General features: G+C 42.9%; 3 protein-coding genes across 4 annotated transcripts; all 3 read left to right on the top strand.

Annotated features, from left to right (window-relative positions):
• Positions 1-35,203: 35,203 nt before the first annotated feature.
• On the top strand, positions 35,204-37,334 carry LOC139406654 (Jun proto-oncogene, AP-1 transcription factor subunit). 2 transcript variants are annotated; one of them, XM_071149503.1, is made up of 2 exons: positions 35,204-35,577; positions 35,685-37,334. In XM_071149503.1, exon 2 carries the CDS (start codon positions 35,733-35,735, stop codon positions 36,612-36,614), a length of 882 nt encoding a protein of 293 aa, XP_071005604.1. In that variant the 5' UTR covers positions 35,204-35,577; positions 35,685-35,732; the 3' UTR covers positions 36,615-37,334. The 2 variants fall into 2 exon arrangements, with proteins under 2 accessions (XP_071005604.1, XP_071005603.1); XM_071149502.1 differs by having other exon boundaries at positions 35,208-35,507; positions 35,636-37,334.
• A 3,883-nt stretch (positions 37,335-41,217) lies between these two features.
• LOC139407960 (CARD- and ANK-containing Inflammasome Adaptor Protein) lies at positions 41,218-48,965 on the top strand. The gene is given in 7 exon segments (XM_071151824.1): positions 41,218-41,446; positions 42,000-42,117; positions 42,119-42,172; positions 42,256-42,296; positions 42,299-42,404; positions 42,406-42,457; positions 48,609-48,965. Coding segments are annotated over 7 exon segments (957 nt in total).
• A 17,625-nt stretch (positions 48,966-66,590) lies between these two features.
• On the top strand, positions 66,591-69,608 carry LOC139407643 (tumor necrosis factor ligand superfamily member 6-like). The gene is given in 3 exon segments (XM_071151480.1): positions 66,591-67,130; positions 67,929-68,040; positions 68,851-69,608. Coding segments are annotated over 3 exon segments (1,068 nt in total). The 3' UTR covers positions 69,267-69,608.
• The last annotated feature ends 2,481 nt before the right edge of the window (positions 69,609-72,089 follow it).

Below are 72,089 nucleotides of genomic sequence, written 5' to 3'. Positions count from 1 at the left end.
TTGGCCTTGATTTATGGTTAGGGTTAGGCATAAGGTTAGCAGTGTGATTAAGGTTAGGTTTAGGGTTAGGTTTAAAATCAAATTTTAAGAAAATTCATTGTAGAAATAATTGGGGTTTAGCCATTTGTCGCTGTGGTAACTAGTGACGACCCTCCACTAGGCTTGATGAGGAAAACAGATCACCCAAACACACATGTGCACAATGCAGCAATAGGCAGACTATGGGTCTATATGTGAGCAATGGTGAACTGGAAGAAAGGAAAGGTCATCATGTAACAATTTTAAAGTCAAGGACAGGTTCTGGGTTCTGTAATGCCCAGATGAGGCTCTACTCTCTGTCATAAACCTAGATGAACCACCTGCCAGAGTCTGGTGTTTGATACGTATGTTTATAAATATGATTCAGTACTAGAGAGTAGGCCTATGCGTGACACTGTGACAGCAGTATCTACTGTAGGCTGAAACAGAGAATAGAGAAAGGCTGTGACGTTTGAGGCCACGCTAGTTTCACTTTTCTCCTACAGACCAAAACCACAACAATACTGACACACTCACACACACACACACACACACACTTACACCACACAAGGGTGGAGTCACGTCACATCTAACCAGTGGAATCCCAGAGCTTTGTGACATCATACACCCACCCCCTCCCACTTAGAGAGACAGAGAAAGACAGAAAGAATGTGATGGGCGAGAGCGGTGGGCTGTCTTAGTGTGTAATGGAGAGAAAGAGAGACGGAGGCTTTTCATCTGTTGGCTCCCACATTGACCGACTGTGACGTCTGTGCTCTTCATCCTTTCATCCTAAGAAATGACGTTGAATAGACGTTGAATCTGTGCCCAGTGGGGAGAGACAGAGCCAGAGAGAGTGAGAAAGAAAAAACACAAGACACTGAGTTGGCTGACAAAGGGGCAGGTTGACGTTTATTGGGATGAGTCTTGTCCTGGAGGCAGAACTGAGGGATTCCAGCTGGATGTGCCAGCAGCAAAGTCAAAATATGCTATATTGTAAAAAATAAAATGGTTGTTGGTCTTAATTTAAGGTTAGGGCTAGGCATTACGGTTAGCAGTGTGGTTAAGGTTAGGGTTAGATTTAAAATCAGATTGTGTGAGTTTGTGGCTGTGCCAGCTAGTGACCACTCTGCAGAGCTGGCTCCAGTACATGAGTCATCCCAATAAATAATAACCTGCGTGAAAGGGTGTCAGAAAGAGAACGAGTGTAAAGCCGAGTATGAGAGTTAGAAAGAGAAGGACGAATAAAACAAAGAGATATTCAGTACCATTCCCCTAATCATTCCCAGACCCAGGGGACTCACATACAGCTGTGTCATCACAGTTTTCATAGCTATTACAAAATGAAGACTTCCCTCAGACCCCCAGGACTGTCACTTAGATGGTTCCGTGTTTGACACGTCACAGTGGAAACACTAGGCCAACCACAAACCATTTAGTCCTTAAAGTCTCAGTCAATCAATCAATCTATTAGGGTTCATTTACTCTCAGTGATTAAATGGTTTAATCATGGAGGGGAGCAAAGGTAACTCACAATAAAAAAAAGAAAACCCCCAAAAACCTCTAACTGTAATGTAACACTCACACACACATTCACTATGAAGCTGAGGTGGTGTGATCTGTGTTTGTGCATGAAGTTAGCGTGCGAGAGACAGAGAGACAACAAAGGTTACGCAAAACCTTTGGGGCAACCGTTAACCAACAATTACATGGCTGGTGAACTGGTTTCACAGAGAGAGAAGGGGGGGGGGGGGGGGGGGGGGGGGGTAAGGGGGTAGGAGGGAGAGAGAGTCCAACCCTGCGCATCCATTATTCAAAAAGACTTGCTTAAACAAAATGAAGACAGCTGGTCATGGTGAGAGCGAGGGAGAGAAAGAGAGACCCCTCCTCACTATAGAGTTGTCCTGAGCATTGCCCTAAGGTAACCTCGGTTTTGTGGTAGTCAGAAAGTAGAGTGTAGAGAGTGTAGGGGTAGACAGATGGACCAGTGGCCCGGAGCTTTGCTGGTTCAAATCCCAGGCCCAAAAAATGTAAAGTGAGAGGACAGGCAATGCAAACACAAGCAGTAAATATCCATAGGAATAGAAGACTTTATCTCACCTTCGTCATCTCATGACAACACATACACACATATGGGGAGAGTCCCAAGGATCAGTCTGGATTTTCTCCAACATTCTCACACACACAGCAGCTTTCTCTCACACACACACACACACACACACACACACGACCCAATGAGAGGTGAGTGATAAAAGCTATGAACTATAACCTCAAGAAGATAACAGACCTTTCACTCACTCAATCACCAAGCATCCCTGTGTGTGTGTGTTGTGTGTGCACGAGTGCGGTGCTAATTCGGTTCTTGGAGAAGAATGTGTATGCGAGAGAGAGAGAGCGAGAGAGAGACAGAAAGAGAGAGAGAGAGAGACAGAGACAGAGACAGAGAGAGAGAGAGAGAGAGAGAGAGAGAGAGAGAGAGAGAGAGAGAGAGGAGAGAGAGAGAGAGAGAAAGACAGGGAGTGTGGATGGTTTGTCAGAAAGGTAAAAAAAAGGATATAATATATGACATTTAGCAGATGCTTTTATCCAAAGTGGCTTATAGTCATGAGTGCATACATTTTACGTATGGGTGGTCCCGGGAATCGAGCCCACTACCCTGGAGTAACACAGAAGAAAAAACATCCAAGCCGATACTGACACCATAATGAGAAGGGTGAGAAACCAGCCAATCGAACGCAAACAAAAACAACACGCGCACGCATGCACACACAAATATATAACGAGAGGACACGGCCGTTTGTTGAGAGTTTCTCATGACCAGGTTGCCCCAAGCAACCCTTAATAAATACTGATTAATGATTGGATCAGAGGCAGGAAGCACATTCCACACAGTTACCCACTGATCACAGCCGCCTCAACCTCAAAACACACACATACACACACTCTCTATACTTCCTTCTTCCCCCCATCTCTATCCTTCCCTCTCACTCCATCACTCTCTTTTTCTCTCCCTATCCAGAGGCTGGCTATCCCCTCTGGTTTTGGCTCCTGGTTCTGTGTTTGGTTAATGCTGAAGTGAAACCGTAAACACACACGTGCGCGCGCACATACACACACACACACACACACACAAATGGAATAAGAGCGTCACAGTATCGATCTCATAAAATCCCCCACTCAACCGGTTACTGGGTGTCCTCGGTACTGAAGCCTTTTACAACTTCATCATAACATTCTGGTAAGTATGTGCGTGAAGTATTTAGGTCAAGAGGATGACTGTACATTTCATACCATCTCCAATGAATCAGTTTCTGGTGTAGCAGACGCGTTTTCATCACATTACACACAACCTTGCCCATGCGACCCTTGTTGAGTGGTGTAGTTTGAAGCATGTGCTAATTTATCCCCTGCTTCCCTCTTTCTTTCCCTCTCACTTACCACTTCTCTCCTCAGGTGTATTGTCCCTGTCAGACCAGGTGAGCTGGATGACTCCACACAGATGTCAGTGAGTTTGTATATTAATGCAAGTCATATTCATGAAAGCACCTGTGCCCGGGGACATACAGTACATGCCATACAGCACGTCTAACATGTACTTCTCCTCTCCTACGGCCCAGCTCTACTAGTGAACATCTTGTTCATCTATAATACAGGGAAGCAGTGAACAACCATCCAGTAACAGAACTGGAGGTCACTGACCTACAGCAACTGTCAGAGTCAAGACAGGATGGATAGAACACAGACGAACTGTATTCATCCTCTCACAAGGAGGTCGACAACGGGAGTGTGTACAGCTTAGCTCACACAGAAACACACTCAGCCTATGAGAAAGAGGCAGCCCAGATACATGTACAAATCACTTCAACACGTGGTTGGCTGTAGTTTTCCCCTGCATATCAACTGTCAGTTCTTCCATTAAAGTGTCACTCCAGATTCTCACGAGCAGTGTCTGTATATTCAATATCTATCCCTGCAAACTGAGAAACAGAAACAAACACTCGGCAACTCTACATTCATGTAATACAAAATGCAGTAGGGCAGGGGTAGAGAGTGCTCGCCCCTGGAGAGCTACTGGGTGCAGGCTTTTGCTCCCTGCTCTAACACACCCATGTGTGTGTGTGTGTGTGTGTGTGTGTGTGTGTGTGTGTGTGTGTGTGTGTGTGTGTGTGTGCGTGCATGTTTTAAGACAGCATTACTGCCCTCAACACTATTTTCAAGTTCAGTTCACCAGGATACAAAGAATCCATTGTTTTAGAGAAAGGGAGAGGGAGAGGGGAGAGAGAAAGAAAGAGAGAGAGGGAGGAGGGGAGAGAGAAAGAAAGAGAGAGAGGGAGGAGGGGAGAGAGAAAGAAAGAGAGAGAGGGAGTAGGGGAGAGAATGAAAGAGAGAGAGAGAGGAAGGAGGGGAGAAAGAAAGAGAGAGAGGGAGGAGGGGAGAGAGAATGAAAGAGAGAGAGAGAAGAGTGACAGAAGAACTTTCCAAAACATTTAGTTCTGGAATGTTGGTGGAAGGTGCCACATAGCTCCAAATATTTGTTGTGTCCGTCGTCAAGGCAACGGAGCGGCCAAGGTTTTTAATAAAGAAATGCTACAATGCAAGAGAGAGATTGGAAGATAGAGAGGGTGGTGCAAGATGAAGAGAAAGAACCCGACAGACGGATAGTGAGGGATAGAAAGATAAAGAGATGGAGAGGAAGGCGGCGACTAGAGGGAGAAAAATAAATCAAGATAGTGAAAGAGAGAGGTAGAGAGAGAGAGAGAGGGGGAGGTAAACATGTTTGCTTTTTCAGTTTTGTGGCATTGTGAAACACACTCTTCCACACAGTGACAGCTCTCCTCAGGTAGACACAACTTAGAGAGGTGAACAGAACAAACTACTGTCACTCAACTATGCTGCTTCCTCTGCCTCGCCTCTTCACACACACACACACGCACATGCACACAGAAAACAGCCTGTAATATCTGGTGTACTTCTGGCATGCTGTGTGTGTGGGGGGTGAGCAGGTTGCTTTGGCTGGTCTCTCTGGGTCTACACACACACTCATATATATACACACACACACTCATATACATACAAACACATTCATATACACGCAAACACTCATATACATACAAACACACACACACACAGTCATATACATACAAACACAGTCATATACACACACACACACACTCAGGGCCAAGTGCTCTTCAAAGATATGGTACTAAATCCCCCCCCCCACCCCCCAATAACTCTCAGCATTGATCTGTGATCAGGTTTCATCTCTGCCATGCTGAAGGGGGATGGGGGGTTATCTCTATCTACAGTAGCTACACAGATGGAGCTACCCAGTCTTTATTACACAAGGCTCCAGATAACAGCCAATGCGAGCTTATGCTAACAGCTTCATGAATAATTGACAGTCTAAGTAAATGGAAGCCTCTCTCTCTCTCTCTCCGCTGAGGGCTAACGACTTGGACTAGCTCTGATCACTCACTAACACAGGGAGGGGGGTATCTCCGAGTGCTCAAAGAGATGTCCTGGTCACAAAGTATGATTCCTCTAAGATTGTATTGTAGTGTGTTACTCTGTCACAATTCACTGAGACTTTCCAGTCCCTTACAGCTGTGGCAGAATGTCATATAGAAACCCTGTGACGCTCCACAAAAACATTCTCCCTCCGATCCAGACAAAACAGCCTCAGCTCTCTTTCTCTCCCCCTTCTTTTCTCCCTCTCCCCTCCCCCTCTCTCTCTACAGACTCTTCTGCGCTCCTCTCAGACGACACAAAACTCCTGGTCAGCTTAAAACAAGAGCGGAGTCCTGCTGTCACGCTCTAATTTTCTCTCCCTCCCTGCACCCTTACTTCTCCCCTTTTAATCCCAGCCCCCTCCCTCCCTGACCATCATTTTGTATTGCCTCTGAAGAGTCATTCTAGCATAACAACAGAATATAAACACAAGCAGACAACCCACCCCCCAACACACACACACACACTGGGGGGGTTAGAGTGTCGGCCATCTTGTTTCCCACCTGTACAAACACAGAGCTCCATCTGGGTTCACGGACCAGTGGTTTAATAGCTATTGATCATTATGCCCAGCAACACACACACATGCTGGCTTGTTACAGGCTGACAGAAGCAGTGACACACACACACACACATACACGCCTCTGTCTGTCACGTGTCATGATTAGCCATAGTGGCAGGCAGAGCGCTGAGGCTTTCCATACCTGCTTCAGAGCATCAAGAAGGCCTTTCACACCACAGACAGGCTGCCAGTTCACCTGCCTTATGATTTTGGTGTGTGTATGTGTGTGTGTATGTGTGTGTGCACGCGTGTGTGTGTGCGTTCTGTTGTGCCTCACTCAGCAGAATAGTGTCATTTAATTTACATAATGAGGCCCAGGCTCACTTTCATAGATTAAATTACCTAGAAAAACACACACAGCTATACATTATACACAGGTAGAACTTGTTCTCTCCAAGCTGCTATCGCACGCAGGCTGTTCCAGTGTCTTTCCATCCCTCCTTCCTTCCTGATCTGTCTGTGATGTCATACCTCAAGGTGAGTTACAGTGTGCTGAGAGGGTCAGAAGAGGCGGGCCTGATCAATACTCCCTACGGTTCTGTCCCATCAATTTGACCTGTGATCAGTCTGCATCGTTAACCACCATTAATTGACAGGGATAATAAAAGCCCTGTGTGTGTGTGTGTGTGTGTGTGTGTGTGTGTGTGTATTGTGTTGGCGGTGCCAGAGAGACTGCTGGGAAGCGCAGACCTTTTTATGGTCAAATTAATTAAAACTGCTACTGAAGAAACTCAAAGCGGGAACACCAAACACGTCTTTTCTCCATCGACTGAAGGGCATTCCAGGATTGATGAAGCATCGGCGGGCACGCGGTGTGTGTGGGTAGATGGGTGTGTGTGTCCTGTGTGTAACTAGGCAGGGGTATTGTTCATTTCTCTCTCACACAAACACCTAAGTGAGGACAACAATGGCTGTGAATCAGTTCCGGGTCATGGCAGGTCACAGTAAAGTTGAAGTGATACGGTCACAGCTACAACAGCAGCACAGTAGAGGTATTATCAGCCTACCAGCCTAATATACCACCACAAAAAGTCTCCACACCATACACACCTGATTAATAACATACATTCACAGTATACACACACACACACACACACACACACACACACACACACACACACACACACACACACACACACACACACACACACACACACACACACACACACACACACACACACACACACACACACACACAAATGGCTGGGGCCTGTACAAGGAGAAAGAGCTAGAGAACAAGCCAGGTGTGACAGAGGATAACTTTTGTGTGGAGGTCATTAAGAAAGGAAAGAGAAAGGGGATACCTAGTCAGTTGAAACACTGCATGCATTCAAACAAAATGTGTCTTCTGCCTTTATCCCAACCCCTCTGATTTAGAGAGGTGGGGGCGCTGCCTTAATTGACATCCACATCATCAGCACCCAGGAAGCAGTTGTTGTTGGAGTTAACTGCTTTGCTCAAGGGCAGAATAGCAGATTTTTCCAGTTATTGTCCAGACGCTCTAAACACTAGGCCACCGCCATGACAGGTAGAAAATATAGTTGATGACAGAAAGACAACTCATCATGTCATCTTTCCTCTTTCCTGTCCTCCATGCTAAATATATTTCCTTCCCCCTCTCTCCTTACCTCCTCTTACTTTCCCTTTCATCTCCTTAGCCCTTTCTCTCTCTCTCTCTCTCTCTCGCTCTCTCTGCATAGTTGGAAGTTCAAATCTCTTCAAAACTACATCAACATTACTGGTTATATGCCTGCCCAAGTCAGTATTCGACGTCCATCCATGTCTGAGGATGTCAGGAGATGTGGAAACCGGCCACAAGGGGCAGCAGTGAGTGCTGTTACTTTCAAGTAGGTTTCGGGAAGTATCTGCCTCTGGTTCCAAAGCTTGCATGTTCAAATCCAGTGATAGAAAGATGTTTTTGATGACTTTTGATACCTATCCCAAACCTTAACCCTTCACTGATTCTCAACACAGGGCCGCACAAGGGTATATCCTCAGTCCCCTCCTGTACTCCCTGTATACCCATGACTGCGTGGCCTTACACAGTTCCATCTTCATCATCAAGTTCGCTGATGAAACGACAGTAGTAGGCCTGATTACCAACAACAACGAGACAGCCTACAGGGACGACGTAGGCACTCTGATGGCATGGTGCCAAGTAAACAACCTCTCCCTCAGCAAAACAAAGGAGATGATTGTGGACTTCAGGAGAAATCAGGCTGGGCACGCCCCCATCCTCATCAACGGGGCCGCTGTGGAGACGATCAAAAACTTCAAGTTCCTCGGCATATCCATCTCCGAGCAGCTGAAATGGTCAAACCACAAGGACATCGTGGTCAAGAAGGCACGACAGCGATTCACTCTTCAACCTCAGGATGCTGACGAAATTCGGCCTTTCCCAGAGGGCCCTCGCAGTGTTCCACAGGAGCACCATTAAGAGCATACTGTCGGGCTGCATCACAGCCTGGTAGAGCAACTCCACAGCCGCTGACCACAAGACACTACAGACGGTGGTACAGTGCATTCGGAACGTATTCAGACCCTTTTGCTTTTTCCAAATTTAGTTAAGTTACAGCATTATTCTAAAATTGATTCAATAAATGTTTCCCTCATCAATCTACACATAATTCCCCACAATGACAAATTGAAAACAGTTTATTATAAATTTTAGAAAATGAATTACAAATAATAAACAGAAATACCTTACTTACATAAGTGTTCAGACCCTTTCCTAAGAGACTCAAAATTGTGCTCAGGCATATCCTGTGTCCATTGATCATCCTTGAGATGTTTCTACAACTTGATTGGAGTCCACCTGTGGTGAATTAAATTCATTGGACATGATTTGGAAAGGCACACACCTGTCTATATAAAGGTCCCACAACTGACAGTGCATGTCAGAGGAAAAACCAAGCCATGGGGTCGAAGGAATTGTCCTTAGAGCTCCGAGACAGGATTGTGTCGAGGCACAGATCTGGGGAAGGGTACCAAAACATTTCTTCAGCATTGAAGGTTCCCAAGAACACAGTGGCCTCCATCATTCTTAAATTGAAGAAGTTTGGAACCACCAAGACTCTTCCTAGAGCTGGGCGCCAGGCCCAACTGAGCAATCAGGGAAGAAGGGCCTTGGTCAGGGAGGTGACCAAGAACCCGATGGTCACTCTGACAGAGCTCCAGAGTTCCTCTGTGGAGATGGGAGAACCTTCCAGAAGGACAACCATCTCCACAGCACTCCACCAATCAGGCCTTTATGGTAGAGTGGCCAGTCGGAAGCCACTCCTCAGCAAAAGGCACATGATAGACTGCTTGCACCTAAAGACTCTCAGACCATGAGAAACAAGATTATCTGGTCTAATGAAACCAAGATTGAACTCTTTGGCCTGAAGCCAAGCATCACGTTTGGAGGAAATCTGGCACCATCCCTACAGTGAAGCATGGTGGTGGCAGCATCATGCTGTGGGGATGTTTTTCAGAGGCAGGGACTGGGAGACTAGTCAGGATCGAGGGAAAGATGAACAGAGCAAGTACAGAGAGACCTCTGACTAAGGCGAAGGTTCACCTTCCAACATGACAACGCACGAGTGGCTTCGGGACAAGTTTCTGAATGTCAATGATTAGCCCAGCCAGAGCCCCGGACTTGACCCCGATAGAACATCTCTGGAGAGACCTGAAAATAGCTCCCCATCTAACCTGACAGAACTTGAGAGGATCTGCAGAGAAGAATGGGAGAAACTCCCTAAATACAGGTGTGCCAAGCTTGTAGCGTCATACCCTAGTAGACTCGAGGCTGTAATTGCTGCCAAAGTACTGAGTAAAGGGTCTGAATGCTTATGTTAATGTGATATTTCATTTTCTTTACATTTATAAATTATCTTAAATTTATAAAAAAAACGATTTTAGCTTCGTCATTATGGGGTATTGTGTGTAGATTGATGAGGGGGGGGAAACATTTAATCCATTTTAGAACAAGGCTGTAACGTAACAAAATGTGGAAAAAGTCAAGGGGTCTAAATACTTTCCGAATGCACTGTATGTTCAGCCGAACGCACCATTGGGTGCACAGGTCTGTGGTGAAATTTTGTCAGCCAGTGGTTGTCAAGCAAATAACTGCCGGTCTCATGGTAATTGGCCGTAATTGAACAAAAACACATATAGTATCTACTGGCTTCCACGCATAGCCCACAAGCCATTGACGCAGACCGTAGGAACATCCACATTTTAAAAAGTCTAATAAATAAATGTAATATAGCCTACAATATCACAATAAATCCATTATGCATTTTAGACAGGTCTAAAGAAACATGTTATGAAGAAAATGTAGTCCATTTCAGAATAACAGAATAGCATACTGTGAGTTGTATGCTTTTGTTAGGACCTTCTGTCTATGCAATATGGCTGTGGACTACACTAGTTCAGTTAGAAGACAAGATTTTCTGAGAATTCCGTAGCATTTTTTTATATTACTTTAAAGTATGAAGAATACAATTGAACATAGCTGAAAAAAATATAATTTCCTCCAAAAGATTTCTGAGGGAGTGCAGCTATTCTGTGTTGAGTGGTTAACAAAGAAAATGGTTCCTTCTATATGCTTCATTTAGAGTTAAGGCAACTTTAGGTGTGATATAAACGTTGGGCTATATGTTCAAAATGTTAAAACATTCTAACATGCTACCTAAACCGGACGCGTCGTGAGCACGAGCAAAATAAATCTACACATACATGTTATTCAATCATTGCACCCACACTGCTGGCGTGCGCCAACGAACGTCTGCGTTGCCAGGCTCTAAAATAGAAGTCGCATCTATTTGTGATGCAAGTCTTGCCTCTGCCATCTCCTCATTGGCTTTTAGAAGCATATACCCACGTCCTCATTGGTTATACCCACGTGGGTGATTGAAAGATTAACTGAGGTTGGTCGGTCGGTCAGTTGCGGTAATACACCTTATTATGAAAGATAGATGCCAATCACCATATAAAGTCCAAAGAAGAAAAAGAAGCCTAGATAGAGGAGATGAATAGAAACGATTCGGTTGACCATTTTATGTGTGGATTAATTGTCGGAGTAGAGGACCTTGTGCATTTCAGGTTTAACAACAACTCAATGTTTATATCCCAGGACAAATTAGCTAGCAACAGCAAGCTAGCTAGCTAAATAGGACAAATTAGCTAGCAACTGCAAGCTAGCTAGCTAAATTGCCATACATGTTTAATGCTTTTCGACCGGTCCCCAAATTAATATAATTGGTTCAGAGTTTGTTTTGATATTTCAACCTTTGTGTTGTGATCGCATTTGGTGTGGAGGGACAAAATCAATTTGCGCACGATGGAGCACGTGCACGTCTGTTTTGGGCATGGTGTTTCATGAAACGCATGAAAGGCAAAAAGTTGCATGAAGGGAACAATTCTTGCACAGGCTGCACACACTTCATCAGTCTCGCATTCACAATTTGACACTTGATAATGATAATGTCTTGAATTTCCCGGTGGCATCCCCGGTGACTTGGCCGTAATGCCCCCTAAAAAACCATGCCCTTTGCGGCCAGTGGCTGTTGTGCCCTTGGTCTGAATATAATAATGATCATTTCTTTCTCCCGGCTGGGTGTTCCGAACCACATCTCATTCACAAGGCTCTCTCAGATATCGCAATTAATTATCCAATGCCTGTCACGTGATGAGGTGTGGGACTATGTGTGATTTGAAAAAGTCCGCAAAAAGAGGCATGTGCTGTTTCTTGTCTTACTGCACACAAGCTGGGGATCATTCACAAGTGATAATATATAATTCACTAGTGATAAGGTGTAATTTAGTCTTTACAAACACTAAATAATATATGGGTGAAATTAGTTTTGATTTAGAATGGGCCATTATGATGCACCTGTCTCGGAACAGAGAAAGGGAAAAAAAAGACATGTCATCTATGCACTTAATTAGTGTATAGAGGACGCTTTTCCGATGTGTGAGTGAGAGCTGGTTAATTTTCATGCCTGCCAGGTAGGCTATACTCCTGTTGTAAAGTGAAGCAATGTGCTTAATACTAGGAAAGTTGATAAATAAATATAGTAGGTCTAGTCTATAGAAAGCTGTTGGGATCCTCCTCTTTTTAATAGAGGCCATCAAAACTTTGCATTGATGTGAGAGTGATTAGAGGGACAATAGAGTGCTAAGTACCAGGCAGTTAGCAAGTTCGGTAGGCTACTAATGACCATCAGTCGCATCAGAGCTTGGAGAAGCCTAGTTACTGTGACTAGAAAGTCACGTTGAATTTGACTGTGGTCATGACTCGTGACTGCTGGTGTGGCGGTAATACGGTCATCGTAACAGCTCTAGGTGCACATTGACTGCCCTCCAGGACACAAACAACATGAGGTGTGCAGGAAAGCCAAGAAGATAACCAGGGACCCTAGCCACCCGAGCCATGGCCTGTTCTCCCCGCTTCCATCGCCAAGACGTGTACAGTGCAGGAGCATCATGGCCAAGAGCTTTTACCCCCAGACCAGCTACCTGATGAGAAACATGGATATTCTAATTCTGACGTGAGACTGTGAGAGCTTGTTGGCCCAGCAGGCACTTCCACACATGTGCACTTCCACACACACCCAAACACACACAAAGGCTTTCCCCTGTGTGAAGCAGTTGTTGTTTCAGCTGTTGTAGAGTAAAAAGTGCCTCTGTAGATTGTGTGTCGGACTGGCCTTGCGTGTGTGTGTGTGTGTGTGTAACTATATTTGTGGGGAGCAGAAGACCCAAAAAGAATAGTAATCAAACAAACATTTTACCAATAGGGGACATTTTGTTAATACCCACAAGGTCAAATGCTATTTTCTGGGGGATTTAGGGTTAGGTTTAGAATTAGTGTTAGAATTAGATATAGGGATAGGAGCTAGGGTTAGGTTTTAGGGTTAGGTTCAGGGTTAAGATTTGGTTTTAGGGTTAAGGTTAGGTTTAGGGAAAATGGGATTTTGAATGGGACTGAATTTTGTGTCCCCACAAGGTTAGTTGTACAAGACTCTGTGTGTGTGTGTGTGTGTGTGTGTGTGTGTGTGTGTGTGTGTGTGTGTGTGTGTGTGTGTGTGTGTGTGTGTGTGTGTGTGTGTGTGTGTGTGTGTGTGTGTGTGTGTGTGTGTGTGTGTGTGTGTGTAATTTTGACACTAAGCTAAAGAAAAAAGTTCAGTGTGTCAGAAAAGCACAATCTCTCTCCCTCTCTCGCTCTCTCTCACTAGAGGAGAGCCTGGTGTCAAAGGTGAGATTAAAGTGAGGGTAAAGTAGTAGTTATGGGACCTCCCGAGTGGCGCAGTGGTGTAAGGCACTGCATCGCAGTGCTAGAGGTGTCACTACATCACACAATTGGCCCAACGTGTTCCGGGTTAGGGGAGGGTTTGGCTGGCTGGGATGTCCTTGTCCCATCGTAATCTAGCGACTCCTTATGGCGGCCGGGCGTACGCACGCTGGCTTCGGTTGCCAGCTGTACAGTGTTTCCTCCGACACATTGGTGTGGCTGGCTTCTGGGTTAAGCAAGCAGTGTGTCAAGAAGCATTGCGGCTTGCTGGCGTCGTGTTTCGGAGGACGCATGGCTCTCGACCTTCGCCTCTCCCGAGTCCATACGGGAGTTACAGCGATGAGACAAGACTGTAACTACCAATTGGATATAATGAAAAAGGGGTGAAAAAAATGTTAAAACAAAAAAGTAGTAGTTCTGTTTTCAGGTAAACAACCTCAGTGACTCCAATATAAAGTGTTTGCAGCTCCACTAACACAGAGAGATCAAACGTGAGCCACTTTAATATGACTATTTATGTAGCGATCACAGTATGTTGTTGAAATTAATCCCGCTAACGGGTTCGGTGCGCAGAAGAGGGTTAATACTTTCATTCACACCGCATGTGAGCAAGACAGTTCCTATAGACTGTAGGTGATTCATCTCACAATCACATCCTTCTCCATATGTGTTATAGTGTGTATGATGTGCGAGTGAAAAGGTGTGTGAATATAAGTCACAGGTTCATGTACAGTCCATTCGGAAAGTATTTTTCACATTTTCTTACGTTACAGTCTTATTCTAAAATGAATTGAATTGTTTTTTTTTCCTCATCAATCTACACACAATACCCCATAATGGCAAAAACAGGATTTTAGAAATTGAACAAATGTATTAAAAAAAAAAGAATTTCACATTTACATTCAGACCCTCTACTCAGAACTTTTTGAAGCACCTTTGGAAGCGATTACAGCCTTGAGTCTTCTTGGGTATAATGCTACAAGCTTGACACACCGGTATTTGGGGAGTGTCTCCCATTCTTCTCTGCAGATCCTCTCAAGCTCTATCAGGTTGGATTGGGAGTGTTGCTGCACAGCTATTTTCAGGTCCATCCAGAGATGTCCGACCGGGATTAAGTCTGGGCTCTGGCTGGGCCACTCAAGGACATTCAGAGACTTGTCCAGAAGCCCCCTGTTGGAAGGTTAGCCTTCACACGAGTCTGAGGTCCTGCGTGCTCTGGTACATGTTTTCATCCAGTATCTCTCTGTACTTTGCTCCGTTCATGTTTCCCACGATCCTGACTAGTCTTCCAGTCTCTGCCGCTGAAGAACATCCCCACAGCATGATGCTGCAACCATCATGCTTCACCATAGGGATGGTGTCAGGTTTCCTCCAGACGTGATGCTTGGCATTCAGGCCAAAGAGTTCAATCTTGGTTTCATCAGACCAGAGAATCTGTTTGCCAGCTCTAGGAAGAGTCTTGGCGGTTCCAAGCTTCTTCTATTTAAGAATGATGGAGACCACTGTGTTCTTGGGGACCGGACAATTCCTTTGACCTCATGGCTTGGTTATTACTCTGACATGCACTGTCAACTGTCGGACCCTATATAGACAGGTGTGTGCCTTTACAAATCATATCCAATCAATTGAATTGACCAAATGTGGACTCCAATCAAGTTATAGAAGCGTCTCAAGGATGATCAATGGAAACAGGATGTACTTGAGAACAATTTTGAGTCTCATAGGAAAGAGTCTGAATACTTATGTAAACAAGGTATTTCTGTTTATATTTTTAAGACATTTGCACCCAAAAATTAGATTGATGAGAAAAAAAAATATGTAATACATTTTAGAATAAGACTGTAACATAACAAAATGTGGAAAAAGTCAAGGGATCTGAATATTTTCTGAATGCACTGTATATTCTGCTCTGTTCCTCATTACGTGTGTGTTCTCTGCTCCACGCAGCAAATGAGCACCGGAAGATAACAACTTTACTCACTTGTGTGAGTGTGGGGAACACAATAGAGTTGAACCAAATAGTTGAAGTTCAACACAATGGAGTTGAACCAAACTAGACCTCTTTCCATCACAGAGGAAATCCTGCCTGCAGGGGCACTGATCAGAGGTGAAGCCACAGCAGGGCTGGGCAGAAGCCCTGCCAGATTGAACACTGGCCCACTCATTCAGGGTGGCTTAAAAGTCATGCTTATCTAACATCTCATTCCAAAATCATGGACATTAATATGGAGTTGGTCCACCCTTTGTTGCTATAACAGCCTCCACTCTCCTGGGAAGGCTTTACACTAGATGATGGAACATTGCTGCAGGGACTTGCTTCCATTCAGCCACAAGAGCATTAGTAAGGTCGGGAACTGATGCTGAGCAAATAGGCCTTCAATCCAATTCATCCAAAAGGTGTTTGGTGGGGTTGAAGTCAGGGCTCTGTGCAGGCCAGTCAAGATCTTCCACACCGATCTCGACAAACCATTTCTGTATGGACCTCACTTTGTGCACAGGGGCATTGTCATGCTGAAACAGGAACGGGCCTTCCCCAAACTCTTGCCACAAAGTTGGAAGCACAGAATCGTCTAGAATGTCATTGTATGCTGTAGCGTTAAGATTTCCCTTCACTGGAACTAAGGTGGTAGCCCAAACCATGAAAAACAGCCCCAGACCATTATTCCTCTTCCACCAAACTTCACAGTTGGCACTATGCATTGGGGAAGGTAGCGTTCTCCTGGCATCTGCCAAACCCAGATTCATCCATTGGACTGCCAGATGGTGAAACGTGATTCCTTACTCCAGAGAAAAGGTTTCCACTGCTCCAGAGTCCAATGGCTGCAAGCATTACACCACTGCAGCCGACGCTTGGCATTGTGAATGGTGATCTTAGGCTTGTGTGCAGCAGCTCGGCCATGGAAACCCATTTCATGAAGCTCCCAACGAACAGCTCTTGTGCTGACGTTGCTTCCAGTTTGGAACTTGGTAGTGAGTGTTGCAACCGAGGACAGATTATTTTTACGTGCTACGCTTGGCGGTCCTGTTCTGTGAGCTTCTATTGCCTACCACTTCACGGCTGAGCCATTGTTGCTCCTAGACGTTTCCACTTCATAATAAGAGTGGCAGAAATTGTAGGAACTAACTTGTTGGAAAGGTGGCACCCTATGACGGTGCCACGTTGAAAGTCACTGAGCTCTTCAGTAAGGCCATTCTACAGCCAATGTTTGTCTATGGAGATTGCATGGCTGTGTGCTTGATTTTATACACCTGTCAGCAACGGGTGTGGCTGAAATAGTAGAATCTACTCATTTGAAGGGGTGTCCACATACCCTTGTATATATAGTTATTATGTACAATGTGTAGGAGCCATTTTGGCCTGTTTATGAGTTGTGCATATGTTGTCTGTCAGGGGTTATTTTTACTTATTTTGTACACTTGAGGGCACTATATGTTAGGGTCACTGTGTGTATATAGAGTCTAAGTTGGAAGTGTACATACCCTTACATACCCTTAGAGTCATTAAAACTCGTTTTTCAACCATTCCACAAATTTCTTGTAAATAAACTCTAGTTTTGGCAAGTCGGTTAGGACATATACTTTGTGCATGACACAAGTCATTTTCCCCAAAATTGTTTACAGACAGATTATTTCACTTATAATTCACTATATTACTCTTCCAGTGGGTCAGAAGTTTACATTCACTAAGTTCACTGTGCCTTTAAACATCTTGGAAAATTCCAGAAAATTATGTCATAGCTTTAGAAGCTTCTGATAGGCTAAGTGACATAATTTGAGTCAATTCCACTTCATAATAAGTGGATCCCAGCAAAGGACCTTGTGAAGATGCTGGGGGAAACAGGTACAAAAGTATCTATTTCCACAGTAAAACAAGTCCTATGTCGACATAACTTGAAAGGCCACTCAGCAAGGAAGAAGCCACTGCTCCAAAACCGCCATAAAAAAGCCAGACTATGGTTTGCAACTGCACATGGAGACAAAGATCATACTTTTTGGAGAAATGTCCTCTGGTCAGATGAAACAAAAATATAACTGTTTGGCCATAATGACCATCGTTATGTTTGGAGGGAAAAGGGGGAGGCTTGCAAGCCGAAGAACACCATCCTAACCGTGAAGCATGGGGGTGGCAGCATCATGTTGTGGGGGTGCTTTGCTGCAGGAGGGACTGGTGCACACAAAATAGATGGCGTCATGAGGTTGGAAAATTATGTGGATACATTGATCAACATCTCAAGACAGTCAGGAAATTAAAACTTGGTTGCAAATGGGTCTTCCAAATGGACAATGACCCCAAGCATACTTCCAAAGTTGTGGCAAAATGGCCTAAGGACAACAAAGTTAAGGTATTGGAGTGGCCATCACAAAGCCCTGACCTCAATCCTATAGAACATTTGTGGGCAGAACTGAAAAAGCGTGTGCGAGCAAGGAGGCATACAAACTGGACTCAGTTACACCAGCTCTGTCAGGAGGAATGGGCCAAAATTCACCCAACTTATTGTGGGAAGCTGTGGAAGGCTACCTGAAATGTTTGACCCAAGTTAAACAATATAAAGGGAATGCTACCAAATACAAATTGAATGTACGTAAACTTCTGACCCATTGGGAATGTGATGATAGAAATAAAAAAATGAAATAAATCATTCTCTCTACTATTATTCTGTCATTTCACATTCTTAAAATAAAGTAGTGATCCTAACTGACCTCAGTCAAGGAATTTTTACTTGGATGAAATGTCAGGATTTGTGAAAAACAGAGTTTAAATGCATTTGGTTAAGGTGTACGTAAACTTCCGACTTCAACTGTAGGTAGCACAGGTGACCAGGAAGGGTTAGCACAGGTGAGAGGAGAGCACATACAGTTCTTACCGTATCACAGATATAGCTTATAGAATGCATATCTCTGTACCTATTGTATAGGAATATGTGTTTTGGATCTATTTACATTTTATATGCGCAGTAAATGGGAACTTCACCCAAAAAGAGTAACGTTTGGAAAGCTGTTTTTTGTGGACGTGTTACGGACAGCTCTCTCATGTGTCAGTGGCAGTTCATAGGGAATCGCCACTACATAATGATTTCAATGCCTATACAGTAGTACAGTGCCTTGCGAAAGTATTCGGCCCCCTTGAACTTTGCGACCTTTTGCCACATTTCAGGCTTCAAACATAAAGATATAAAACTGTATTTTTTTTTGTGAAGAATCAACAAGTGGGACACAATCATGAAGTGGAACGACATTTATTGGATATTTCAAACTTTTTTAACAAATCAAAAACTGAAAAATTGGGCGTGCAAAATTATTCAGCCCCTTTACTTTCAGTGCAGCAAACTCTCTACAGAAGTTCAGTGAGGATCTCTGAATGATCCAATGTTGACCTAAATGACTAATGATGATAAATACAATCCACCTGTGTGTAATCAAGTATCCGTATAAATGCACCTGCACTGTGATAGTCTCAGAGGTCCGTTAAAAGCGCAGAGAGCATCATGAAGAACAAGGAACACACCAGGCAGGTCCGAGATACTGTTGTGAAGAAGTTTAAAGCCGGATTTGGATACAAAAAGATTTCCCAAGCTTTAAACATCCCAAGGAGCACTGTGCAAGCGATAATATTGAAATGGAAGGAGTATCAGACCACTGCAAATCTACCAAGACCTGGCCGTCCCTCTAAACTTTCAGCTCATACAAGGAGAAGACTGATCAGAGATGCAGTCAAGAGGCCCATGATCACTCTGGATGAACTGCAGAGATCTACAGCTGAGGTGGGAGACTCTGTCCATAGGACAACAATCAGTCGTATATTGCAAAAAGTGTTGTTTAAAGTGTGCCACAAGCCACCTGGGAGACACACCAAACATGTGGAAGAAGGTGCTCTGGTCAGATGAAACCAAAATTGAACTTTTTGGCAACAATGCAAAACGTTATGTTTGGCGTAAAAGCAACACAGCTGAACACACCATCCCCACTGTCAAACATGGTGGTGGCAGCATCATGGTTTGGGCCTGCTTTTCTTCAGCAGGGACAGGGAAGATGGTTAAAATTGATGGGAAGATGGATGGAGCCAAATACAGGACCATTCTGGAAGAAAACCTGATGGAGTCTGCAAAAGACCTGAGACTGGGACGGAGATTTGTCTTCCAACAAGACAATGATCCAAAACATAAAGCAAAATCTACAATGGAATGGTTCAAAAATAAACATATCCAGGTGTTAGAATGGCCAAGTCAAACTCCAGACCTGAATCCAATCGAGAATATGTGGAAAGAACTGAAAACTGCTGTTCACAAATGCTCTCCATCCAACCTCACTGAGCTCGAGCTGTTTTGCAAGGAGGAATGGGGAAAAAATTCAGTCTCTCGATGTGCAAAACTGATAGAGACATACCCCAAGCGACTTACAGCTGTAATCGCAGCAAAAGGTGGCGCTACAAAGTATTAACTTAAGGGGGCTGAATAATTTTGCACGCCCACTTTTTCAGTTTTTGATTTGTTAAAAAAGTTTGAAATATCCAATAAATGTCGTTCCACTTCATGATTGTGCCCCACTTGTTGATTCTTCACAAAAAAATACAGTTTTATATCTTTATGTTTGAAGCCTGAAATGTGGCAAAAGGTCGCAAAGTTCAAGGGGGCCGAATACTTTCGCAAGGCACTGTATTTGCGTATTCAAAGTGAGATATTCATTTCATACCCACCTTACATTTAAAAAATATAGGCCTAAAGTCTTTCTATTGTATTGTGTGTCGCTGTTCTGGCACAGTCAGAAGAGGACTGACCACTCCTCAGAGCCTGGTTCCTCTCTAGGTTTCTTTCTACGTTCCTGCCTTTCTGGGGAGTTTTTCTTTGCCACCGTGCTTCTACATCTGCATTGCTTGCTGTTTGGGGTTTTAGGATGGGTTGCTGTATAGCACTTTGTGACATCAGCTGATGTAAAAAGGACTTTATAAATACATTTGATTGATTGATTTTCATTTGGCAAAAAGTATGCACTTTTGGGCATCCTCATCATCATTGGTGATCACTCTTACTATCGTTGTGTCATCAGCAAACTCGATGATTGTGTTTCAGTCGTGCACGGCCACGCAGTCGTGGGGGAAAAGGGAATACAGGAGTGGACTAAGCACACAACCCAGATGGGCCCCTGTGTTGATGGTCAGCATGGCGGATGTGTTGGATCCAGTTGCAGAGGGAGGTTTTCAGTCCCAGGGTCCTGAGCTTAGTGATGAGCTTAGAGGGGTCTATGGTGTTGAATGCTGAGCTGTAATAAATGAATAGCATTCTTACTAGGGGTGAAACGGTATGTTTATTTGTATTGAACAGTTTGGTAACAGGGTCCACGGTGCACGGTTCGGTACGTACTGCAAACCGAACAAGACATGACTCATATATTATAGCTAGGAATTTTATATATATATATATATATATATATATATACACACACACACACACTGCTCAAAAAAATAAAGGGAACACTAAAATAACACATCCTAGATCTGAATGAATGACATATTCTTATTAAATACTTTTTTTTGTGCTGACAACAAAATCACACAAAAATTATCAATGGATATCAAATTTATCAACCCATGGAGGTCTGGATTTGGAGTCACACTCAAAATTAAAGTGGAAAACCACACTACAGGCTGACCCAACTTTGATGTAATGTCCTTAAAACAAGTCAAAATGAGGCTCAGTAGTGTGTGTGGCCTCCACGTGCCTGTATGACCTCCCTACAACGCCTGGGCATGCTCCTGATGAGGTGGTGGATGGTCTCCTGAGGGATCTCCTCCCAGACCTGGACTAAAGCATCCGCCAACTCCTGGACAGTCTGTGGTGCAACGTGTCGTTGGTGGATGGAGCGAGACATGATGTCCCAGATGTGCTCAATTGGATTCAGGTCTGGGGAACGGGCGGGCCAGTCCATAGCATCAATGCCTTCCTCTTGCAGGAACTGCTGACCCACTCCAGCCACATGAGGTCTAGCATTGTCTTGCATTAGGAGGAACCCAGGGCCAACCGCACCAACATATGGTCTCACAAGGGGTCTGAGGATCTCATCTCGGTACCTAATGGCAGTCAGGCTACCTCTGGCGAGCACATGGAGGGCTGTGCGGCCCAACAAAGAAATGCCACCCCACACCATGACTGACCCACCGCCAAACCGGTCATGCTGGAGGATGTTGCAGGCAGCAGAACGTTCTCCACGACATCTCCAGACTCTGTCACGTCTGTCACATGTGTTCAGTGTGAACCTGCTTTCATCTGTGAAGAGCACAGGGCGCCAGTGGCGAATTTGCCAATCTTGGTGTTCTCTGGCAAATGCCAAACGTCCTGCACAGTGTTGGGCTGTAAGCACAACCCTCACCTGTGGACGTCGGGCCCTCATACCACCCTCATGGAGTCTGTTTCTGACAGTTTGAGCAGACACATGCACATTTGTGGCCTGCTGGAGGTCATTTTGCAGGGCTCTGGCAGTGCTCCTCCTGCTCCTCCTTGCACAAAGGCGGAGGTAGCGGTACTGCTGCTGGGTTGTTGCCCTCCTACGGCCTCCTCCACGTCTCCTGATGTACTGGCCTGTCTCCTGGTAGCGCCTCCATGCTCTGTACACTACGCTGACAGACACAGCAAACCTTCCTGCCACAGCTCGCATTGATGTGCCATCCTGGATGAGCTGCACTACCTGAGCCACTTGTGTGGGTTGTAGACTCCGTCTCATGCTACCACTAGAGTGAAAGCACCGCCAGCATTCAAAAGTGACCAAAACATCAGCCAGGAAGCATAGGAACTGAGAAGTGGTCTTGACTTGGAGTTACAGAAGTGTGATTGACTTGGAGTTACATTGTGTTGTTTAAGTGTTCCCTTTATTTTTTTGAGCAGTGTATATATGGTTTATGCAATACATTTAAAAAAACATTTTATTGCATAAACCAATGGCGTATAAATTAACGTGGGAAAAATATCCACACAGTAATAAAGTTAAAATAAATAAAGTTGTTTTGTCTCGTAGCTGTATGCAGCTAGGCTGGACAATAGAACTAGTCAAAATCTCCCCAAGACTGAAAAACAGTGAAAGAACGTTGTCTAAGCTGGAACACTAGCGCGAGCCCATAGTTAAAAAAGGAATCTAACGTTCGCAGAGCCTGTTTTGACTGGAGTGATGCTTAGAAATCCATTTAGCCTAAATGGCATTAAAAATGTATCCCTTTTTATTTTACCACTACAAACTGTTCATCGGACGAAACTGGAAAAAAAGTACTTGTGTAGAAAGTAAACATCCGCATCTCGATGGTATCAACTATGCTTATGTCTGCATAATGAGAATGTAGGGAAAAAATGAAAACTTCTTACACAAGAGCACCACTTTGGATCCCCGGTTCAAGTCCGTTCTGCACTTGGATGCTGCTGCTCATCTGAGAGTCTGCAATGAACTCACAGCAGAGATTGTCACCAATATACAACAGGTATTGTATTTATTTTGTTAATGTGACATTTATTGTTTCATTAATTAGTGATTTAACAATTCATTATAAAAGTAATAATTGTAATTGTCATAATAGTGTTTAATATATATTTCTAACAACAAATCATATTTTTAAAGCCACTTCAGAGATAGTAATTTTCATCTAATTGAATTCTGCAGGGTCAAGCCACAGATACCACAGGAGCCAACCCCTCTCCAGAGATGGCAGAAGACAGGGGTTCTCCTCCAGAAAAGAAGTCTGCCATGGCTGAGCTTTTTGGGGAGTTGTTCACGACCCAGGAGGAGGGAACCAAGTCAAAGGTCATAGAGGAGGAGGTGACCTCATACAGGGAAGTGGACTGTATTCCCCTGGATGCTGATCCACTTACATGGTGGAAGACCAAAGAGTTAATATAACCTCATGTTGCCATGTTAGCAAGGTGCTACCTGGCTGTGTCTGGGACCTCTGACCTCGGGTTTTCTCCACAGCGGCTGGCATTGTCACAGCAAGACGATCTGTGCTCACTTCAGATAATGTGGATATACTAATCTTCTTAAAGAAAAACTTGAAAATCTGATCATTTGTAAAAAGAAAATGAAAGTAACCAGTCTCAAGTGATCCTATTTTGTTTAAGGCACTGCTATGTGACTTAATGTTGATATATGCTGCTAGACTATGCACTCTTGTTGAAGTTCTGTTTTAAATTACTATTTTATTTTATGTTATAAGGTAGGCACTACTACTTTTTGGTGACCCTTTGTTTCCATATGCTCCTGGGAATTCAAGCTACCCATGTTTACTATGATAATAAATGGAAAATCTAAATCCAAATTACATATTTTTCAGGCATTTATTTTGTTGATGTATCGAAACCGTACTGAACTGTGACACCACTGTACCGTATTGTACCGAACCGTGAGTTTCGTGAACCGTTTCACCCCTTATATACATAGGTATTTATTTTTTCCTGGTCGGTGAGGGCAGTGTAAAGTGCATCTGTGAATCTTTTGGAGTGGTGTGCGAATTAGTGTGGGTCCAGGGTGTCTGGGATGATGGTGTTGATATGAGCCATGATCAGCCTTTCAAAGCATTTCATGGCTATAGATGTGAGTGCTACAGGGCGATAGTCATTTAGGCTACCTTGGCGTTCTTGGGCATGGGGACTATGGTGGTCTGCTTGAAACAAATTGGTATTACAGACCAGGTCAGGGAAAGGTTGAAAATGTCAGTGAAGACACTTGCCAGCTGGTCAGTATACACTCTGAGAACACGTCCTGGTTAACCGTCTGGCCCCGCACCATGCGAATGTTATCCTGTTTAAAGGTCTTACTTATATCACCTATGGATAGCAAGATCACACAGTCATCTGGAACAGCTGGTGCTCTCATTCATGGTTCATTGTTGCTTGCCTTGAGGTGAACATAGAGGGCATTTAGCTCTTCTGGTAGTATGCTGAGGCAAAAAATGAAAGCCCTGTGTCTGTGGCCAGGGAGTTAATTGGGCCAGAGGTGCTCTGCTGGGTTTGGCTAATGCCAGCTCAACTGTGGGTGTCCGTAAAACTATATAAATCCCACACTGTAAAGGTGCTATCTAGAACCTAAAAGGGTTCTTCGACTGTCCCCATAGGAGAACCCTTTGAAGAACCCTTTTTGTTTCCAGTTAGATTCCTTTTGAGTTCCATGTATAACCCATTACACAGAGGGTTCTACATGGATTCTACCTGGAACCAAAAGGGGTTCTACCTGGAACATAAAAAGGGTTCTCCTATGGGGACAGCCGAATAACCTTTTTGGAACCCTTCTTTCTAAGAGTGCACTCACTTTGTCCCCCAATCTCTGTTGTTCACCTTGTCCCCCAATCTCTGTTGTTCACCTTGTCCCCAGTCTCTGTTATGAGGACGAGGGACTGACTGAGAATGCCTTGTTATTTATGACTGAGGATGTGTAGAGTGCCAAATTGGACAATGTTATAATTATTTCATGGAATTGAATTCACAAGCAGAGCACCTATGAATGGAATGGATTTGTTTTAAGGACATAGCAGATGGATGAATGAGGATGTTTTGTTACACATTAAATAAAATGGGAAGGTAGTCTGTACTTTGTCAAGAGGACCTACTTAAGGCCCACCTTATCATTAATTAATGTGTTTTAATTCAGAAGAAGACCATTCATGAATAGATGAATGAAGGAAACAAGATACATTTTTCAGAGAACTTCAGTGAAGCACTGAAGCATTTCAAACACAAGCATCTAAGCAACACTGGGTTTGTCTCTAGACATTCCCTGGAGCAAGGGTTATGAAATAAATGAGAGAGAAAAACAGAGACAGAGAAAGAATGAGTAAATGAAAGAGACCAGCCCAGTCCCACTTTTCACGCATCTCAAAGACTTTCTCCATGGTTTATCATCATCCTCATCATCAACAAAAACACTGCGACCGGGTGAAAGCAGTGCACTGACTTCCAGTCAACTACTGCTGACATCAAACAGGTCCATCACAGTGATGAGACGGACCATTATCACAACCAACCACAACTGATGCCACAGAGAAATAAAATGACGACACAAATCACTACATCTGAGCTTTTATGGAGCCTTAAACTAGTTGAGATCTCACTAACCCTAAACCCTCGCCAGGAACACATGACTTGGAAGGAAGGTGTTGGGACATGAATCAAACAAACTCCATCAACAATAGCTCCTCCCCTCTTCTTTCTCTCCATAAAGAAAGACAAAAACAGTATAAGATGATACTTTATCGATCCCTGCAGGGGATGTGATTTAAGCAGACAGTATATCAGACACACTCAGTACATAAAGACAACATTAGGAGTCGTAAAGAGTCACTCTGTTAGTGTTTTACGTCCCGGGTCATTCTCTCCAGGTCTAGCGCTAGGGGACTGATTTAAATGTTGCGCCAGGGAACTCATTTAGGTGTGGCGCATTGGAGACGGTAGGTTGTAAAGATGGTGGGGCAAATAGTGACCCAGGCATCGAGAGAGGTGTGTGTGTGTGTGTGTGTGTGTGTGTGTGTGTGTGTGAGCCACGTCAGCGAGGTGGTTGACCCTCACCATTAAAGCAGCAGTGATTTCTATCCAGAGGTTAGGGGACAATGGACTAAACTCGACTAATAACACACACACTGACACAGAGCTAATGGTACACTGGGACTTTAGGAGAGATAGTAGTAATGTTACTAGATAGAATATACAGTCGTGGCCAAAAGTTTTGAGAATGACACAAATATACATTTTCACAAAGTCTGCTGCCTCAGTTTGTATGATGGCAATTTGCATATACTCCAGAATGTAATGAAGAGTGATCAGATAAATTGCAATTAATTGAAAGTCCCTCTTTGCCTTGCAAATGAACTGAATCCCCCAAAAATATTTCCACTGCATTTCAACCCTGCCACAAAAGGACCAGCTGACATCATGTCAGTGATTCTCTCGTTAACACAGGTGTGAGTGTTGACGAGGACAAGGCTGGAGATCACTCTGCCATGCTGATTGAGTTCGAATAACAGACTGGAAGCTTCAAAAGGAGAGTGGTGCTTGGAATCATTGTTCTTCCTCTGTCAACCATGGTTACATGCAAGGAAACACGTGCCGTCATCATTTCTTTGCACAAAAAGGGCTTCACAGGCAAGAATATTGCTGCCAGTAAGATTGCACCTAAATCAACCATTTATCGGATCATCAAGAACTTCAAGGAGAGCGGTTCAATTGTTGTTAAGAAAGCTTCAGGGCGCCCAAGAAAGTCCAGCAAGTGCCAGGACCGTCTCCTAAAGTTGATTCAGCTGCGGGATCGGGGCACCACCAGTACAGAGCTTGCTCAGGAATGGTAGCAGGCAGGTGTGAGTGCATCTGCGCGCACAGTGAGGTGCTTTTGACTTTAGACTTTTGGAGGATGGCCTGGTGTCAAGTAGGGCAGCAAAGAAGCCACTTCTCTCCAGGAAAAACATCAGGGACAGACTGATATTCTGCAAAAGGTACAGGGATTGGACTGCTGAGGACTGGGGTAAAGTCATTTTCTCTGATGAATCGCCTTTCCGATTGTTTGGGTATCCGGAAAAAAGCTTGTCCGGGGAAGACAAGGTGAGCGCTACCATCAGTCCTGTGTCATGCCAACAGTAAAGCATTCTGAGACCATTCATGTGTGGGGTTGCTCCTCAGCCAAGGGAGTGGGCTCAATCACAATTTTGCCTAAGAACACAGCCATGAATAAATGGTACCAACACATCCTCAGAGAGCAACTTCTCCCAACCGTCCAGGAACAGTTTGGTGATGAACAATGCCTTTTCCAGCATGATGGAGCACCTTGCCATAAGGCAAAAGTGATAACTACGTAGCTCGGGGAACAAAACATCGATATTTTGGGTCCATGGCCAAGACACTCCCCAGACCTTAATCCCATTGAGAACTTGTGGTCCATCCTCAAGAGGCGGGTGGACAAACAAAAACCCACAAATTCTGACAAACTCCAAGCATTGATTATGCAAGAATGGGCTGCCATCAGTCAGGATGTGGCCCAGGAGTTAATTGACAGCATGCCAGGGTGAATTGCAGAGGTCTTTAAAAAGAAGGGTCAACACTGCAAATATTGACTCTTTGCATCAACTTCATGTAATTGTCAATAAAAGCCTTTGACAGTTATGAAATGCTTGTAATTATACTTCAGTATTCCATAGTAACATCTGGCAAAAAATAGCTAAAGACACGGAAGCAGCAAACTTTGTGGAAATTAATATTTGTGTCATTCTCAAAACTTTTGGCAATGACTGTAGTTATTATTGGGCCTCCCGAGTGGTGCAGCGGTCGAAGGTGCTAGAGGCGTCACTACAGACCCAGGTTTTATCCCAGGCTGTGTCACAACCGGCTGTGATCGGGAGTCCAATAGGGCGGCACACAATTGGCTGGGGGGGCTTTACATGGCTCATCGCGCTCTAGCTACTCCTTGTGGCAGGCCCGGGTGCCTTCAGATTGACTTCGGTCATCAGTTGAATGGCGTTTCCTCCGACACAGTTGTGCACCTGGCTTTCGGATTAAGCGGGCAAGTGTTAAGAAGCATGGTTTGGCGGGTCATGTTTCAGGGGACGCATGACTTGATCTTCGCATCCTGAGCTCGTTGGGGAGTTACAGCGATGAGATCGAAATTCTGGGTCACGTCTAATGCATTGACACTGGGCCTACTAAAGGATTTCATTATTATGGATAGACTCGTTTTATTGCTATATTTGAGTGTATTATATTCATAGGATGAGTTACAGTTATCATAAAATACACTTTAAACATTTGGTCTGAAAGAGTGGTGCTGTTGGTTGTAAATGGGTAAAAAAAAATGCATTTTAAAAAATGTACCCAATTCAGGAAAATGAAATCAAAAGTTGTTCATAATTTGTCAATTAATTCTAAATATATACAGAGACAAATGTCCTAATGCCCCTGACATACAGTAACTTTAATACTGTCCTCTGCATGTGCACCACTGAAGAGAAGACCACCCAGACCACACGTGTGGTGCTAGAGCTGCTCTACCATGGACATCTATGACTAAATCCTTTGGGCTGGCTACTTTATTTGGCTAAAGAAACTGGTCTTGTTCAATTGGTGGGTCCCGAGAAAACTCCTAAAGCTTTAGGTGGGCCATACTGTTTAGCTAAAATTGTTTGAAAACCACAGGCAAATATAATCATAGTGTTTTACTGGGTGTCTAGGTAAATAGGTGTCTATGTCTGTGTTTGTTTAGACTACCCTGCCCAGGTATCCTGTTTTGACCATCTCAGCATATAACGTGGGGGATGGGGACCACCAAGAGGACCACCGTCAAGAGGCCACCACCGCACCCTACAACAGGCTACATGACAAACCAAACACACCACCCACTGTGTATCGGTGTGTGATCAGGATTGTGTCCTTGTTAAAAGTTATTTTATGTTATACCTCAAACGGGAGGTGATTTTCCACAGGTGAATGAATGTGTGCTGTGTGCATGCACAGGCGTGTATCTGGTCACCAGCCTGAAACGCCATGTGAATCAGATTGGGGGTGAGACTGTATGCCAGTTCTTGAGGTCCTCCATTTCCCCTGCTTCTATTCTCCTTATTGGCCAAGTGTCTGTACAATTAATCAACAAAACTATGTATTTCTGTTGTCTCTTTGTAGATGACATTTAATTGCAGGGGAATTCTACCACTGAAGATACTGTTTGGCCCTGGGCATGATATCGTACATCAGAAGGAACAGAGGCATGCCAACTGACATTCAAATCCTGCCAAACCTGATGGGTATTTTCAGTATCTCGACTGAATTATGACACCTAAGACAAATGAAAAACTGAATATCCACTTCAGGCCTCTCCTACAGAAAGCAATATGGTGTTTTTGTATGTTGTGTTGTACAGTATGTTATGTTTGTTATATATACCATGTCATCTGCAGGTTTCCATCTTTTCATGGATCCCAGGAATTCTGGAAAAGAGTGGTGATTTTTGCTGAGTATACTATCCTGATTTAAAAAGGCCTGCCCTGTGCCAATACATAAACACCCAATAGTGAATTCACTATTCCTCTCACGCTCCTCGGACAGACACACCTACACATACAGATAAAACATCTAATTTGTGATGTGGTGAATAACAAGATGACGGTGTAGATAAATGTTTCCTTTTTTACGCCAATTTCCTGCAATTCTACAATTTTCTCCATGGAGCTGAGAGCAATGTTTGCAGTTTTGAAGCTAATTTCCTGCAATTCTATACATTTTACCATGGATAACGCTGTGTTCTTAAGTTTAAAAAATTATAACAAAATCAATACTGCAAAATTCATTGTTTTGGGAATTTTCAATTCTCTCTGACTGTCTAGCTTTGTGGGGTTTTAATTTATTTTAGTTCTCAAAGATTATTAAAAAAAATATTAGGTCTATTATCTTTTCTACATAATTTATATCTGTTTTTAATCATTAAAGTTTACACAGAAAGCATTTTTACATCCCGTAAATGTATTTTAATATATACAGTGCCTTGCGAAAGTATTCGGCCCCCTTGAACTTTGCGACCTTTTGCCACATTTCAGGCTTCAAACAAAGATATAAAACTGTATTTTTTTGTGAAGAATCAACAACAAGTGGGACACAATCATGAAGTGGAACGACATTTATTGGATATTTAAAACTTTTTTAACAAATCAAAAACTGAAAAATTGGGTGTGCAAAATTATTCAGCCCCCTTAAGTTAATACTTTGTAGCGCCACCTTTTGCTGCGATTACAGCTGTAAGTCGCTTGGGGTATGTCTCTATCAGTTTTGCACATCGAGAGACTGACATTTTTTCCCATTCCTCCTTGCAAAACAGCTCGAGCTCAGTGAGGTTGGATGGAGAGCATTTGTGAACAGCAGTTTTCAGTTCTTTCCACAGATTCTCGATTGGATTCAGGTCTGGAGTTTGACTTGGCCATTCTAACACCTGGATATGTTTATTTTTGAACCATTCCATTGTAGATTTTGCTTTGTTTTGGATCATTGTCTTGTTGGAAGACAAATCTCCGTCCCAGTCTCAGGTCTTTTGCAGACTCCATCAGGTTTTCTTCCAGAATGGTCCTGTATTTGGCTCCATCCATCTTCCCATCCATTTTAACCATCTTCCCTGTCCCTGCTGAAGAAAAGCAGGCCCAAACCATGATGCTGCCACCACCATGTTTGACAGTGGGGATGGTGTGTTCAGCTGTGTTGCTTTTACGCCAAACATAACGTTTTGCATTGTTGCCAAAAAGTTCAATTTTGGTTTCATCTGACCAGAGCACCTTCTTCCACATGTTTGGTGTGTCTCCCAGGTGGCTTGTGGCAAACTTTAAACAACACTTTTTATGGATATCTTTAAGAAATGGCTTTCTTCTTGCCACTCTTCCATAAAGGCCAGATTTGTGCAATATACGACTGATTGTTGTCCTATGGACAGTCTCCCACCTCAGCTGTAGATCTCTGCAGTTCATCCAGAGTGATCATGGGCCTCTTGGCTGCATCTCTGATCAGTCTTCTCCTTGTATGAGCTGAAAGTTTAGAGGGACGGCCAGGTCTTGGTAGATTTGCAGTGGTCTGATACTCCTTCCATTTCAATATTATCGCTTGCACAGTGCTCCTTGGGATGTTTAAAGCTTGGGAAATCTTTTTGTATCCAAATCCGGCTTTAAACTTCTTCACAACAGTATCTCGGACCTGCCTGGTGTGTTCCTTGTTCTTCATGATGCTCTCTGCGCTTTTAACGGACCTCTGAGACTATCACAGTGCAGGTGCATTTATACGGAGACTTGATTACACACAGGTGGATTGTATTTATCATCATTAGTCATTTAGGTCAACATTGGATCATTCAGAGATCCTCACTGAACTTCTGTAGAGAGTTTGCTGCACTGAAAGTAAAGGGGCTGAATAATTTTGCACGCCCAATTTTTCAGTTTTTGATTTGTTAAAAAAGTTTGAAATATCCAATAAATGTCGTTCCACTTCATGATTGTGTCCCACTTGTTGTTGATTCTTCACAAAAAAATACAGTTTTATATCTTTATGTTTGAAGCCTGAAATGTGGCAAAAGGTCGCAAAGTTCAAGGGGGCCGAATACTTTCGCAAGGCACTGTACTTGTATATACACACAGTACCAGTCAAAAGTTTGGACACACCTACTCATTCAAGGGGTTTTCTTTATTTTTACTATTTTCGACATTGTAGAATAATAGTGAAGACATCAAAACTATTATGTAACACATATGGAATCATGTAGTAACAAATAAAGTGTTAAACAAATCTAAATACATTTTATATTTGAGATTCTTCAAAGTAGCCACTCTTTTCATTGATAAAAGCTTGCACACTCTTGGCATTCTCTCAACCAGCTTCATAAGGTAGTCACCTGGAATGCATTTCAATTAACAGGTTTTCCTTGTTAAAAGTTAATTTATGGAATTTCTTCATTCTTAATGCATTTAAGCCAATCAGTTGTGTTGTGACAAGGTAGGGGTGGTATACAGAAGATCAGGCCTTCATGGTCGAATTGCTGCAAATAAACCAATACTAAAGGTCACCAATAATAAGAAGAGACTTGCCTTGTCTCTTTGTGAGACACAGAGTAGGTGAACCAATGATCTCCGCATGTGTGGTTCCCACCATGAAGCATTGAAGAGGTGTGATGGTGTGGGGGTGCTTGCTGGTGACACTGTCAGTGATTTATTTTGAATTTAAGACACACTTAACCAGCATGGCTATCACAGCGTTCTGCAGCGATACACCATCCAATCTGGTTTGCGCTTAGTGGGACCATCATTTGTTTTTCAACAGGACAATGACTCAACACACCTCCAGGCTGTGTAAGGGATATTTGACCAAGAATGAGAGTGATGGAGTGCAGCATCAGATGACCTGGCCTCCACAACCACACAACCTCAACCCAAATGAGATGGTTTGGGATGAGTTGGACCGCAGAGTGAAGGAAAAGCAGCCAACAAGTGCTCAGCATATGTGGGAACACCTTCAAGACTGTTGCAAAATCATTCCAGGATAAGCTGGTTGAGAGCATGCCAAGAGTGTGCAAAGCTGGCATCAAGGCTAAGGGTGGCTACTTTGAAGGATCTCAAATCTAAAATATATTTTGATGTGTTTAACACTTTTCTGGTTACTACATGAGTCCATATGTTATTTCATAGTTTTGATGTCTTCACTATTATTATTCAATGTAGAACATAGTACAAATAAAGAAAAACCCTTGAATGAGTAGGTGTGTCCAAACTTTTGATTGGTACTGTATATATTTATTTATTTTACACCGTTCAGATTAAGGTGGGCTGAAAAAAAACGCCCAAGAATTACAATGTTTGAAAATTCCTTGAAACACTAACTGTTGTCATAACTCTAATCCTAGCTTCTTGTCCACAACAGGGTCGAGCCAGGATGTGGACAAGAAGTTAGGGTTAGTGTAATGGCTAGGGTTAGGGTTGAGCCAAGATGTTGAGATGATGCGAGAGTTAGGGTTAAGGTCAGGTTTAGGAAGGGTTCCGTTTATGTAAAGGTAGGGGTTAGGGTTGAGTCTAAGGTGAGGTTGAGCTGGAATGTGTATTTAAAGCTATAATTAGGTTTGGGGAAATCATCCCCCCATTGTAATGGAATATATTAAATGAATCATCATGTCTGTGACGCCTATATCTAGTTACAGTATCAATATTGTGACAGTAATCTTGAAATATTGATCATTTATTTGACTGAGACGCGCACGGATAGAAAGACGCATCAATCTCAGCTAAAGAATCTGAGCGAGCGAAACAGAGCCCCTCTGTCTCAAAAGGAGTATGGCATGTCATACTTTTTCTGGTCAGACAGAATCAGATACATGGGCTACATATAGCAAGACATAGGGGCGCTGTTTCACTCGCAAGTTTCAGCAGAGAGGAAGAGGCGAAGCGAGAGGGCTCACTCTGTGAGAATCTGTCCTGAATAAGGCCACTGGGTTTCTATGGTCAGAATATGCAGAACTAAGTTTGTCGCTAGCATTCCCGCCTTTAGGACAATGACTCGCATTGTTAGGGCGGAGACTTGAGCATCTCGTCATTATATAGAGATCTATGGTTTCAGCCACTTGCAAATTACAAAATAAAGTTGGCGTGCACGGTGCACTGCACGGATGCTGGCATCTCCTAAAGTAAATGTATGTTTTGCCAAAATTATATAATTACTCCTGTATAAATGAATAAATAAATAATACTTTAACAGAGAGCTTGGCTTTGCCACAGATGGTCATTAGCTTCTTTAAAAAAAATAGCTGTGGATTGTTTCAAATCACAAATGCATAGGCCTATGCGTTTTTGGGAAGCAAGTAATTTGGGCAGCGCGCGTGGCAATAGGCCTAGCTGATTATTGAGAGGGGGCTGTCAGTGAAAAGCGTCTAAAATGAGTGAAGATAATATGTCTTGAGTATAATTAATGTTGAGACAAGAAGAAGGGGGGGGGGGGGGGGGGGGGGGCGAAGATATGGCCGTCTCTCCAGAATGCTTGCACTCAGCTCTCCGGAATGTGCTCAGCTGTCTCCCGCCAACTCTTGCACATGCATTGTTTTTCATAACCATCATTTAGTAGTTTTGTCAATATAGTTGAGGGACAGGTGAGCCTGACTTGATACAAAGCTGCACTTCACTAGTGATAGCTCAAGTCCAGACAGATAGAAAAGGCAGACAGGTGGCAGACAGGCGCTGTAGAGAGATTAATGCAATTGAAAGAACCATCCTTTTAAATCAGGATATTTTATTATATTTTTATTTGCCGGCTTTAGGTCTATGTATTTTACTTAGTTGACATTAGAAGTTAAAGGCCTACTGCTGCATTGGCCTATATGCGATCTCTGAGTTCATTGCGCACATTTCTTTAGCCACCAATGGATCAAGGTGTATCAATGTGTCCATATGGCAGAGGCTGGTGCACTTTCTTGCATTAGGTGAATTTTAACTTTAAGATTCGTATCATTTCAATTCAGATTTGTATGATTAAGCACATGACAATACTTTTGAGAAAGGAAAGCCTTATTATTGAAATGAAACTATTCCATGAAAATGCGCATCTAGAAATAATCATAACAGGCACGCAGATGGTGGAAATGGTAGGATAAATTGTAAGCTTCCCCAAACTTGAAATTCACGAGCTGCCTATGGTCTTAATTATAACACCCATTAACAAAATTATTGCACATAGGAGGTCCCGTGAATTAAAACGTCCCGCCTATAGAAATCAAATGCCCGTCCAACTGATGAGTTCTGGTGCCGGCCCTGGGCTATTAATTCAATCAAACAAACAATGACATTCATCTAGACAGTTTTTCAAACACATTATGTGTATGGATCATAAAACAGTAGCCAATTATCTCTGGGCTGATCATGGAACGTTTCTGGAGGCAGAGGAAGTCGGTCTAGCAGAAATTCATTTGAATCTCAATTCAAAACATAGCCTATGGGCAGTTAATTTTCGGTGGAATAATATGCTACATAATGCAGCATAGACCTATACATTTAAATTGGATAACATGCATCTAAAAAAATGAGAGTACACAGTCGTCTATCCCGCCACTACAGTCTTGAAGCGGAGTGCTAAGCGGGGAACCAGATATTCAAAAACAATACGTCATCCCACAATGCACCGCGCTTCATCTCCTCACTCTATTACCTCATCCCATCAGCCACCGCGAGAATGAGAATCTTCTGGGTGGTCGTCTAGGCAACACGCCTGATCTGAAACATTAGAGAACGCCCTGCAAATCGCCAGCAGCCAATGGGAGAGTGCAGAGGTGACATCATGTCTATTTTTAGAGACGGTGGCTGCAGATAAGCTTTGCCTCCACGCTGGAAGAGTCAGTATATACACAGAGCCAGAGTGGTGTACTGTGAGCAGGGGCGCTGAAGCAAGTTATAGCACCTAGAGCGTCTCATTCTGAGACCGTTTAACCTCTTAACGGTTAACGGTGAACAAAAGTGAAAGAAGGACTTTGAAGAATGTATACATCGTTCTGAAAATAGCGCTGCAGCTGAATATTGTATTTGATTGCGCGGTAGGCTACAAGCAGGAGTGCAAGTTGTTACATTTGTGTAGCGGCACGCTTCTATTCCAGAAACTCTTGTTTCGGCTTCGGAGGTTATAAGGATTTCCCGACCTAGTAAGAAACTTTTCTCCGAGTTGTACAACTGAAAGAAGGAGAGAGGGCAGAAACATACTTCTCTGTCAGTGTGAGTAGCCTACGAGAGAACTTTCTAACATAGTTGTTGGTTTATATTCTATGTCTAGAAAGATGGAAACTACCTTCTATGATGACTCGCTCAACTCTTTCTCCCAGCATGAGAAACCGGACTACGGATACAACCCCAAAGCACTGAAACACAGCATGACACTGAACCTGGCCGACCCAACCAGCACACTCAAACCTCACCTCCGGGCTAAAGCCAGCGACATCCTCACCTCCCCTGACGTGCAGCTCCTCAAACTGGCCTCCCCAGAGTTGGAGCGGCTCATCATCCAGTCTAGCAACGGCCTGATCACCACCACACCTACCCCGACGCAGTTCCTCTGCCCAAGGAACGTAACCGATGAGCAGGAGGGCTTTGCCGAGGGATTTGTTAGAGCACTGGCGGAGCTCCATCATCAACACGTCTTGCCCAATGCACCCGGGGTCCCAGTCACATCCGCTGGGCAGACAAGTATCAACAACCAAACAATACTCCCACCTGTTTCCGCCTTGACCGGGAGCAGTGTTTATAACAACAACATGACCATGCGCTCTGAGTCGCCTGTCTACGAAGACCTGAACACATTCACCCCGGCTATCACCACCAACTCAGCCCTGGGTTACACCACCTCAGCCCCAGCTATGAGCTTTCCCTCTGCCCCGCCACAGCTCCCAGTCTATGGGCAGCAGTCTCACCCCCACCCCAGGCTCACTGCCCTGAAAGAGGAGCCCCAGACGGTGCCTGAGATGCCTGGGGAGACCCCCCCTCTCTCCCCCATCGATATGGAGAATCAGGAGAGGATCAAAGCCGAGAGGAAGCGCATGAGGAACCGCGTCGCCGCCTCCAAGTGCAGGAAGCGGAAGCTGGAGCGCATCTCCCGGCTGGAGGACAAGGTGAAGAACCTGAAGACTCAGAACTCCGACCTGGCTTCCACAGCAAACATGCTGAGGGAACAGGTCGCCCAGCTCAAACAGAAGGTGATGAACCATGTCAACAGCGGCTGTCAACTCATGCTTACGCAGCAGCTCCAGACCTTCTGAGGAGGAAAGGACACTTGGAGAAGAATAGAGAGAAAGATTTTGAACGAAAAGGACAAATCGTTTATAATTAACTGTCTGGCTGTGTCTTCGTGGCATTGTGACAGGGTGAACGGGACAGTAACAGCACGAGACTGGCGGGAGGGGACCGGGGCTGGTTGCCTCTTACTAGGTGCCTCGCAGGACACTGTTGCACGGAGGAGTTGGGGCTCGGGACAGAGCAGAGCGCGCGATAAAAATCGCTAGTGCACTAGAGAGAAAGAAACAGCAACAAATAGGACAAATGGATGTTTTGGTTCGTGTTTTTAATTGACTTGAAATTTGTTGGCTTTGACTAAGCTGTGCTTTTACGCATTGACCTTCTGTGTAATTCAGTATTAGAAGAAAGACAAAGTGCAGTAGAGAACTTAAAACTGCCTGGAGCCAAAGGAGAGGGTGTGTACTCTAAACAGATTACAAAAAGCTGCCCAACTTCTGACTTACAATGTACTTTTTATTCTTAGTTATATTGAGTTAGAACAAACGTTTCAAGAGTTACTTGTTTTTTTTCCAAATGTTTTTTAATGGGGTTCATTGTTATTATCTGTATATAAGATCAACCTGGAGTACTTACATTTACTATTTGTAAAAAATAAATAAAAATACAGTATCAGTTTATGTTCATTTTATGAGCACTTCAGAAACAAATAGATATTTAAGAAATGTAATAAACCATCAACTGAATACAATGCCTCTTGTGTTCTCTGTGCGTGCATGTGTGAGTGGGTGTGTGTGCACTAAAACACTTCCAACATCTTGAGAGCAGCCAGTTCTCTGTACCTGAAGGGAGTGCCTTATTGATCCTGAGGATATTGATTGAGTTTCATTTGTGATTGAGTCAATGGCCCTTCTAGCTCACTACATCGCACTATTTAGAAACTGCTGTTCCAGGGTCAGATGTGTAGTCATCCCCTAATGGTTAAAATGGCCCTCCAGTTTCCTTTTCACCTCATTCAACACCTAATTATACTTAACAAAAGGCACATCTCAGGTCAAGAAGGTAAGACATTGCACAAGTAGGCGGAGGGCTTTCTTTTGTTCCCTATTTCTCCTCTATTATTCCTCAAGCAAGGGGGAGGCTGACATCACAGATTCCCATCAGACCAACTCATTGAATGCCCAACTTGAAGTTTGCAGTTGTGTAAAAAAAAAAACACGATTTTGCTCAAACCATATTTTTTACTCTTAAGTGTGTGTACTTTACTGTATACTTGGAATATTGCTTTTCAACAGTAAACAAAAAAATTGCTGAAGAAAGTCTTTAAGGTAAGGATTTGCACTTGAGTATTCTGAAGTCTGGGTCACCCTGTACAGCAGGGATGTAGGCCTGTAGTCTATATAATGCAACATTAGATGCTCCACCCTATGCCTCGTGTCCACTTGAGTCTCACCATCTAACAAGGTAAAACTTACACAGATACTGTATGTTAAGTGGCCTACATTCACAGGCCTCAAGGGCATGCTTGACACACTGCTATGGCTCAGGAAACTATAAAGTAAATTATTATTGAATTACTCAATCATGATAATTTATAAGTTATTTATAAAGTACTTTTTAATGAATTTCAGCCAAAGTGTTCAGTAAGTTCATAGCACAGCTGAACTGAGTATTGTGTCTACTTAACTTCCTGTTGCCCCCGTCATCAAACATGATCACTGTAAACAACACAAGAGCAATAAACAACAGGAAGAAACATGGTAACTAATGTAATCAAACTTGAGTAAAAGCCTATGGCTACATTGTATCCAGACATGTTATATTGAGGTGTGGGCACTGGGCAGAGTAATCACATCGTAATAACTTAGAGCATAATCATAACATTTGATTTAACTATTCAGCTAGTCAAAATGAGGATTTACATGGTCAAGGACGGCCAATGAGCACCTGCTAATACAGAAACTGTAAAGAAAACGTGCACCTAGAGCAGAATGTCTGATTTCCTGTAGGACTCTGAAATATTCTCTAGAGGGCGACATTATCCATGAGATGAGCAGAGTTGAAACCTCAAGCGCTCCAGGGGTCAGGCTCTAGTTTATTACTGGTGGTCAAAACGACCATGTTCAGGAGGACGATACAGAACAAAAAAAATGACGTTTATATTACAAAAGTACTCATAGAGGAACATAATCTGATGCCCAAGAAACAAGTAGTTGTTCGCTACTTAAAATATATGTTCCCTGTAATTAGAACTATATAGAAGACACAATATTGGCACAATGTACAACAAATATATTGCAAAGCAGGTCAAACTCAGATCTTACAACCCATGTAAAAAATACAGTCACTGTTCAGAGTTTATTATGTAGGCTACTTATAAAATCAAATTGAAAAAGAACCACTGAGAACAGTCTTTAGGAAGAACATTGATCCTGTATTTTAATTAGATAAACAGACATAATAATTTACACAATATTGAAGTGGGTCAGTCTCAAACAGATTTCTATCAGTGTGCAAATCTGCTTTGATCTGAATTCCTTAACTTTGCAAAACATGACATCATACTGGAACTTATCTTATCTGACCATATAAGGACAGAAAAAGGTCGGAAGACCCTACGTCATCTCACCTGAGAGTACGCAGTTTTACCGGAAGTGGAGCGCTCACTATTCTTTGGCAATTGACAGACCAAAGCACTTCTGCTCAGAAGCGTGCGATGTACTTGAATTAGCGTTCACTGCCCGTTGTCCTCCAAGGTTGTTTGTTTGTTCAAAGAAAAATAACTTAAGATCTTGCCAAAACAGTAGCTCTAATCATTGTAATACATGGTGGGTGCCATGATATGATGCAATATTCAACAGAATAAAATATAGTCTGCATAGCCACTGTATAGACTCCAACCATGTTTAAAACGATGGGCTCTATTTTAACAAACCTAACACAATGGTAAACCTCAGCGCAGGTGTTAGCGTTATATGTTCAGGGGTGTGTCAGAAACATTAGGCCTATCTTCACTATCACAATTATTGGTGCACTTGCTGGCGTTGTCGCGAAAGGGCTTGCTGTCGATGACTAACAAGTTGTGGGTGTCTCGAGGCTTGGCTCATCCCTGGCCAATCAGAACGTGCTCCATGGCGAAATATGTGGTTGCTTCAATTTGTGTATTTATGCTATTTTATGTATTGCCTTGGCATCAATTCCAATGTTAGTCCTTTATAGTTTGTTAAATGACATACAGAAACGAAATAACAAAATGTTGATCTATCTTTGCTAAATAAGTTAACTTGAACCCATTTGCAGTCCACATTGGCATGTCCATGCTCAGCCATAATGCCATTTACAGTAGGCCTAGCCCCTATATCAGTGTGAATGATATTGAAGTCATATATTACTTTGAACAAACATTGGTAATAAGCAAGATTAATTAATGATAAGGCCTAAAATGAGAACGAAGAATTATAATCAAATTCTAAACAAAACAACAACTTGTTTCACTTTACATGTACCATAATTTCTCCTCGTGGGCATATCATATTAAAACAACGCAGACTATGGAGGGTTTCATGCATATCCAAACTTTTCGCATGATGTACATGGAGTTTTTTTTTTTTTTTGCAAACGTCCAAAACAGGACCTGGCTAAAATAATGAGGGCCTGCCAACAACGCACAAACAAAAAGGGAATCAATGTTTCCTCTCAAACGTTATATTCGAACAAAGCTTCGGTAATTAAGATTTATTTCCAAGCGGTTTCGGGAGCCAAACCCTTCATCAAAATTCTTGACTTCACGATTGCATTGGGCAGGATTAAAAAAAGCCTTCATTCAGAGGAGGCTATGCTTGTTTTTTAACCAAATAAAACGAAATGGGGAAAAAAACGTTCGTTTTTTAATGTTTCTAAATACAAAGTATACAGGCACCAAAAGCGCATTAGGCTACTCTTGTTCCATGCGCATATGGACAGTGTGCGTCACAGCTGGATGTCAAAATTCATGCCACAGCCAACTGCTTTACCGCTAAAACCAGCTTTTGGTTGGTCTTATATATCCCTATCAGCGCTGCCTGAAATTACAATTTTGGATCAAGTTTTTAAGGACACACATAAAATACTTCAACTGTCCCATCTGAGCTGAAATAAGACAGGTAAATGTCCGAAACTGGCATTAGGCTGGAAAATGCCAGTGCGCCAGTTACAACAAGCTGAAAACTGCGTTTTACACTAGCGCCACCTTACCGCTAGCCAAAAATAGAGCCCTATATGTTTTAGGTTATATCTTGGATGGTCCATCCTTGCATCCATAGCTCTGCCTATGAATTGGAAAGTGGTTACATTTCTCCAGACCCACCAAAACATAGGCGAGAACCGCTTTATTATTGTTTAACTTCTTCCACCCATGTTTGATGCTAACCGAACCAGTACTGTACCAGCGAATGAAAGACTATATGGGGGGCATGAACGAGAGGGTACGGGACACATGGAGACCGCTGATTGGCTAACTACTGAAGAGAGACAAGCAATGATTGGATAAGAGTATGCAAGACACTGTCACTCAAAGTATTCCTCAAGCGGTGAGTACTAAAGACAGCAAAAGACTGAAGATTAGAAAGGAGGAAAAACTCACTCCCTCAGATGGTAAAACAGGAGCCTAGAACTACACAACTCAAACCAGGAATCATATTTGAAGCCACAGAGACAGGAAAGCTCTTGCTATTGGAGGACCTTTTAAACGCCACCAACGTCAATGCCATACATTTAGCCAATGGGACACTGTTACAAGTTGCTACCAAACACGGGCAGCTATCAATCATCAAGCTCCTCTTCCGCTGTGGGGCCATGCTGGACGTGAGGGACGGCGAGGGTTGGACACCCCTGCACAGGGCAGCCTTCAGGGGCTAAGGTAGCCAGGGCCCTAATCAAGGCTGGGGCCCCCATCTACGCCCTGGATAAACACTCTATGACTGCCCTCCACCTGGCTGCCAAGAATCACCACCTTAGTATAGACAGAGTCCTAGTGGAGGAAGAGAGAGAAGGAACCAGCAAGAGCTCAAAAAATCTGACCCAGACTCAAGGGTCATTCCTCCATCTTGCAGCCAGGGAAGATGACTATAAGATGGTTGAGGTACTCCTCCAGAGTGGGGCCCCTGTGGATAACCATAAGATAACGCCCTATTCCATGTGGTCAGCCGAGGATTTGAGAGAAACACAACCGTCACCCTGAAGGCAAGAGCCACAGTCGACCACACGATCATAGACACAGCAGTCGAGCTCAATCATGGGTCTATTCTCTGACTGGTGCTTGGTATGTACAGTTTACTACTGTGTTATGTTTTGGTTCTAAAGTGAACCTATTAAAACACATTAGGCCTGTCCAAACAGAACTGAACTTCTGATACTGATATTATAAACAACAGGGCATGCTCAAGGTGCTCTGAGTGTGTACACCCTGGTTTCTGCTCTGTTCTCTGCTGTGAGGAAGAACCTGGATGGGGTTGTAACTGCTCTGGTGGACAGTGGGGAAGATGTCAACATGTGTGCACACTCCTCTGCTGATGTCAGCTGACCTGGGACACACTGAGACATTCAGGTAACTGACAATATACTATAAATGTGATGCTTTTTAGAAGTCATTTTTATGGTGTTTGTTCCTTAATGTTTTAAATTTTTCAGAGTGCTAGCTGCCAAACAGTCCAGTGTGGGTGCTACCCTCCCAACCTCTCCTCAGCCCAACACCTGGCTGGCCAGAGTGGGAGTGAGGTCATAACCCAGACCCTGCTGTAGATGGGCTCAGACCCCACACCCCAGGGCCTAAAGCCAATGCCAACATAACAAGTCTACTATAGTGGGATTACAGCTAAAAGCAGGAGCTCAGGTATTAAAACATTTCCATTTGATATGAGGACATAATAAAAATGTGTTACTGTATCGCAGTGGCGACCCGTCATTAAGGGCAGAACCCCACCTGTTTAGCTAAAAATAAATACATACATACAAACATACATACATACATACAGTGGGGCAAAAAAATATTTAGTCAGCCACCAGTTGTGCAAGTTCTCCCACTTAAAAATATGAGAGAGGCCTGTAACTTTCATCATAGGTACACTTCAACTATGACAGACAAAATTAGAAAAAAAAATCCAGAAAATCACATTGTAGGATTTTTTATGAATTTATTGCAAATTATGGTGATAAGTATTTGGTCACCTACAAACAAGCAAGATTTCTGGCTCTCAGACCTGTAACTTCTTCTTTAAGAGGCTCCTCTGTCCTCCACTCGTTACCTGTATTAATGACACCTGTTTGAACTTGTTATCAGTATAACTTGTTATCAGTCCACAACCTCAAACAGTCACACTCCAAACTCCACTATGGCCAAGACCAAAGAGCTGTCAAAAGGACACCAGAAACAAAATTGTAGACCTGCACCAGGCTGGGAAGACTGAATCTGCAATAAGTAAGCAGCTTGGTTTGAAGAAATCAACTGTGGGAGCAATTATTAGGAAATGGAAGACATACAAGACCACTGATAATCTCCCTCGATCTGGGGCTCCACGCAAGATCTCACCCCGTGGGGTCAAAAGGATCACAAGAACGGTGAGCAAAAATCCCAGAACCACACGGGGGGACCTAGTGAATGACCTGCAGAGAGCTGGGACCAAAGTAACAAAGCCTACCATCAGTAACACACTACGCCGCCAGGGACTCAAATCCTGCAGTGCCAGACGTGTCCCCCTGCTTAAGCCAGTACATGTCCAGGCCCGTCTGAAGTTTGCTAGAGAGCATTTGGATGATCAAGAGGAAGATTGGGAGAATGTCATATGTCATATGGTCAGATGATACCAAAATATAACTTTTTGGTAAAAACTCAACTCGTCATGTTTAAGAATGCTGAGTTGCTTCCAAAGAACACCATACCTACTGTGAAGCATGGGGGTGGAAACATCATGCTTTGGGGCTGTTTTTCTGCAAAAGGAAAAAGGACGACTGATCCGTGTAAAGGAAAGAATGAATGGGGCCATGTATCGTGAGATTTTGAGTGAAAACCTCCTTCCATCAGCAAGGGCATTGAAGATGAAATGTGGCTGGGTCTTTCAGCATGACAATGATCCCAAACACACCGCCCGGCCAACGAAGGAGTGGCTTTGTAAGAAGCATTTCAAGGTCCTGGAGTGGCCTAGCCAGTCTCCAGATCTCAACCCCATAGAAAATCTTTGGAGGGAGTTGAAAGTCCGTGTTGCCCAGCAACAGCCCCAAAACATCATTGCTCTAGAGGAGATCTGCATGGAGGAATGGGCCAAAACACCAGCAACAGTGTGTTAAAACCTTGTGAAGACTTACAGAAAACGTTTGACCTATGTCATTGCCAACAAAGGGTATATAACAAAGTATTGAGATACACTTTTGTTATTGACCAAATACTTATTTTCCACCATAATTTGCAAATAAATTCATTAAAAATCCTACAATGTGATTTTCTGGATTTTTTTCTCTCATTTTGTCTGTCATAGTTGAAGTGTACCTATGATGAAAATTACAGGCCTCTCTCATCTTTTTAAGTGGCAGAATTTGCACAATTGGTGGCTGACTAAATACTTTTGCCCCACCGTACGTACGTAAGTAATCATAGGTCCTGCTAAAACTAAGTGTCAAAGGCAATACATCGTCTACAGTACTTAAGATCAATGCTGTGTGTGCTTGGATTTTTTACAGCAGAATCAGGGTTCTTCTCTTCCAATTGGCTGGCTAAATACAGTGCCTTGCGAAAGTATTCGGCCCCCTTGAACTTTGCGACCTTTTGCCACATTTCAGGCTTCAAACATAAAGACATAAAACTGTATTTTTTTGTGAAGAATCAACAACAAGTGGGACACAATCATGAAGTGGAACGACATTTATTGGATATTTCAAACTTTTTTAACAATTCAAAAACTGAAAAATTGGGCGTGCAAAATTATTCAGCCCCTTTACTTTCAGTGCAGCAAACTCTCTCCAGAAGTTCAGTGAGGATCTCTGAATGATCCAATGTTGACCTAAATGACTAATGATGATAAATACAATCCACCTGTGTGTAATCAAGTCTCCGTATAAATGCACCTGCACTGTGATAGTCTCAGAGGTCCGTTAAAAGCGCAGAGAGCATCATGAAGAACAAGGAACACACCAGGCAGTTCCGAGATACTGTTGTGAAGAAGTTTAAAGCCGGATTTGGATACAAAAATATTTCCCAAGCTTTAAACATCCCAAGGAGCACTGTGCAAGCGATAATATTGAAATGGAAGGAGTATCAGACCACTGCAAATCTACCAAGACCTGGCCGTCCCTCTAAACTTTCAGCTCATACAAGGAGAAGACTGATCAGAGATGCAGCCAAGAGGCCCATGATCACTCTGGATGAACTGCAGAGATCTACAGCTGAGCTGTCCATAGGACAACAATCAGTCGTATATTGCACAAATCTGGCCTTTATGGAAGAGTGGCAAGAAGAAAGCCATTTCTTAAAGATATCCATAAAAAGTGTTGTTTAAAGTTTGCCACAAGCCACCTGGGAGACACACCAAACATGTGGAAGAAGGTGCTCTGGTCAGATGAAACCAAAATTGAACTTTTTGGCAACAATGCAAACGTTATGTTTGGCGTAAAAGCAACACAGCTCACACCCTGAACACACCATCCCCACTGTCAAACATGGTGGTGGCAGCATCATGGTTTGGGCCTGCTTTTCTTCAGCAGGGACAGGGAAGATGGTTAAAATTGATGGGAAGATGGATGGAGCCAAATACAGGACCATTCTGGAAGAAAACCTGATGGAGTCTGCAAAAGACCTGAGACTGGGACGGAGATTTGTCTTCCAACAAGACAATGATCCAAAACATAAAGCAACATCTACAATGGAATGGTTCAAAAATAAACATATCCAGGTGTTAGAATGGCCAAGTCAAAGTCCAGACCTGAATCCAATCGAGAATCTGTGGAAAGAACTGAAAACTGCTGTTCACAAATGCTCTCCATCCAACCTCACTGAGCTCGAGCTGTTTTGCAAGGAGGAATGGGAAAAAATGTCAGTCTCTCGATGTGCAAAACTGATAGAGACATACCCCAAGCGACTTACAGCTGTAATCGCAGCAAAAGGTGGCGCTACAAAGTATTAACTTAAGGGGGCTGAATAATTTTGCACGGCCAATTTTTCAGTTTTTGATTTGTTAAAAAAGTTTGAAATATCCAATAAATGTCGTTCCACTTCATGATTGTGTCCCACCTGTTGTTGATTCTTCACAAAAAAATACAGTTTTATATCTTTATGTTTGAAGCCTGAAATGTGGCAAAAGGTCGCAAAGTTCAAGGGGGCCGAATACTTTCGCAAGGCACTGTATGTTGTGTAGTAAGCTGTTAGTAGCTCATGTACCTCACCCTAATAATTTTTTCACTTTACCCCTCATAGTCCCTTTACCCCCCTTAGCAGCCTGTTTTAGAGATATGTAATCATCGAATATGTGACTGACCGGCTCGATTCAGTCTTATGTAGCAACATTTGAAATGGTGTTTTTTACATTGGATAAAAGTAGAGACTCAGCTACAAAAACTAATATCATACACTACAGTTGAGGAACAATGGGAAAGTAATTTGGCTTTGAAAGTTGATAAACTTGTAACCTCACTTTTGAGAAAATGGCCTTTGAATATATTTTTGGTAACTAATGGAGAGCTCTTCTTTGTTTACACCCATTCGGCATCCTTCACACCCTCTTAAGCTTTAGCCCCACCCATCTCTGTAAGGGTTGATCTTAGTGTTCTGTCCTAACAACAGCAGTGAAGCACACAAGCTAACTGGCTAACGTTGGCTAGCTTGCTAGCTACTTCCAGACAATGAGAGAACAGCTCACTCTGACCATTTTACTCGCCCTAGCAGAGCTGGTTAGGTTGTTTTCATGTTATCTAGAGCGTGGTGACTGCAACTGTTTTGCTGGCAACAATTTACTATTTTTTTGCCCACGTTTACTGACACCGGCCATACTCAACCGGTGTTGAGTGTTCATAAATGTGTCAATTATTCAGCGCTCTGGCACACTCAGATGAGAGTGCTCTGAAATCAGAGTAGATAACCAGAGCAAATTTACCAGCTTCGTCAATTAACAGTTGCAGTGACATTCTATTGAAATGTTTACTTGCATAGTGTAGTCTTTTGTTAAGACATGTAGCTAGCTAGGTAAACAATGAACCATAATACCAACTCATGACATTACTACCCTGCATGATTCTCCAGGTAGCCAACCAACCAGGTTCAATGTTAGCTATCTAACATTAGGCTATAACTAGCAAAGCAATTGGCTCTGATATCCAAATAATATTACTACACAGATCATACATGTAATGTTAGCTAGCTGACCTAACAGCAGCAGTCAAGCACCCAAGCTAACTGGATAAACGTTGGCTAGCTTGCTAGCAACTTCCAGACACAAATGAGAGAACATCTCACTGACCATATTACTTGCCCTATTGAAATGGAAACTTGCATAGTGGAGTCTTTTGTTAAGACATATAGCTAACTAGCTAAACAATGAACCATAATCCCAACTCATGACGTTACCAGCCTGCATGATTCTGCAGGTAGCCAACCAACCAGGTTCAATGTTAGCTATCTAATATTAGGCTATAACTTGCAAAGCAAATGGCTCTGACATACAAATAATATTACTACACAGATCATACACGTAACGTTAGCTAGCGAGCCAGCTAACGTTAGCTAGGTAGATAACAGTACACTTTAACTTGAAATGAAAACGACTGTCAAAAATGTAATACATGTAAAATGTAATATCAAAATGTGTAATATCTGAAAATGTAGCTAGCTGGACTGGATGGACGCTTCTCCCTGTCACGGATGCCATGGTTGCCCTTAGTTTGAAGATGTAATCCAGAGACAGGTGTTTTCACCATCTCCTTAGCTATCATAATCTAATTTCACTGATTTTCAAAACTCGGTCCTCCAGAAAGTGGAGAGCAACACTTATGCAGTTCTACGAGATATATATAACAAATATATATACAGACAGATCATTTTGATTTAAAAAAAAGTTTACGTTCAAATGGCTCTCCTGTGAAGTAGTGACACGCGACATACGTCTAGTTTCCTGAAACAAGTCACATTTTGTAAGAGCTTTCATTGTCTGCTTACAAAGGGGTGGCAGGTAGCCTACTGGTTAGAGTGTTGGACTAGTAACTGAAAGGTTGCAAGATTGAATCCCCGAGCTGACAATGTAAAGATCTGCCGTTCTGCCCCTGAACAATACAGTTAACCCACTGTTCCTAGGCCGTCATTGAAAATAAATAAAAATTCTTAACTGACTTGCCTAGTTAAATAAAGGTAAAATAAAAATAAATATGCCCCCTTTATTTATCCTACGGTTCTGATTGGTGTACATGGAGAATACTTTAAGAGCGGCCCATGTTCTGAATTCTGTCGCTGCACATTTCAAAAGTGCTGAACAAATAGTTATTGACTACGTCTGTGCTAGCTCGCTCAAGAATGTCTCAATCGAAAATACAGAATGCCTCTTATCCACCCCTCGTCCCCTTATGTACATCTCAATTGTCAGTAGAAATGCAATTTGTTTAAGCAAGTCAGCCCTATCAGCTATGTTTTAAAAAAAAGGAAGTTAATGAAGCTGAATGAACTGTTTAGCTGCCAGACAAGGCTCCTCTGAATGCCAGGAGTAGCAGTGGTAAGGATTAATTCCATGGTGCTGAAAAGAAAGCTCTGCTGTTGGGACAGCTTTATGTAGGCCCTAACAGTTTGTGGGAACCGTTTGTCACTGTTATAGTGCAATTAATGTATTGTTTAGTGTTGTGTAGTGGCTTGTCTGGCATGCATCATAAACGTTTTGGGGGAGTTTTCCCCACCAAGATTTACATGCTAAAATCGCCACTGCTGTGAGATCTGGAACTAGCACACATTCCTCTCATTACTTTTATCAAGCTCCAGTTTAACATAAGAATATCCCTCCTCTTCTCTCTCCTCTCAGGTGAATGCAGCCTCCCAGGCTGGCCTAACCCCCCTCCACATAGCCAGCCACAATGGCCACCCAGACACAGTGAGCCAGCTCCTGAAGGACCACGCAGACCCAGGGGCCAGAGATTGGCAGGGCAGGACCTCCCTACAATTGGCAGCTACCACCTAAAGAGAGGGGGCTGTGGTAGGACTACTTATTTTAGCTGGGGCAGACCCCAATGCCATCAACAGGGAGAAGACACAATTACACTTGGCAGCCATGGAGGGGAGAGCGGATGCCGTGTCGACGCTATTGGTGGAGAAGTCAAAGGGAGGGGCCAAAGATATGGACGGCTCCAATCCTCTCCACTACGCTTCGCTAACATGCTGACCACACCGACCATGTTGCATGCGCGAGCATTGGAAAATAAATCTACACATGTTTTGTGACTGAAAATGGGTAAAAATTCTACAAAGATCCAGCAAAAAAGTACCTTGTGCATTTCAGGTAAAATAACAACTCAATGTTTATATCCCAGGACAATAATTTCATCTAAACTGCTCGAGCGAGACAACGAGCGTCTGCATAGCCAGGCACTAAAATCAAACTTGGTTAAAAAAAAAAAATTACATTTGGGGCACTGCCTCTCCAATCTCCTCATTGGTTTTTATAAGCATATACACATGTGGGTGATTGAAAGCTGAACTGAGGTCCATACTCCAATCCGCTTTGTGGTAATGCACCTTAAAATTGGATGCCAAACCCAATATAAAGTCCACAGAAGAAGAACACAAAGAAGAAGAATTAGACTGGAGGAGAGATTACTAGAAACTATAGTGAACAAAAATATAAACGCAACATGTAACAATTTAAAAGATTTTACAAAGTTATAGTTCATATAAGGAAATCAGTCAATTTAAATAACTTTATTGGGCCCTAATCTATGGATTTCACATAACTGGGAATACAGATGCGCATCTGTTGATCGCAGATACCTTTAAGAAAAGGTAGGGGCACGGATCAGAAAACCAGTCAGTATCTGGTGTGCCTCATGCAGCACGACACATCTCCTTCGCAAATTTGTGCACAACATTTAAGAGAAATATGCATTTTGTGCAAATGGAAAATATCTGTGATCTTTTATTTCAGCTCATGCAACATGGGACCAATACTTTACATGTTCTGTTTATATTTTTGTTCAGTGTAACCAGGTTTCCCCTTTCATCTGTGGATGAATTGTCGGAGTAAAGAACACAGGATTTTGTGTGACTGAAAATGGGTCAAAATTCTACAAAGATCCAGGATAAAAAGTACCTTGTGCATTTCAGGTAAAATAACAACCCAATGTTTATATCCCAGGACAAATTAGCTAGCAACAGCAAGCTAGCTAGATAAATGTCCATGAATGTTTAATGTGTTTCGACATGTCCCTAAATTGATATAGTTGGTTCAGGGTTCGTTTTGATATTTCAATCTATCTGTCCTGATCCTGTCCTGTGTGGATGGGGGGAAAAATAATGCGATTGGACCGCAGCCCTGGAACGAGTCTGTCTCTTTCGCGTTACATGCCATGGCTAGACAAGTACATGACATTTTTTTGACATCTTGCTGGTTAGCTAGTGTGCTGCACCCAAATGGCTAGGAACGAAGAGAAATCAAATCAAAGTTTATTTGTCACGTGCGCCGAATACAACAGGTGTAGTAGACCTTACAGTGAAATGCTTACTTACAGGCTCTAATCAATAGTGCAAAAAAGGTATTAGGTGAACAATAGGTAGGTAAAGAAATAAAACAACAGTAAAATGACAGGCTATATACAGTAGCGAGGCTATAAAGGTAGCGAGGCTACATACAGACACCGGTTAGTCAGGCTGATTGAGGTAGTATGTACATGTAGACATAGTTAAAGTGACTATGCATATATGATGAACAGAGAGTAGAAGTAGCGTAAAAGAGGGGTTGGTGGGTGGGACACAATGCAGATAGCCCGGTTAGCCAATGTGCGGAAGCACTGGTTGGTCAGCCCAATTGAGGTAGTATGTACATGAATGTATAGTTAAAGTGACTATGCATATATGATAAACAGAGAGTAGCAGCAGCGTAAAAAGAGCGGTTGGGGGGGAGGCATACAATACAAATAGTCCGGGTAGCCATTTGATTACCTGTTCAGGAGGCTTATGGCTTGGGGGTAAAAACTGTTGAGAAGCCTTTTTGTCCTAGACTTGGCACTCCGGTAACGCTTGCCATGCGGCAGTAGAGAGAATAGTCTATGACTGGTGTGGCTGGGGTCTTTGACAATTTTTAGGGCCTTCCTCTGACACCGCCTGGTACGCACTACCCTCTGTAGTGCCTTGCGGTCAGAGGCTGGGCAATTGCCGTACCAGGGAGTGATGCAACCATTCACAGGATGCTCTCGATGTTGCAGCTGTAGAACCTTCGGAGGATCTAAGGACCCGTGCCAAATATTTTTAGTTTCCTGAGGGGGAATAGGCTTTGTCGTGCCCTCTTCACAACTGTCTTGGTGTGTTTGGACCATTCTAGTTTGTTGTTGATGTGGACACCAAGGAACTTGAAGCTCTCAACCTGCTCCACTACAGCCCCGTCGATGAGAATGGGGGCGTGCTTGGTCCTCCTTTTTCTGTAGTCCACAATCATCTCTTTAGTCTTAGTTACGGTGAGGGATAGGTTGTTATTCTGGCACCACCCGGCCAGGTCTCTGACCTTCTCCCTATAGGCTGTCTCGTCGGGGATCAGGTCTACCACTGTTGTGTCGCCTGCAAACTTAATGATGGTGTTGGAGTCGTGCCTGGCCATGCAGTCATGGGTGAACAGGGAGTACAGGAGGGGACTGAGCACGCACCCCTGGGTAGCTCCAGTTTTGAGGTTCAGCGTGGCAGATGTGTTGTTAACTACCTTCACCACCTGGGGACGGCCCGTCAGGAAGTCCAGGATCCAGTTGCAGAGGGAGGTGTTTAGTCCCAGGATCCTTAGCTTAGTGATGAGCTTTGAGGGTACTATGGTGTTGAACGCTGAGCTGTAGTCAATGAATAGCATTCTCACATAAGTGTTCCTTTTGTCCAGGTGGGAAAGGGCAGTGTGGATGGCAACAGAGATTGCATCATCTGTGGATCTGTTTGGGCGGTATGCAAATTGGAGTGGGTCTAGGGTTTCTGGGATAATGGTGTTGATGTGAGCCATTACCAACCTTTCAAAGCACTGTAGTCATTTAGGCAGGTTGCCTTTGTGTTCTTGGGCACATGGACTATGGTGGTCTGCTTGAAACATGTTGGTATTACAGACTCAATCAGGGACATGTTGAAAATGTCAGTGAAGACACCTGCCAGTTGGTCAGCACATGCCCGGAGCACACATCCTGGTAATCCATCTGGCCCTGCAGCCTTGTGTATGTTGACCTGTTTAAAGGTCTCACTCACGTCAGCTACGGAGAGTGTGATCACACAGTCGTCCGGAACAGCTGATGCTCTCATGCATGCCTCAGTGTTGCTTGCCTCGAAGCGAGCATAGAAGTGATTTAGCTCGTCTGTTTAGGCTCGTGTCACTGGGCAGCTCGCGGCTGTGCTTCCCTTTGTAGTCTGTAATAGTTTGCAAGCCCTGCCACACAAGACGAGCATCGGAGCCGGTGTTGTATGATTCAATCTTAGCCCTTTAGAAACAACCAGGAAAATAAAATAAAGATATGGCAAGTGGCAATCACCTTTCAATTGATTGTCTATTCAGTTTGTCTAAATTTTAGCTAATGGTACACGTTAAATGGCTCTCTGCAGGGCTGGTTAGACTTCTATCAAGATAACGTAATTTACCTCTATGGCAATATTGTTACTAGCCAATATAGATTATAGAAAACACAAAGCTCACTCATTTCAGTTTTTTGTCCCAGCACACCCACTGCATTGGTTATCAGCTAGCTTGTCTTGCAAAACATGCGAATTACATTATATCTTGTCCACGGCGTTACGTTCAGCTTTAGTATTTTTCAACACCCTGCATCTTTCTATTCATCCTCCAAAATATGATATTACCCCTGATTTTGTTAAGTTAATGGCTTCAAAATACTTTCGTTAATCGCCAAAGTAAAGATGTTGCTAGAGTTAGCTACCAACTTAGACCACTGCTCCCGAGTGGCGCAGCAGTCTAAGGCACTGCATCTCAGTGTAAGAGGCAGTCCCTGGTTCGAAACCAGGCTGTATCACATCCGGCCGTGATTGGGAGTCCCATAGGGCAGAGCACAATTAGCCCAGCGTCGTCTGGGTTTGGCCGAGGTAGGCTGTCATTGTAAATACCCAAATGTATTTAATTAAGAAAAAATGGTTATGTAATTTTAGGAGAACATTTAAAAAAGGGTCCGATCCTTAATTAACAACTTAATTACACCGTTACATGTGCAATAAGTTTAACATTCACCTCCTGCTACAATTTCTGTCAAGCAGTCTACGCATACAGTTTGACGCATATGTTCGATAAATCTAACGTATACACCACACTGTACGCACTGCAACTGCCTCTGCAACACAATGCTGCAAGGCAAACGCAGTGTTCCATTGGATGCGCGCTGGGTTGGATGCGCGCTGTGTTAAGAAGCAGTGCGGCTTGGTTGGGTTGTGTATCGGAGGACGCATGACTTTCAACCTTCGTCCCTCCCGAGCCCGTACGGGAGTTGTAGCGATGAGACAAGATAGTAGCTACTAAAAAAAACAATTGGATACCACGAAATTGGGGAGAAAACTGGGTAAAATTCTATATATAAAAAAACGATTTTCAGCCGTGGGCCGATTGTTTTATCTTGAGCAGATGGTTGGGGGGCCGGAACACAATTACAAGTCATTTGTAGACTGCAAATTGACTGCAACAAGCACAAACAGATATATTTGACTAAAACATAATCATACCAAACCTAGCCCACATTTGCATATTATCACATATCTCTCTATTATGCGTGGAAATACTTGGGAGCTGATTTCCTGGTGTTGTTAAAGTTTATGTCCATCAATGAAAATTCGGAATACTTGGAGGGGAAAATACAACCACCGCCTGTTGGGGAACCCTGCCCTAGGGGGTAGCTGGGCCTAGTACAGGCAGTGTGGTCCCCTGGTCTTCTGGGCCCAGTGATGCTAGGCTTAGCAGCACAGACAGCTTAGCTGCTGCTGCAACAGTCAAGTGTAGTGGATGTAGGGAGAAAACAGAGACGCACTGACACATGTACTGCCAGTTTAATGGTATTTCAGCTTTATATTGTATATGTACAATTAACCCTTTGGATGGTTTGGGGTGAATCCAGGTGAAAGCTATGACCTCTTATTGATGTCACTTGTTAAATCCACTTCTTCAGTGTATATGAAGGGGAGGAGACAGGTTAAAGGACTTTTTAAGCCTCAAGGTAATTGAGACATGGATTGTGTATGTGTGCCATTCAGAAGGTGAATATGTAAGTGCTTTTGAATGGGGTATGGTAGTAGGTGCCAGGCGCACCAGTCAAGAACTACAACGCTGCTGGGTTTTTCATGCTGAACAGTTTCCCATGTATATCAAGAATTGTCCACCACCCAAAGGACATCCAGCCAACTTGACTCAACTGTAGGAAGCATTGGAATCAACATAGGCCAGCATCCCTGTGGAACGCTTTCAACACCTTGTAGAGTCCATGCCCTGACAGATTAAGTCTTCTGAGGGAAAAAGGGGGTGCATCTCAATATTAGGAATGTGTTCCTATTGTTTGGTATACTCAGTGTATATTTGCAATATAAGGAGTTAGGCTTTCATAAAGTATTACGCGCCAATGGTCCTATTAGACATTTATTCAGTAATCTTCTTTATCTAATGTGTTTATTCATTCAGAACTAGGATGTTGCTAGGCCCAGCGCAGGCAGCGTGGTCCCCTGGTACCAGTACTGTGGGAAATAATGCTAAGGCTTAGCAGAGATGGCTCAGAGGTGAGTGGAGGTAAGAAGAAAACACAGATGTACTGCCAGTTCCTTAAAGTGGAACTGACAGCGTTTTAGCAGCATGGAATTTTATTAAAATCTGTTCATATACACCCCCGGGAAGAATATGAAAGCTTTTTATCTTTTACAAGCGAGTACTTATATATGGTCATTTTCATAAGTGCAAAGAATGTTTGGGAATGACGTATAGTAAGGCATTTGTGACATTTCTATAGCAATATAGCGTGGGAAACGGCCATGCGGTTGGACAATTAATAGACACTGCAGTAAATAAAACATCTGTCTTGTCCAGGACCGGAATCTATGCAGACCAGTGCGCCGTAGCCAATGAGAGCTACAGTAGGTCTATATACAAATAAGCCATAGCCATCATTCACTTTGAACTAGACTGTGTTTACAGGCAGTAGCAGCAGCACAACTTTAGATCATTAGAATGCATTCACTAAAAGCCACAAAATACACCTCAATGGATTTCTGCAAATATGTAAATACTACAGGAGTCCTCTTACATTTGGGAATTTCACAATCCTATTGATCAAACAACCATAAAAAGGTATGCCCTCTCCCTCAGTTGCCGATACACATCAACAACAAGATCAACAACTAATGCTAGCTAGTGGGAGATGAGATGAAACCTAAAAAGGTAACATTAGATAAACCCACTCAAACCTTTTCAGCTAGTTGGCCATCAAAATTTAACTGATAAACGATAGGAAATAGTAGCATACTCGCTCTTCTGCAGCTTGACTGCCAATGCATGCTTGTCCCAAACCACGTCTTGACGACTGAATGGGAACTTGCCTGCCTGCCCATTTAATCGATGCCAAATACATTTGATTGACAAGTAAGAGATATGCTAACTACTGATAACAGTCAAGTTCAGCATAGCTAGCAAAGCAATTCACATGTCTTGCTAGCTAACCAAATGACACCTGCATCTCTAGCTGTAGCCACCGAAAAACGATATGAGGGGAAAAGTTGGTCACTCAACCACTTTTCCAATGACATGATATCCAACCAGCAGCTAGCTTGCTAATTAAATAGCTATCTACATAAATAGATACGCTAGCCCAGGAGTGTCAAAGTCAATCAGCGCACGATCATTATATTAAAAAAAAAATCGCGGGCCAAATATGACCTATTTGTTTTTACAAACATGCAACTGCGACCCAAACTGGCCATTGTTTTATTAGAACAAATATGGCCCTTTATAATGTCCACCTATGTGCATAGGATGCTGTATATAACATTGTAAGATATTAAAACAAGAGATAAATAATATTTGTTCAGCCTTTGCTGCTATGTTTGCATAATATGCTGCGACCCTAATCAAACGTATTTAATAACTCCAAATAACAAAAATTTAGGTTGTGGTAACATTTAAACTTAAAGCGTGTCAAATTGCTTTGCACTGCATGGATCACTGGTGTGGTTGAATGCAGCATTGCTGTATGGTGCACTCCAAATATATTGTAGTTGAGTAGCCATCCTAGGCTACTGCTCAAATGTTGCTTTAATTGGCCTACGTGTTTCTTCGTTGAATGGTGTTTTGTTTCAGGTTTTGTTTTTGGGTTATTCATTGTCAAACTTTAAAAACCGAAGCCAGGCGGCAACATTTTAGAAGCCTAGCTAGGATTGTGGCATGTCTGCACACTTTCCCTCTGTCCCTCTGCTGCGCGCGGTAAACGGGACAGATGAAAGCAGCGCAATTGAGAATGAATTCACAGATAGATCGCATAAGGCTGTAATTTCATAAAGTAGATGACTCAATTGTTGACTCATTTATACTCGCTTGTTTGTCCTATTCGGCACACAGGCCTTTTGTTTGACACGCGCCTTTATAGAGCGATACATGATGCTGGCTCATCTAACCAATAGGCGGCGTTATCACCGGTCCTAGGTTGGTAACTGTTCTGTAAAGCAATAGAGAGAGTTGAGTTTTGGTCTCCATGATAGATAGTGGTCGTGCTCAACATATTGAAACTGAAACGGCGCATCCCAAATGAGTCGAAGCCGCAAACAATGTAGCAGTGCCAACAATGGCCTTGCTGTGTACAGTACGTCATGGAATTTTGAGTCAAATATAACCTATTTTTAAAACCTCTTATAAAGTTGGTTTTCAAGCATAAACTGGGAATTTGATATTTTTGACTGATATTATGATTGTCTGCTTCATATCTGCAAAGGAATTTAAACGCTGTCAGTTCCACTTTAAGATAAATGCAGTGCATTCAGAAAGTATTCAGACCCCTTGACTTTTTCCACATTTTGTTACATTACAACCGTATTCTAAAATGGAATAAATATATTTTTTTCTTCATCAATCTACACACAATACCCCATAATGACAAAGCAAAAACAGGTTTTTAGAAATCTTCTCTGATTGTTTGATTAGGACACAAACAATAAGTGGAACAGATGATCTGCAGAGAAGATTCTGAGAATCTGATGGTCTATATTAGCGATAACTCTCAGGTTATGGCTTCTGTATAATTTGTTGCGTAATCAGTCTTTACCACATCCAGCAGCTTTATGCAACCGACACCTCGCTATGGAGAAAATACATGCTGACTCTGTTAGCCAGACTGCTTATTCATATACAGAACTCAGAGCCTTGACGATGCACAGCCCACTGGCATACCCTCGCCCCACCCCCGCCCGTGACACTTCTGGGAAGCAGAGGCGTGTTATAGCCCAGAGAGGGTAGGAACTAGGAACCCAGAACAGGGTCTCTGGTTAGGCTGACATGGTGGTGGCAAGGTGCACTTTTAGTCAGAGCACAGTCACAGCAGATCCTGTAACCTGTATGCTGGGTTACCCTCTATACAGCAGCCCTGAGAAATAGGATGCTATTTTGCATGTAGTCTATAGATTTGTGTCAGTCAACAAAATGTGGTTTGGTTACTGGCCATCCAGGTTAGGGGGAGGGTTTGGCCAGGGGGCTTTCCTTGGCTCATCACGCTCTAGCGACTCCTTGTGGCAAGCTGGGTGCCTGCAGTTGAATAGTGTTTCCTCTGACACATTGATGTGGCTCACTTCTGGGTTAAGCGAGCAGTGTGTTAAGAAGTTGGCGGCCAGGTGGGTCATGTTTCGGAGGACGCATGTTTTGACATTTGCCTCTCCTGAGCTCATTGAGGAGTTGCAGAAATGAGACAAGGTGGTAACTAGCAGTGGGAGAAAATATGGTAAAATTAAAGACAATAAATAAATACTGTATGGTCTGTTTTGTACTGAGATTGGCTTTGTATCATAGTACACAGTGCATAGAATCACATTACCGCAGACATTAGGATACACTGTTGCCACATAACTTAATCTACATCCAGTGGGGCAACAAAAGTATTTAGTCAGCCACCAATTGTGCAAGTTCTCCCATTTAAAAAGATGAGAGGCCTGTAATTTTCATCATAGGTACACTTCAACTATGACAGACAAAATGGAGAGAAAAAAATCCAGAAAGTCACATTGTAGGATTTTTAATACATTTATTTGCAAATTATGGTGGAAAATAAGTATTTGGTCACCTACAAACAAGCAAGATTTCTGGCTCTCACAGACCTGTAACTTCTTCTTTAAAAGGATCTTCTGTCCTCCACTCGTTACCTGTATTAATGGCACCTGTTTGAACTTGTTATCAGTATAAAAGACACCTGTCCACAACCTCAAACAGTCACACTCCAAACTCCACTATGGCCAAGACCAAAGAGCTGTCAGAGTACACCAGAAACAAAATTGTAGACCTGCACCAGGCTGGGAAGACTGAATCTGCAATAGGTAAGCAGCTTGGTTTGAAGAAATCAACTGTGGGAGCAATTATTAGGAAATGGAAGACATACAAGACCACTGATAATCTCCCTCGATCTGGGGCTCCACGCAAGATCTCACCCCGTGGGGTCCAAATGATCACAAGAACGGTGAGCAAAAATCCCAGAACTACACGGGGGGACCTAGTGAATAACCTGCAGAGAGCTGGGACCAAAGTAACAAAGCCTACCATCAGTAACACACTATGCCACCAGGGACTCAAATTCTGTAGTGCCAGACGTGTCCAGGCCCGTCTGAAGTTTGCTAGAGAGCATTTGGATGATCCAGAAGAAGATTGGGAGAATGTCATATGGTCAGATGAAACCAAAATAGAACTTTTTGGTAAAAACCAAACTCGTCGTGTTTGGAGGACAAAGAATGCTGAGTTGCATCCAAAGAACACCATACCTACTGTGAAGCATGGGGGTGGAAACATCATGCTTTGGGACTGTTTTTCTGCAAAGGGACCAGGACGACTGATCCGTGTAAAGGAAAGAATGAATGGGGCCATGTATCGTGAGATTTTGAGTGAAAACCTCGTTCCATCAGCAAGGGCATTGAAGATGAAACGTGGCTGGGTCTTTCAGCATGACAATGATCCCGAACACACCGCCTGGGCAACAAAGGAGTGGCTTCGTAAGAAGCATTTCAAGGTCCTGGAGTGGCCTAGCCAGTCTCCAGATCTCAACCCCATAGAAAATCTTTGGAGGGAGTTGAAAGTCCGTGTTGCCCAGCAATAGCCCCAAAATATCATTGCTCTAGAGGAGATCTGCATGGAGGAATGGGCCAAAATACCAGCAACAGTGTGTGAAAACCTTGTGAAGACTTACAGAAAACATTTGACCTATGTCATTGCCAACAAAGGGTATATAACAAAGTATTGAGATAAACTTTTGTTATTGACCAAATACTTATTTTTCACCATAATTTGCAAATAAATTCATTAAGAATCCTACAATGTGATTTTCTCGATTTTATTTTTTTTTCTTCTCATTTTGTCTGTCATAGTTGAAGTGTACCTATGATGAATTACAGGCCTCTCTCATTTTTTTTAAGTGGGAGAACTTGCACAATTGGTGGCTGACTAAATACTTTTTTGCCCCACTGTACATAATCACTTTCCTGACATTAATTGCACTTTCATTGAGGTCCTCTCTTCCAGGTTTACTGGTGTGTAGGTAGGAGTGCCACCATCATAACCACTTATCGTCATCATCTCAGCTGATGATTTCTATCTGATCAATCTTTCCACAGTGAGGTTTGTGTGGTGCCCTTTTATTTTAATCACTGCCTGCCTTCCTGTCTGTGTACCCACTATTAGCAACCTGGTCTGAGAGCATTTTGTATTATTCTGTTGATAAATCCGAGACACTCCTTTAGTATAATATGTTACAAATGACAATTCGTATTATATGTTACAAATTTGCAAAACGTAAACTATGTGACCAATTTGCCAAACATATGATATGTTACGAATTCTAGCTAGGTGGCTAACATTAGCCAGCTGGCTAACGTTAGCTAGGCTTGGGGTTGGGGTTAAGGTTAGGGTTAAGTTTAGGAGTTAGGTGAAATGGTTCAGGTTAAGGGAAGGGTTAGCTAACATGCTAAGTAGTTGCAAAGTAACTAAAAAGTAGTAAGTAGTTGCAAAGTTGCTAAAATGTTGTCATAAGATTTGAACTCACAAACTTTGGGTTACTAGACGTTTGCGTTATACGTCCACCCAGCCACCTCGACCACCCTGCTATTAGTCACTCCACTGGGCTGCTATTAGTCACTCCTCTAGAACCAGGGCTTCTCTGAGCACTGACATGCAGATAACTACAACTGTCTCATGGAAACCTCCAGAAACACAGTAGAGAAAAGATATGGGCATTGTTTTTTCCACAAATGACAATCAATTGTGATGTCTAAGATATTATTTTGAGTACTGTCACAAACATTTGCACTATAAACCAATTCCATGTACAGAGAAAGGGAACTGGAGAAAGAACATTTTACAGAAATTATTGAAATATTTCACTTTTTTATCTCGATTGATATGCTCAAAACCTATTTTTTTCTTTACATTTTCAGTAAAGTTGCTTGGTGCAGAAAAAGTCAGCTAACCAATTGACCCTTTGCTAAGCCCTGCCCCCCATGGTTACTGTTGCAACCTCGGACAACATTTTCCCATGAAAACAAATCCCCCCTTCTAACCACTGACGAAATCCCCTCACAATAATCTCAAACTGTGTTTTTAATGCACAATTAAATTAAACACAGACTACCCCTTGCTAATGTTTGTAGTGTGACTAGCCACTGTGTATGCAGTCAATGCTACTAACCAGTTTTTGAGCTTATCTTATTGTCGTGCCGTTGTATTAGTTAATGTGACGACTGTTGTTCATCGAATGATTGCAAGTTTCTAATTGCGTGATTAACTGAATCAAGCAATTATTAACTCATTAACCTGGGGCACCATGGGAAAACTAGTTTTTATTGAGTTTCTATTTCCCAAATTAACTCAAAGAATATCAGAATATCGATTTTACAACCGCCGCTAATTAATTAACTGACTGATATTATCTCATAGAACAAAACAAAAAAGATCTCCTAAGCCTGTGTTAACCTCAGACCTTATTTTCTGCATTTATCCCAAAACCCAATTCTTCCCCATGAATTTTCTCAATAGGAATGGCTAAGCAAACCAGAGGTAACCCATTTCTGTTTTTAGGACTACTAGCTGACGAGTTCTATATTAGGAATGTAACTCTAAATCAGCTGTCAACATCAGCATACTGTCATGACTGTCCTGATCAGGTCAGGTTACAGGAGACCACAACCCTACAGATTATCTCTCAACCCCAACAGAGGAGGAGAGATCTAGTGGTCTGAAGATTTGGGGGGGTTTTATGGCCCCTCACACCCCTGGTAAATCTCAGACAAATTCCCTTGTCCTGTTACTATGGAGAACCAGCCTCAGAACATTAAACATGAAATAAAGGGACTTTGGAACAATGGTTTCCGTCAGCCACAATAGTGGTCATGACGATAGATGGAATATGAAAATGTATGTCATTTTTGTTTTGTTATTAAAGGTTAATCGATGATGTTATTACAAAAATATTGTAATGTGAAGAGTTTTCCTAGTATATGTTTGATGTTTATACATTGTACGTTGTATGTAAAATATCCAAATCAAAGGGAATGTTTTGGGGAAGATGAAATGTTAAGTTGTCTGAAATTGGATTTGAATCAAATCTAGACCTTGCCTCATTAACTTGGTACGCCCAGAGAATTGCCCTAAAGGCGGTTACGCCCACTTCTGACCCAAGGGTATAAAACATGTGAGTATAGAATTTACAGGGAGACTATGTGACCCCAGCTGCAGCAAGGTCTAAAAAGTCAACGAACCCAGAACGCAACGCAAGTTTGAGGACAACTCAATTATTTTCTACCCAAGCTATGGATGAGTAGCTGTGTCGAAGCGGGTGAATTCAAGTCGAACCACCTAGCTTCCATCTCCCATCGAATCGTGGTATCTAAAGGGTTTCATTCCTATGCTGTGAGCTCTGAGCTACAGAGCTGTCTGTCCTCAGAAGACCCCTTCCAGAACAAGGGCGAGGGAACAGACTCCTAAGCCAAAAAGGACACTGACATCGGGAGGACTCTCAGAGAGGTGCGCAGGAGAAGTGCGTCATCGAACAGCTGAACGGTCCACGCAGAGAATCCTCTGAGATCATCCCCAAATAATTACATGATTATATACTGACCCATAAGAGCGGCAGTTTGGGGCAAGGCTAGGGTTAGAATAAGCATAGCTGACAAATTCACCCAAATGTATATTTCTCGTGTACTTTCTTTTTTCTCTCTCTTTTAAATCCCCATTTTGGGTAACACGTGCTATAGTGTGTTGGCCCGTTATACTAAGTTCTAATCAATAGCCTAGAATGTGTTTTGTCTATGTGTATCTTTTATCATCATTTTATATTTTTCGTAAATAAATATTCAACTAAGATTGGTGTGGTACGAATTTATTGGTGAGACCCGGGTCCGTGCAGATTCACAGGCTATATGAAGTTCAGAACGAGATTGGTACAGGCAACTGGTTAAAACCTCTACAGGATTGGTGGGTCCCCCTCGGGATGGTTGAGCTAACGTAGGCTAATGCGATAAGCATGAGGTTATACGTAACAAGAACATTTCCAAGGACATATCTGATATTGGCAGAAAGCTTAAATTCTTGTTAATCTAACTGCACTGTCCAATTTACAGTAGCTATTACAGTGAAATAATACAATGCTATTGTTTGAGGAGAGTGCACAGTTATGAACTTGAAAAGTTATTAATAAACCAATTAGGCACATTTAGGCAGTCTTGATACAAAATCTTGAAAAGAAATGCAATGGTTCATTGGATTAGTCTAAAACACATACACTGCACATACACTGCTGCCATCTAATGGCCAACATCTAAATTGTGCCTGGGCTGGAATAATACATTATGGCCTTTCTCTTGCATTTCAAAGATGATGGTACAAAAAAACAATACAAAAAAATTGCATGTTTTTTTGTTTGTATTAACTTTTTCCAGATCTAATGTGTTATATTCTTCTACATTCATTTCACATTTACACAAACTTCAAAGTGTTTCCTTTCAAATGGTATCAAGAATATGAATATCCTTGCTTCAGGTCCTGAGCTACAGGCAGTTAGATTTGGGTATGTCGTTTTATGGCGAAAATTGAAAAAAAAAGGGTCAGATCCATGACCTATATGAATTATGAAGCCTTTTATGTGCTTTTTTTTATTACATAAATGCTTCAGAATTCACAAAAAGTGTTGTTAGCTGATGAAGATGATCTCACAAAACAAAATGTATGAGATCTCATAAGCCTGTGTTTCCCACAGACCTTATTTTCAGCGTTTATCCAAAAACCCTACAAAAACTACATTCATTTTCCAATAGGCTTTGTCCAACGAACCATGGCGGAGTTAGTGCCTACAAAAAGACGCCATTACTATTGCTCTCTATAGCCAATTTAGCTAAACGAACATACATTTTGAGAAAACAAGTTATATTACTTCAATCCAGGGATGAGAATTGCGTTGTACTCCGAATTGTCACAATATCCCAACTGTTACACCGAGAAGATTGAACGACTTCTCGGTGTAACAGTTGGGATAATGGGACAATTTGGAGTGCAACGCATTTCTCATCTCTGGATTGAGGTACGTTGTCTGAGCCATATGTCACGCCGGCGCTGCTGTGTCTTAATCCAGGGTTTCCCAAACTCGCTCCTGGGGCTCTCTCGGGTGCATGTTTTGTTTTTTGGGAAAACCTGTCTTAATCTACCCTGGAAGCCTGTCCAACCGTAGTGCAGCTGTAAGCAAGCGGGTCGGATCTGCTGGCTAGCAAGCAATGTAACAAAAGTATAAATTCGGATTTAAAAAACAGGTTATGCATTTCATCACAAGTACCCCTGGAGCACTGTTCAATTACTTAGGCATTTAAACAATTTATTTTTTGAAGAAAACTGTTTTTCCCACTGCCCTCACTGGCTTTCATGCAATTCATACATGAGTTTGTCCGCAGAGTCGGACAGAGATGGAAGAGGAAGCGAGACACCCACTTGCTGTTTTATTCTGGTTCAATGAAAGTCAATGAACTAAGTAGACCAGACCCAGCTGCAATTGCATTGGTAAGGGAGACACACCCAAATAAGTAGACTGGAACTGACATTTATTTTCATTTATTTTATTTCACCTTTATTTAACCAGGTAGGCTAGTTGAGAACAAGTTCTCATTTACAACAGCGACCTGGCCAAGATAAAGCAAAGCAGTGCGACACAAACAACAACACACAACACAGAGTTACACATGGAATAAACAAACATACAGTCAATAATACAGTAGAAAAAAGTCTATATACAGTGTGTGCAAATGACTAAGATTAGGGAGGTAAAGGCAATAAATAGGCCATAGTGACAAAATAATTACAATATAGCAATTAAACACTGGAGTGATAGATGTGCAGAAGATGAGTGTGCAAGTAGAGATACTGGGGTGCAAAGGAGCAAAATAAATAACAATATGGGGATGAGGTAGTTGGATGGGCTATTTACAGATGGGCTATGTACAGGTGCAGTGATCTGTGAGCTGCTCTGACAGCTGGTGCTTAAAGTTAGTGAGGGAGATATGAGCCTTCAGCTTCAGTGATTTTTGCAGTTCGTTCCAGTCATTGGCAGCAGAGAACTGGAAGGAAAGGCGGCCAAAGAGGAATTAGCTTCGTTGGTGACCAGTGAAAAATACCTGCTGGAGCGTATGCTACGCATGGATGCTGCTATGGTGACCAGTGAGCTGAGATAAGGCGGGGCTTTACCTAGCAAAGACTTATAGATGACCTGGAGCCAGTGGGTTTGGCGACGAATATGAAGCGAGGGCCAGCCAACGAGAGCATACAGGTCGCAGTGGTGCATTGGTAAATGGCCTGAGTGAACTAACTTAATTTACCACCACCTTTGGTGTCGGACTCGACGACAGTTGCAATCCATTGAAGTGTTGCGATTGGTTGCCCAAAATTCCGTTGCGGGGCATAGCGAAGGGTCAATTGTGATTTATATACTGGGTGGTTCAAGCCCTGAATGCTGATTGACTGACAGCCGTGGTATATTAGACCATATACCACGGTTATGACTAAACATGTATTTTTGCTGTTCTAATTACGTTGGTAACCAGTTTATAATAGCAATAAGGCACCTCAGCGGTTTGTGGTATATTGCCAATATGCCACGGCTAAGGGCTGTATCCAGGCACTCCGCATTGAGTCGTGCTTAAGAACAGCCCTTAGCCGTCGTATATTGGCCATATACCTCACCCCCTCGGGCCTTATTGCTTAAGTCTAAGATTGCGTTCCCCTAATCAGACGTTGCATACATCAACCAATGGTTGCGTGCCACGTCTTTGACCGTGTCATCGACTGACAGATTTCTATTACATATGACGTGGTTAGCTGATACTTAAAATACCTATCAAGTCCTTTTAAGACTTGCATCAGCAACGCCAGGGCAGAGGATTGCGCCCTAATACTTTCAAACAAATGTGCAAGTAGTGGAACGGGTAAAATACCATGAATAGAAATGACTGAAATGATTACATTTTGTTTTCTTTATCAATTGATATATCAATCATTTTTCCCTTAAGATGTTCATTAAAGTTGCTTTGTGCAGAACATGTCAGGTAACAGTTTGATAGAAACCTCAGCAACCAGAGGTAGAGAGAAGGGCAGAGATTACACAGCCTGCTATCCCAGTCATGTCCAAAGCTAGGGTCTGGACAGGGATAGGGGAACCACAGTGCTGGAAACCATTGTTTGAGTGCAGAAGGGCGGAGCAAGTGTGTGTCAGTGTCACTTTCCTGTAAACCCAGGTGAGCAAACGTTAGGGGGTTGGGGGGTTCTGAGTCGATGTGATGATGTCTTCCTTCTCTTGGTTAGACCACACACACACCATACCATTCTCGGTTCTCACAAAGAGCAGCAGACTCCTGATGAAAACAGGCTCAGTGGCTCTAAGCTTTTTCATGTGGCTGTTTCTACTTCCCACTGAGAAGTGTGTTTTTGCTTCTGAAATGATAATTTTCTGCTGCATAACTGTTTACAAATATAAATATACATACACAATTCTCTCTGTGACTTTTTATTTAAATTATACAGGTGACAAAAGCAGCAATCCCCCTACTCTCTACAAAAACTCTCTACTGTTGCCTCCATGAAGATTGCTGTGGAGGCATTCCATCATCATTTCAAGGTACTGTGAGGTTTACCATTTCCAGAACTGACAGTCAGACTTGCATGTCACTCAAATGTTCCTCATACCCCAGAAGTAGTTCTGTGGCAATTGGTTAGGGCTGTGAGTACATGTGAGGGGCTTTCTCAAGTAGTCTTTCTAGGTTGTCCTCTTTGTCTGGCCCCACACTGAGATGAACAAGGTGGTTAGAAAGGGTGGTCAGCTAAACACCCCACTTATTAATTTTTTGGTTTACTTGTCAGGGACCATGTATGTGCAAAAACCCAACTAAGGAGAGACAGAGAGATAAAGGTATGCAATGGTTTGGAGGGCAGATTAAATCAATGTTTTCACAAAGTTTTTAATGACACTGTAGTAAACTATCAGTGCATTTTTTACTTCCATTTTCCAAGTCTGTGTGCATGTGAGCGTGCGTGCATGCATGTATGAAAGTGTGTGAAAGTTTAAATGAGTTTATCTCTACTATGAGCTCATTATTATCTACTTGTCCTGCCACAGCACCAGTCACCTGGCTAAGTTTTCTTTTGAGAGAGGAGTAGATGGAGAGCGTGAGTGAGAAGTGGTGTGAGCTTGTCACAGACCCACCCAGTGTGTGTGGGTGGAAGCTGTGGGTTCCAGTCACCCGAATTTTTATAAGACTGAGATGCTTAGATAGAAGCACACATCTCCTGCACACAGAGGCGACACACACACTCACGCTCCTCTCTCACACACTTTGCACCATGAGTGGTACACAGGGCTATCCTTACCCCCAGGTGTTTCTAGTGGACAGTGGTAGAGGTCCACAGTCGTCGGTCCAACCTCCAGGCATGCTGCCCTGCTGGTCCTTCCCTCCTGCCCAAGAGAGAGTGATGGAGCGGGGCAGGGGCAGAGGCTGCAGGGGGGTTGGCTCCTGGAGCCTGACTATGGCTCTGCTGTTTCTGCTGCTGCTGGTGTTTGGGGCATTGGGACTGGGTACCTACCAGATAATCAAACTACAGACTCAACTCGACGGGATACAACAGGTGAGGGTGTGTGTTTGGGTGGGGTTCTCCTGGTGCAAGTCTGCTCTCTGATTTATATTTGTATCAAAGGGTCTCTGTATTTCGTCACTTCTCTGTCTCATATTGTTCTTTCTGTATGATGTCAGCATCTTTCTTTGCAATGACTCTGCACTGATCCTCTGCCAAAACCATCAATGAAATAGACGCATTGAGGAATTTGTGGTAGTTCATATTTAGTGTCTCGTTGCCTTTCATTGTTTTTGTTGTTGGCTAAAACATCTTAACTTACTGATGAGAAAAAGAGAGACATATAGTAACAAAATGCAATATCGTAGCAACAAGAAGAAAAGACTGAACCTAAAAAAAGATGCATCCTACCATTTAATTATCACCTTGATGATTATTGTGACCACTGGAAAAGGAGTGGGAGACTGGTGAGGGGTAGGGGACAGACAGAGGTAAAGTGTTGATGGAAAATAGGCAAAACAGGCTTTAACTTTTGTGCAAGTTTTCTTGCTGCCTCTGCATCTCAGACTATTAAGTAGCAGTGACATTTAAAGACGTCAGCCCAGACCGGAATCTGTTCAGAGTTGTGGTCACCAGTCCAGCGGTGCTACAGGAAATCCTTGACTCATAATACATGTTCAGAGAAGAGCTGATGTTCAGTGTATCTTAGCGCTACATTTATATTGATCACCTTTAACCACAAAATGTCATGTAACATCTGTGATGTGGATATTTTATATTGATGCGAAAGAACTTGTGTTTGTGTGCGCTAATGTGAAGTGGCAATGAGATGTATCTCTTCTTTTGTCACAGGAAATTAACATTGAGATTGATGGTCGTGGGCCTGAGAAGCTAGTGGGTGACCTTCCAGAGACCGATCCAAACAGAGGGAAGACAGCCGGCAGACCTGCAGCACATGTTATAGGTAAGCTGGGGGCAGAGCCGGCCAGAGCCACTAAGCGACATAAGTGACCGCTCAGGGCCCCGTGGCCACTAGGGGGCCACAGACCAAAAATAAATACAAATGTGGGTCTCAAATTACAGTTGTGAGTTAGAATAGTAGAATACACAAGATGCCATTTCTAAATTTGGTTGTGCATCAGCAGTTTTTATTTTATATCAGTCACTAAATTAGCCCATGTCAGCCTATTTTTTGTACATTTATTGGTAAGTTGGTCTAGCCAGCTATCATGATCGAATTACCGACCAAGCACGAAGGGCACATGCCCAGGGGCCCTGACCTCTAGGGGGCCCCCATTGATTTTGTTAGTCACTCTCACTCAGATATCATATGAACATGATTTAAAAAATGTGTCTCCGTCCTATGGCAAAATGAGTAGAATTGCAGGAAATTGGCTGTAAAACTGCAAAATTGTCTCTCCGCCCCATGGCTAAATTAAATTAGTTATGAAACTGCAAAATCTCCAACTCATGGCAAAATGTATATAATTGAAGGAACTCTAAAACTTTTTTTCTCTCCACCATCAAAATGTTGCTTAGGGCTCCCAAAAGGCTAGGGCCTGCTCTGGCTGAGTGCAGTTCAAATCAAAAGTTTAATTACTTTATTTTGGTGTGTAGGCTTTTGCTCCAGCCCTGCTCTGACATACCTGATTCTAGTAATCAGCTGCACATCAGGACCTTGATTAATTGAATTAAGCATGCACTCCTGATGTAGGCCCAGTGGAGTGTCATCTCTAACGCCATTCTCCCTGCTGTCTCCTTTTGTCTCCCTCAGGCCGGATTGAGAAGCATGTTTCACAGAATACCTTGCGTTGGGAGCCAAAGGCGGGGCGGGCCTTCACAGAGGGGGGCGTGGTCTATCGGGATGGCGGTCTGCAAGTCAACGAGACTGGGCTCTACCACATCTACTCCCGGGTGCAGTTTGAAGCCAATCACTGCACCCCTACAGATGCCTTGGTTCACTCTGTGTTTGTAAGAAGGCCAGGGAATCGCAAGTCTCTCACCCTAATGGAGGGACACAGGGAGGGCTACTGCAACCTGGGCTCTCATGGGCATGTCTGGACCTCGGGGAGTTACCTGGGATCCACACTGAAGCTTGAAAAGCAGGACTGGCTGTATGTGAATGTCTCCCATCCAGCCATGCTCAGCCACGCTCATCATGCCAACTTCTTTGGACTCCACAAGATCTAGAGAACAGGAGGAGATCTGTTTCATGTCTATTTTCTGTCCAATGACCATTATATTTTGCCAGAACAGTAATGGCAGTGCAATGAGCATTCATTTATTTATTTGTGATATTAGAAGTGCAGTGGGTTTCAACTGATATTTCAATCCTAGAACCTTAACACTAATATGCTTGTGAGGAAAGTTGTATTTAGTATTTATTCAGATAAAAAAATCTGACACTGATGATCCCAGCAGCAGGTCTGAATGTATGTTCATTCGAACGCAGAGAAATAATATGCATGTTTGGGATTTAATATAATGTCAACGGGTATACAACGTTCTATTGTAATAAATAAGTATTTGAAAGAGTTCTGACTTTTGGAGGTCTTTGTCAGATGTCTGTTTGAATGTCGTGAGTGTCCGTGCTTGCAAAAAGGAGGACTCAGTTCTTTTAATGTTTTTTTTTGCATTGAGCTGGGTTGTGGACATGAGGTTAAGGTTAAGATTATGGCTACACTCTTAGAAAAAAGGGTTCCAAAAGGGTTCTTTGGCTGTCCCCCTTTTTGTTTCCAGGTAAAACCCGATTTGGTTTCAGGTAGAACCATTTGGGGTTCCATGTAAAATCCTCTGTGGAAAGGGTTCTACATGGAACCCAAAAGGGTTCTTCAAAGTGTTCTCCTATGGGGACAGCTGAAGAACCCTTTTAGGTTCTAGATAGCACTTTTTCTAAGAGTATAGGGTGAGCATTGAGCCAGGGTGTTGACATGAGTTTAGGGTTAAGGTTATAGCTAGGGTTAGGGTTGAGCCAGGGTGTGAATGTTTGGAGACATGTTTCAGGCTCATGGTTGCCTGTGGTCTCTTGATGAGGTAGCGCTGCCTGCGACTTCAAAATCAGTGCAAGAGAATTGGACTACCAGTGTAAACGCAGCCCAAAATACACAACAGTATCTGAGTGTGAACTGAGAGAGAGTTTAGTTCAGTAGCGGTGTGTGGGTAAAAAATCACTGGGGAAGCCAAAAAAAGGACATATTACAACCTTTAAGTTATGATAATTTCATTGTTTGCTCTATAACCTGTTAGTTCACCTTGTGACCGTGATACTGTATATAGGCCTAAAGGATGAAACAATAAGACAGTGGCAGAATAAATTCAACCACACCTTTGTTACATCATAAAACCGGAGAGCAACCTCTGTCCAGTGAAGTACACAAAGCATATTGCATGTAACAAACACTTACATGAACTACAGCATGGTCAAGGAAGTTAATGTTTAAGACATTTTCGTACCACTTAACAACTATTGATTTAGATCCACGGAGAGTTACCGCAAGTCGCAAAGAAAACAGGAGCTGCCTCCACTATTCCAGCACCATTTCAACTTCAACATTTCAACATCAAATTACATATCCTTAGTCTTCAGTCATGGCCAAACGTTTTGAGAATGACACAAATATTAATTTTCACAAAGTCTGCTGCCTCAGTTTGTATGATGGCAATTTGCATATACTCCAGAATGTTATGAAGAGTGATCAGATGAATTGCAATTAATTGCAAAGTCCCTATTTGCCATGCAAATGAACTGAATCCCCCCCCCTCAAAAAAAAAATTCAACTGCATTTCAGCCCTGCCACAAAAGTAGCAGCTGACATCGTGTCAGTGATTCTCTCGTTAACACAGGTGTGAGTGTTGACGAGGACAAGGCTGGAGATCACTCTGCCATGCTGATTGAGTTCAAATAACAGACTGGAAGCTTCAAAAGGTGGGTGGTGCTTGGAATCATTGTTCTTCCTCTGTCAACCATGGTTACCTGCAAGGAAACACGTGCCGTCATCATTGCTTTGCACAAAAAGGACTTCACAGGCAAGGATTTTGCTGCCAGTAAGATTGCACCTAAATCAACCATTTATCGGATCATCAAGAACTTCAAGGAGAGCGGTTCAATTGTTGTGAAGAAGGGTTCAGGGCGCCCAAGAAAGTCCAGCAAGTGCCAGGACCGTCTCCTAAAGTTAATTCAGCTGCGGGATCGGGACACCACCAGTACAGAGCTTGCTCAGGAATGGCAGCAGGCAGGTGTGAGTGCATTTTCACACACAGTGAGGCGAGGACTTTTGGAGGATGGCCTGGTGTCAAGAAGGGCAGCAAAGAAGCCACTTCTCTCCAGGAAAAACGTCAGGGACAGATATTCTGAAAAGGGTACAGGGATTGGACTGCTGAGGACTGGGGTAAAGTCATTTTCTCTGATGAATCCCCTTTCTGATTGTTTGGGGCATCCAAAAAAAAGCTTGTCCAGAGAAGACAAGGTGAGCGCTACCATCAGTCCTGTGTCATGCCAACAGTAAAGCATTCTGAGACCATTTATGTGTGGGGTAGCTTCTCAGCCAAGGGAGTGGGCTCAATCACAATTTTGCCTAAGAACACAGCCATGAATAAAGAATGGTACCAACACATCCTCCGAGAGCAACTTCTCCCAACCATCCAGGAACAGTTTGGTGACAAATAATGCCTTTTCCAGCATGATGGAGCACCTTGCCATAAGGCAAAAATGATAATTTGTCACGTTCTGACCTTAGTTCCTTTATTATATCTTTGTGTTAATTTGGTCAGGGCGTGAGTTGGGGTGGGTAGTCTATGTTCTTTTTTCTATGTTATATTTCTGTGTTTGGCCTGGTATGGTTCTCAATCAGAGGCAGCTGTCTCTGATTGAGAATCATACTTAGGTAGCCTGTTTTCCCCATTTTGGTTGTGGGTGATTGTTTTCTGTGTCTGTGTTTTCCACACAGAACTGTTTCGTTTTCAGTTTGTGTAGTGTTCAGTTTTGATATAAAATATGACGAACACTTACCATGC

Source organism: Oncorhynchus clarkii, chromosome 4 (assembly GCF_045791955.1).
Source record: "Oncorhynchus clarkii lewisi isolate Uvic-CL-2024 chromosome 4, UVic_Ocla_1.0, whole genome shotgun sequence".
NCBI classification, from domain to species: Eukaryota; Metazoa; Chordata; class Actinopteri; order Salmoniformes; family Salmonidae; genus Oncorhynchus; species Oncorhynchus clarkii.
The sequence above is the reverse complement of the archived record's forward strand: the minus strand, read 5'-3'. Positions and strand labels throughout refer to the sequence as shown.

Coding starts and splice junctions, on each gene's coding strand:
- LOC139406654 (XM_071149502.1), top strand. CDS start 35,640: ATGGAAACTACCTTCTATGATGACTCGCTCAACTCTTTCTCCCAGCAT.